Source organism: Gymnoscopelus microlampas (assembly GCF_963454915.1).
Source record: "Gymnoscopelus microlampas genome assembly, chromosome: 20".
Classification (NCBI taxonomy): Eukaryota; Metazoa; Chordata; class Actinopteri; order Myctophiformes; family Myctophidae; genus Gymnoscopelus; species Gymnoscopelus microlampas.
In genome coordinates this window covers 20,040,956-20,113,044 of record NC_139957.1, presented here as the reverse complement: position 1 = coordinate 20,113,044, position 72,089 = coordinate 20,040,956, and the positions used below count along the sequence as shown (strand labels likewise).

At 42.2% G+C, this 72,089-nt stretch overlaps 1 protein-coding gene across 3 annotated transcripts; it reads left to right on the top strand.

Annotated features, from left to right (window-relative positions):
* The first annotated feature begins 13,289 nt into the window (after positions 1 to 13,289).
* On the top strand, positions 13,290 to 69,246 carry mta1 (metastasis associated 1). Of its 3 annotated transcripts, none has more exons than XM_084043860.1 (18): positions 13,290 to 13,409; positions 21,932 to 21,999; positions 28,809 to 28,902; positions 37,816 to 37,942; positions 40,489 to 40,552; positions 41,025 to 41,142; positions 44,445 to 44,547; positions 49,262 to 49,361; positions 50,424 to 50,612; positions 53,073 to 53,147; positions 53,858 to 53,916; positions 54,617 to 54,795; positions 56,015 to 56,166; positions 57,033 to 57,222; positions 60,072 to 60,161; positions 61,222 to 61,374; positions 67,742 to 67,894; positions 68,582 to 69,246. In XM_084043860.1, the coding sequence occupies exons 1-17, from the start codon at positions 13,382 to 13,384 to the stop codon at positions 67,849 to 67,851; spliced, it is 1,899 nt and encodes a 632-aa protein (XP_083899986.1). In that variant the 5' UTR covers positions 13,290 to 13,381; the 3' UTR covers positions 67,852 to 67,894; positions 68,582 to 69,246. The 3 variants fall into 3 exon arrangements, with proteins under 3 accessions (XP_083899986.1, XP_083899985.1, XP_083899984.1); XM_084043859.1 differs by having other exon boundaries at positions 41,025 to 41,148; positions 67,742 to 67,833; XM_084043858.1 differs by having other exon boundaries at positions 41,025 to 41,148.
* Positions 69,247 to 72,089: the final 2,843 nt, after the last annotated feature.

Here is a 72,089-nt window from a genome sequence, read left to right as displayed (position 1 = left end):
TTAATTATTTGGCCCTTATGGGGAAGTGTGGACAATGTTGTGTCCCGAAAACCAAGTGGCCAATCACAACACGACCGCCCACCCTGGGCGATGGGATCTACTGTTGAATCTGCCCCTACTCTCTTTGGACCTGCCTGCGGTCACTCACAGCCAACTCAGGCGGGAGAGCACTCAGACGGCCGGTAGAATAGTTTACGGGGGCACACACCCACTTTCCTTATCCCTTTTTCATCACACGAGTAGGCAGTGTTTAGTTGAGTGACAATGCGCCCTTTCACAATGACTGACCAGTAGGAATTTGTAGGAAAGGCAAGACATTGAAACGTGGCTGGAGTAGATCATCTTTCTTACAGAAGACTGCCTCCTCTTGCGTCTTGGCATTTAGACCATTTACCCACACAGAGTAGATAGACTTGAGAGTCTCATGAATTAATAAATTCCAGCCACATGACTTGTCATGATTTTCACATCTATTGCCTAATTAAAGTAATGAACCATCTGTACTTTTGACATGATGAAAGAGAATGCCCCATTCACATGACTATCAGTTCCTCGAGCAGTGTGCTGGATCTTTCCATAGGGTCTTGTGAGTGTACGTGTCACTGAGGTCATTCTTTCACACATCGGTGCTGTCTGTCTGCTCGGTGACAAAGTGCAGGTTCTGGTTGTACAGCAACGGACACATTCTTCTGTTATTTCCCACAGCTGTGTGAGTGTCCCGCCTGATTAGGCACCGGCTACATGCCTTTGACCATTTCCTCTTTATCTCTGCTTAGCTCACTGTTTTAAAAACCTGTTACGTCTAACCGTCAACTGGGCAGTACTGCTGAAGCTCTTTTAAGGGAGAACTGTCGTGTGTAGCATTTTTAGGCATTTGGTGGGCATCCAACCTCATAGGGTTTAAGTGCCATGATCATGGGCAGTTTATGTGACTATCAGTGGACACATATTTGTTCAAACACGTGATGTTTTCATCACTGGGCCATTACTTGAACCATTAAGTCACCCAGTGTACACAGACATTTATTTCAATGCAACTCTGACAGGTAGTAGCAGAAAAGAATGTGCTTTAATAACATAGGAGCATCATGTTGCCAGGAAACATTTCAATATATTATTCTGACCCTTTGGCTTTCTTTATTCCTCCTTTCTACAAACACTGAACATCTAGATTACCCAAAACACTGCCTTATTTACCATCAGTAGTAGATCTAGGGGCTGTCTGCCTCCCTCAGCGATAACGGTGTCTGTTCCGAAGAGGCCATTACTTTTCACCTCTAGCGGTTTGCTGTGGTTGCAGGTTTGCTGCCAGTTCAGCTGCGGTATCAGAATCAGGCCCAGTGCAAGGGAAGGTCAAATGCTCTATGACAGACATACAGGGGCAGGCAATGGAGACTGAAGAGCCATCGTTTTCTGTAGTCCTCGGTTCACTGCACACAGTGCTCACACAGGGATAGGGGGGAAAGAAAGTGGTGATCATACGATTCCCACTACTAGCCATATTACTGAGAGGTCTAACTCTGGCATTAAAACACACGTTTGTGGGGCTGTAGTTGCTGAAAAAGAGTAAGACAAATACAAAGTTAGCAAAAACACACTTTTTCAGTTTACAGAGAGTGTGTAAAATGGATGATGAGATCGAGGATGGATTCTGGTAGCAGTAGGCTGCTCTGTGTGTCTTGATGCTGGTGAGGAATGGGTCAGGGGGATTGAAGAGGGTGGACAGATCCAGGTAATTTACTTCACTTCTGATCTGATGGCTGTTAACCTCAGGGTTAATTTAACTCTGAGAGTGTGAAAATACCAAATGGATTCGCAAGGGTCCCAACACAGGGTTTACTGCTGCTCCAGTAGAGATACATCAGACAGACAGCCCAGACAGACAGAATAAGAGATTTTTGTGTCTTTTTTTTGGTTTGGTCTTTTTTAGTATTCTGGAATATAGTTACAATAGGATTTATTTTCTTGATAAATAACATCATATACATACCATTCGTTGAATACTTATCCAATTCCTATAGCACCTTTTATGACCATATCTTTTTTGTCCTGGGCCTCACTTGAAGAAAAAGCCCTCCACTCACCAATATCACATGACCATGAAAATGGAATGTGTCTTATCCGATCCCTTTCCGGAAACGGATCCAGTTGCAGTTGCAAAGGAGGAATATTTCAAGTTAGTTTACACTATAGACAGTATGGAGTTACACTATGCTATGTGGTATTAACATCACATGTGCTCTACCAATTTAGTTATACAGGACTGTGGCACAGTGAACCAGTCACTAACAGAGAGATGCTGGTTTACTTTATACTTAGTCGTCCGATAGTGTATAATTTAAGCTTATGAATTCCACCTGCCCCCAGACACTCCTCACCCCAGTAGCCATTATATAATCCATAGGGGCCAGGGGCCTAACAGGTGCCAAATCTCCCTTGGCTCCCAGACAGCGACAATCCAGCTTCTCCGCCTTTGCTTCCTTCCTCCCTCCTTCCTGTTTCCTCCCACCCCATCCTCCCAACACACATTCACGCATTCTGGCTTCACAGATGCAAATGCAGGCATAATCCACGTGAGCCATGTGACACTCTACATAGCGTATGTTCTGAGGAGCCCACATAACAGCCAGCCTGAGACCACTGCTTGCTGATCCTTTTCAGCAAGCGGGCACAAGTGTGAGAGAGGCTAGCAGATGATTTAAGGCAGATTGTGGGGTTTTGGGACCTGTGTTTAAGTGTAGAGGGACATCATTTTAAAAAGCCACAAACAGCTGAGGAATTTCAAAACATCTAAGTGCCCACGTACGGCACGTGAATTGTGTGCGTGGTGTTTATATATGGAATGCAATGCATGCACGTGCCGACTCCCGAGAGAGCAAGAGAAAGAGAGAGAATTAATTATTCAAATGTTCCCGTCATACACACTGTAGTGTGTTGTGATTGCTTCAGAGACAAAGATACTTGCCTAACTGTTTTAACTGTGGTGAGAATAGATTAGTACATTCCTAGCTGGGACCCTGTCCTGATAGCTAGATATGGTGACTATCTTCTTGACGCAACTGTGTCTGCTTCACTTATCAGGAGACTTCAAGGATTGAGTGCCTGGTGGGGGGGGGGGGGGGGGGGGGGGTGGTCCAAGTATCTGTGCTTTTGGACAAGACCTTGACCTTGAGTAGGCATGGGTCAACATATATCTGTATTGTTTCTTTGTGTCTCAGTACCATGTCTGCTAAAAATGACTTCATATTGATAGTCTGGCAATAAATGTACAGAGAGGTATTTTATGAAGCAGGATTATCCGTATAAGTTATATATTGAAATGTGATTGAAATTTGTATTGACAAAAATACATACAGTACATTTGTACACACACACGCACGCACGCACGCACGCACGCACGCACGCACGCACGCACGCACGCACGCACGCACGCACGCACGCACGCACACACACACACACACACACACACACACACACACACACACACACACACACACACACACACACACACGGTATTATATGGTAAATGTTTGCTGTTTTGAATAATTGCCATGCCAATTTCTTATCCTTCCCGATGAGCACTGGAGTTGATCCATGAAGCTGTTTCATATTCTTTAGAGAGATTGTATTGGCTAGATTTAATTTTACATAGATATATATATATTGTTCTGCCTAACTCAGTCATCCGTTTTGTTTTTGTTGGTTTGTAGCGTTTGGTTTTTTTTACAGGAGGGAAAGCCTCACAGTCCAGGCGTGTACCCAGCCAGGTCCCACTGGGGCTGTGTGTATCTGAGATTCCATCTAATGTCATTTTGAGTGATGTGGGTATATATTGTTTCACTCAGCAGACGTCTTGCAGGCTTCTCCAGGGAGGTTCCCCCTGCCCTCTTGCTGACTGCTCCCATGTCTAATCTAAAATATTCTATTTTTAGTCAGGCTACTTATAAATCTGTCATTTTATTTTCTACTACACTATGTTTGTGGACAAAGCTATGAAGGGGAAACTAAACATGTGGCATGCTGTTTCCAAGGGCTGCTCCAGGGGTGTGGTGCGCATGTTGAATCCCAACGAGGGTGGAAGGAGGGTTGGGTGGAGGTGGCAAGGTTTTGATCTAGAATGTTTACAGTATATCACATGCTCTGTGATCTTCCCTTCCACGAAGTTCCCTGTCATGTTTCAAAGCATCTCCCCAGCTCCTTAAAAGGCATGCTAGAAGACCATCGTCACAATTTGTGTTTATTTGTAAGCTGATAACTATAAGGGTTATTACAAGTAGTACATTCATGATTTAATGCAAGGGCATTTGAAGGTCACTGAGCTGATTTACTTATTAGTCACTGAAGCATCCAAGTCCAAAGATATTCCCTGTGGATTATTTCAACCATTATGATTAAGGCCCATTATTGCAACTGTTTTAGTTTGATGACACACAGAGAAAGTCCTTGTGGTTTTGTCCAGCTGGTCAAATGTCCAATTAATCAAGGTTTTTCTTTTTTCTTTTTTACAGTGGCATGTTGTTAAAGGGTAAGTAATTAGTACTCAATACCCCTGATCAGTGATTAATTGCTCTTGAAGACTCTGACTGACTCAGCCAAAGTTAACAGTACTAAACGTGCTCTGTGAGCATCATTTTATACTGCGCCTCTCAGCAAAGGACTTCAGTTCTGCCAAATGCTGACAGCTTGTGAGCCCTGTCAATTACACAGTTTGTATGTAGAAATGTACGTCTAAGATGATCACACTGTGAAGATTTGTTCACAAAACATAGTTTTGCACACAATACCTTGGAGAGCTGCAGCTACAAATCCACATTTTACAAAAGTGGGGTGCAGAGAGGGATGAAGAGTGTTATGGAACCAAATAAATGTGAAATATTTACTGTGTAGAGATGCATGAAATCAGGGTTGGTGTCAAAAGCTTGCATCAAAACCATAGAGAGAGGACATCTCATCGCCTGGTTTTTCACATATCTGATAGGTACTTTAAGTGTTGGTCATGGTGACAGGACTTTTCCAGCATGGCACTTTAGGGTCCAGAATTCATAATAAAAAAGGTAGGATCAACATTGGAAAGTTACTTTAGCTCAGAGTTAGACAAAGGATGTCTGTTCCTACACGAAAGGGACGTTTCAGACGGAGTTACCCTGCAGTGCTTGGGACCAAGTCAAAATTGACTATAGCTACATTCAGCGTTTTAACATCATGTAAAGTTCATGTAATCATGTAAAGAAAACCCTACAGCGCACCCTGAGCAGGGTCCTCTGGTTTATAATTAGGCCCTCTCAACGTGGGCTGTGGTGCAATAGAAAAACAAAGCCTTGTTGTCCCAGAGAGGTGCTTACAGGTCCCATCCTGTTATTAGGGGTTATGCTGGGCCATTATAGGAGACCCCTGGAGATTTGCGTGCCTCTGTTCCTTGCTGGGTGATGAACAATTGTGTCCAACTACAGTGGCTAAAACATGCATCCCCACATTTGCCAGTCACTTTTACAATTTTATGTTGGACAGTAGTACAAAATAGCACCTCGTAACTAACAACAGCCAAAGTGGATGATAGAATAGACAACAGAACCACAGCATTTGTTTAGTGTCTGGACTTAATCTCCCCTCTTGGGTGGTGGAGACGGCTCTTCTGCTGCTAAATCTTTGTGTGGAGTACACTATGTCTACTGTGTTGCCATTGCAGTAGAACTGTGGAGGGTACACCAAATATGCCCACTTTGTTTTATGTGTATGGAAAGTGTACAATTGTATGTGTGGGATGATCAATTTACAATATACAATTCAGGCATTTACGGTAAGCATTCGCTCTTATCCAGAGCGACTTGCAGATCTGAGTAAGCGAGTAATCACCCTAGATAGTCAACAAACAACAGGGTAAGACACATAAGTCTAGTGCAAAGAGAACAATGTAGTGGAAAGTGCAACCTACGATATCAGGTAAACATCAAACAGCATCTGTCTAAACAACATTGCTATCTAAATGGCATTCTTTTTTTCTTTTTACCCCTTTTTCTCCCCAATTTAGTAGGTTTTTTTGGCCAATTGATTCCTCCCTACACACATTTGTGCACCCTGCTGACAGGTGCTGAAAAGAATTGAAAAGTCCGCTCCTCTGAGCACAGGTGTCCACCTGGCCAGGTGGCCTACCCGGGGCCCGCAATGTTTGGAAGTCAGTCATAGCCAATCGGAGTGGAATAAGACAAGACTGGTATGACTTGATCACATAACTGACTCCAGAGATAATGTGTACCGGGGCATACATGAGGAGTTGTCCGGAAACAATAACAAAAACGTGAATTAGTGACAAACATATCTGATTAGTGAACTAGTATCTATCGAAAAAGGTGAGAAGAAATGATACCAGGAGAAGGGAGTGCTAGAGGTAAGGTGGAGTCTGAATAGGTGAGTCTTCGGACTGCATTGGCAAATTGGTGAATCTGCAGTTCTGACTGCACAAGGGAGTTTATTCCACAGTTTAGGAGCCAGGAGGAGGAAGAGTCTAGGATGTCAACTACTCAATGTGATTAGTTGATTTCTTTGAGATACTAAATCAAATCAAATCAAATCAAACTTTATTTATAAAGCACATTTAAAACAACAGAAGCTGACCAAAGTGCTAAAGTCATGGTACATCCACATTCCATGCACAGTACGATCCCAATAATGATTGTGTTCAGAAACAGTGCAGTGTTCAGTAGTCTAGAGCAGCAGAACTGAGACTTAATTTGTGTGTGTTGGCATGTCTGCCTTTTCCTTGAAATGCTATTTAAAGTTTACATGTCAGAAATGCCATGTTTTTTATTTCCACAATAAAAGACCATAGTTTCTAATGGGCAATGATGCAGTTGGTCATTTCTTATCACTTATAGTCTAGCACTTAAAATAGCAGCATGGCTCCACTTGTTTGAGCAAAACCTCTCTGTGCTATTTTGATCGGTCAGCAGTTTAAGTGATTAATTTCAAGGTTCCATTCCAGTGGGTACAAGATAGAACTATATCATGCTTGTCTGTGTTTGAAAGAGAGAGGGAGGGAGAAAGAATGAGAGAAAAAGTTAAAGAGAACAGGAGAGAAAGAAAAGACACACTACTGCACGTGTGCAATAGGTTCATGTGCATGTTCATGACCACCCTGAAGACGCATAATAAAGAATGCTTCATGAGTTGCTGAGTTTGTGCATTAAGTATTTTGACTTAAATTGTTGTCAGATCTGGCTCAATGGCATCAACCAATAAAATTACAAACACGTCAGACAGACATGTGGATATTCAACATCTGACTTTCTGGTGCCAGTTGCCATTCCACTGATGCCTTTTTCACATTCAGAATGCTGTGGTGCCAGTTGCCTTTCCACTAACGCCTTTTTCTTTTTCTACATTCAGAATGCTGTGGTTTCCCCACACACAGTACAGCCCCCTCTCCAACTGCCAGCGTTTCCCTCTGAAAATTGAGAGGCATTTGGAAATTGACCAGCTGTTGCTCAGATGAACGCGTGGCTCTCTCCTGGTATTCTTGGCACACGGTGCAGGAGTAGAGGGTGGTCACTCAGTAGCAGGATTCCCCTACTGGGTGGGGCAGATGGAGACACTGTTCCTTGGCTGCTCAGGCGACTGCAAGGGGTGTCTTTCCGGTTGCCACATATTTCACCGTCTGCCACTATGTCTCGTGCCGTCTCCACTAGGCCTCTGTGCCTCTTATTTTACTGTTTGTGCATTTTCATTCAGGGAAGGTCAGAGTATCAATAGCCCACATGTGCAAGATAGTTAATCCCTTTGGATTAAGGCTATCATATTCTTCAGAGGCTTTTAAAGTGTGGCTGTTTCCAAGAGTCGGGGACCAGGACATGTAACACCAGTTCTCCTGCAACAGAAGACTGTGCCAAATGAATTCTTAACAAAGCATCTCAGTACAATGGCTGCTCTGTTTCATAATGTTCTACAGAGATAATCAAGTCATGGTAGTTTACACACCTAACCTACCTGTGTTAATCTGCACAGACACACGCATGCTTTAAGAAAGGGTTCAGACTTGGGTAGACTAGGCAGGGGTCAGCCATATGTTCCCTAATTTTAGGCTTGAGGTTAGGGTTGGTTTGAGGTTAGGTTATGGTTGGGGATTAGGTTTGAGAGAACAAGGGCTGAGGGAACATATTAGGCTCCCAGTCAAAACTCAGACAGACTCACATGCACAATATACCAGCATTTCTCAAATTAATAACAAACACAGTTGCAGAGGAACAATAATGATGCGATAATGAGGGATTTGGTTTTGGGTCGCGTTTTGATGTCTGCAGGCTAAATTTATGTCAGTTGGCATGGAGTCTAAGCTCTGGGCGTCTGTCTGAGAATTCATAATGATCCAATTACCCAAGTGTCATTTCCGCCATTAAGAATTGCGGCAAAAGTGGTCGGCACAATTGATTTGAAGGGTGCATACACAGCATATCATGGGGAAATAGCGCCACTGGCTGGTTAACATAGGATATACTCTTTGGACGCTATCATAACTGCAGGGTTTTTTGACACACAGGGAATGAATGGGGTGTTGCCTGCTTCACTATGGTGTTTGATCTTAATTGCGTTGGGGAAAACAAATAGGCTATGTGAGCTGAAAGCTGTGTTAAGTGTCGCATATTGTGTCCAATTATGTATATATATGGATGTATGTATGGTGTCAAATCAAGTGCTGGCCTGTACTCGGTGTTTAATGTATCATCAAAATCAAACCAACAGTGCCCCCTGCAGTCAAGTATATGAAAATACACTCTGTAGTGTAGCTTTTGTTTTATTAATTCTACCTGGCACATCACGAAGAACAACAACAACAATAATAATAATAATAATAATAATAATAATAATAATGAATAATAATAATGTATTGTTTCTCATCAAGCAAGGAACAACAAAATGTTGCAGCCAACATTAGTTTCTAATCATTATGGTACTGTAGTATTACTGGTGATAAACATTTTATGAACATATAGGCCTGTCATGCATATGCAAGCTATGTACCACTGATCATTGCAGCATTACAGTAGAGATGCCCCAGTGAGCTGGGTTGAGTAGATCTGAGTGGCTCCTGGAGTGAGAGGATAAATTGCTATTTTGTGCACTGTATACTGAGGGATCCCATGGATTTGGAGGTTTAATTTCTAGTCAGAATGTCTATAGCTCTGCATGAGTCAGAATATGGCATATCATTTCAACAAACAGCACAAGATCTGCTGAAACATCATTGCCCACTAACCTGGCTGACATCTGTATCGTGGGCGGTAGACTCCACGTCAACGTGCCTGCATCAGCCACAGAACATTGTCACCAGTTTGTTAATGAAACACGTTTGGGCGCAGGGAAAAACTGTAATTGGGCAATTTGCCTTATTTTTTTCTACTGTTGGTGTACCCAATTGCACCCATGCTTGTCTGACAACATCCTATGAAAGGCAGGTTATTCTAACAATAGTCCCATTATTCCAATACCTCCCATAGTGTGGCTGGATTTAATCACAAGCGCCCAGTGAGAGAGCAAGAAAACGAGGAAGCCCAATCAAAGCAATGAAATGGTTTCTTCTTTGCTTCTGTGAACTGGGCTTTAATTGATTTCCTCTGCGTCTTTGTCTCTCTCCTGCATTTCACTGCTAGACGGGATAATGGAGGAGAGAGCTAGTGGGAGATGGAGATAGAGACCAAGAGGGAGAGAGAGAGAGAGAGAGAGAGAGAGAGAGAGAGAGAGAGAGAGAGAGAGAGAGAGAGAGAGAGAGAGAGGCCATCAAAGGTCATCCTCCAGTACTGTAACCTAATCCAGCCTGGACGAGTCTCTGTAGACAGTGCCTGGCTTATAGGCCAATCCAGCTCTATGGATTGGGACTCATTAGGGAGAACACCTGCAGTGGCCTGCCTGCCTGTCTTCCTGACTATATAACAACATCTGGCAGAGGGGCAAGTGAATTCAAAAAGAAACATCTGCACAACAGCAAGCAGACAAACAAACAAACAAACAAACAAACAGCCCATATAGTGCACTCATCCAAAAACAAGGATATATTGCTGTGCTTCCTCTGATCTGTATTATGATTTGGCACTGGGTTTTGATCTGTTTATTGATGAAGATTGGTAGACTGTACTGTATGTCTGTCTTGTTGTGGAATTCAGTTTGTAAGCCTTGTTCAGAAAACATAGGGTGAGTCTCTGCAGACAGACTTTAATATAGACAACAAGCTGAACGACCAGTGGCAAATCAAAGCATCTTCCAACTTGCAACATTCAGTTATGCTATTGCTAACATTCATTTATGTAGTAATTGTTATGTCATCTATACATGCCTTGTAAGTCTACTTAGACATATAGACAACACAGGCAACAGTTCAGAGGCATCTTCCATTAAGTAATTACAAAACAATATTGTGATCACCATGCACAGGAGCTGAGCTGAGCAGCGGCAACATTTGCAAATAAAAATAAATAACTGTACTTAGCAGCATAGTCCTTTTATGCTCCCCCCCCCACACACACACACACATGCACGCACATCACGCACGCACACACACACACACACACACACACACACACACACACACACACACACACACACACACACACACACACACACACACACACACACACACACACACACACACACACACACACACACACGGACACAGACACACACGGACACAGAGACAGACACACACACATGCACGCACACACGCACGCACACGCACACACACACACACACACACACACACACACACACACACACACACACACACACACACACACACACACACACACACACACACACACACACACACACAGAAACACACTCAGCCACACACACACGGACACACGGACACACACACGGACACACGGACACACACACACACACACACACACACACACACACACACACACACACACACACACACACACACACACACACACACACAAGGACACACACACACAAGGACACACACACACACAAGGACACACACACACACACACGGATACACGGACACACACACGGATACACGGACACACACACACACACACACACACACACACACACACACACACACACACACACACACACGGATACACGGACACACACACACACACACACACACACACACACACACACACACACACACACACGGGGACACACACACACACACGGACACACACACACACACACACACACACACACACACACACACACACACACACACACACACACACACACACACACACACACACACACACACACACACACACACACACACAGAGTATTCTGAGACAATATAGAACTGTTCCTATGCTGCACATGATTTGAACACTGAGAGTGGCACAGCACACTTGAGCAGGAGTGTATACTGTAAGTACCACTGATTGGCTTACAGTAGTCATGTGACAGCAGACTGTAGTCCCCTGTGTAAGGCCGTGGTAATTGAGGCTTCCATATGGTATAGATCAGATGAAGCTTTCACCACAGCATTCCTCAAGCATGGAGGCTGTAAGCCTACATCCACATTGAAAAACCCCAGCTAATCAAACAGCTTCCTCTGGGGGAGACTACAGACCCCAGATTCAAATAAATTATCATTTTAACTGTCTCTGTCTCCCTCTCCTCATCACTGTGTCTCATGCTATCCTTGTCTTCTACGTGTCCCTTTCTTTACCTGTCATTGTCATCTTTGTCATTATCTGTCTTTCTTTTTCTGTTTATGTCTCGCTCGCTCACCAATGTTTTATTTTCTCTGTGCAGCACCTTCCACAGCCTTGTGTTTTCAACCCCCCCCCCTACCCCCCCCCCACCCCCCAAAAAAAGAAGTAAAATAAACAGCACAGTCAAAATCTGTTGAACTCAATATAATATGACTGTGTTAAACATGTGATATTAAAGAGAGAACCCACACACAGGCCTGCACTTAGTCATTGTTGGGACATACAATGTGCAATTTTATGTTCCATTCTTCAATAGCAGATTAAACTCACCGATGTGGGGGTTTTATTTGCTTTACCCATGTGTGTCCATTCAATTAACTGAGTAGGTGGTTTTAATAGGCTTGGTGGTTCCAACCTCATGCTGACACTGCTTGAGTCCTGTATGTCCATATTAGAATTTCATTTGCTATGGTGATTTGTACTCACCCAAGTCTATAATCAGTGGAATTAAATACTCAGTTAAGGCTAGGCTAAACTACCACTATAGTGATAGCCTGATAAGACTAGTATACTATGTAGGCCTATTGCAGGTTACTCATGTCTACATCAGGGGGAAAGATATTTTGTTTGGGCCTTAAGACATTTTGTCTTTAGAATGTGAGTTAAAGACAGAAATACAAATATATTGGAACAAATAAGCTTAAAAACACAGCTATAATGGTAACATACACCATTCTGCATTTGAATTAGACAGCAACAGTTTGTGTTTTGATTTTTGTTTGTTTTAACAGTTCTAGTTCTAGTAAGAAAATGTGGGGCTCAACAGCGTTGCTTTTATACATGAGGAGGCAGAGAGCGGGGACGGGACAGAGGGTACATACCCAATGAGAGAGGATGCTGCTGGCTGAACAGTGCCCCCCTTCCGCTGCCCCGTTCCCACTCTTCCTCTCTCTGGCCCACCAACTTCCAGGGGGAAACAGGCTTTGTTGTTACCAACACTGTATCCAAATTTACGCGGGTTACGTTACGAACCTGGGGCCGCGCAATTAATAAAGGACGACGGGGCACCAAACTTAAGTAGTACGGGAATATAATATGTGCGCTGTCTCTTTAAGATCCCTTGGCTAGTCCGCTTCGTATCAGCGTTGCCATGTCGGTTTATTATAAGCGACTGTGGGCTTGTTTTTCTGTAAAGTCGCTTGTAAATATTGGTAGTTTGCGGGTTGCAGTTTTTGGCGCTTGTTTCTAAAGTGTAGTTGCTTATTTAGGCTTGTTTCCACATTTTGTTAATATTATTTAAACCAGTGGTTCTCAAATATTTTCATGAAAATGTTTTGTGCCAAGGAGCCTTTGTGTTGTTAGAATGTTTCAATTTCCCCCCAAAATATTCCACATTTTATTTGCAAGAGTCTTTGAAAATAGCAGACCTACAATTAAGCTCACAACGCATCGCGACGCGTTGTGAGCTTGTAGATCGGCTGTTTTCAAATAGCCGATGCATAATAGGTTTAAAAGTGCTCATGTGTGCTAATAAGTTACTTCTTTTTGGGCTTGTTTTCCTAGACCTGGGTTTGCTTGTTTCTCCCTCAGAACCTGGCAACGCCGCTTCGTATTGATCAATCCACCATTTTCCAACACAGAGCGGCGGTAGGCAGTGGTAACACACATAACTAGACAGTACCCCTCTAGTCTACCTGGAGACGCCAGGACCCGGGCCGGTCATGGCAGCCAACATGTACCGGGTTGGAGGTAAGAAGGGGGGGGACAGCATTTCAATATCCTTTTACCTCGCACTCGCCACGATTCGTCGCTGGGTATTTTTTTCCCACAGCGGGGTCCTCTCTATCCTTCCTCTTTTATTTCCTAAAGCTAAACAACCTTGTGCTTTTTCAGAGAGGATGATGATGGTGACTGTGTGAGGAGGAGGAGGATGGTGATGAAGAGTAGTGGTTCTCTTCTTGTTTTTTTCCCCTCTCTCTTTTGTGTTGGTTTGTTTTTAGTTTTAAATCGCGTTAATGCCTAAACGAAATGCTTAAATGTGCTACTAAAGGCGTCCATACAGTAAAGTAACAGCACATGTTTTCTTTTCCCCCCCTCAATATTTAACCTTAAGTTAACAGTGTGTGCACAGCTTCTAAAAGTTTGGTGTGTCAGCTCTTTGGCTACAGGCTACTGGTGGTACTGGTGGGATTTGGGTTTTACCCCAAGTCTGAGCAGGACAGGACAAGGCAAGCAGATGCCCACTTTTTAAGGCAGTGGTTCTCAAACTTTTTCTTGTCAAGGACCCCTAAATGAATGTGTTTGGCTGCGGACCCCCATCTGAAAAGATTTTGTGCCCTCATACTAGATTTCTGGTGTGTACATTTTCGAAAATATATCAGACAAGAATGTCAAGACGTTTTGATCTATAGGGCCATGGGGGTCCCTGGACCCCACCTCGAGAACCCCTGCATTAGACCATGGACCACCATAGCTCTGAGAGTGTACAAATGGAGCCAAATGGACGTCCATTTGGTTCCATGTGTACACTCTCAGAGTTACAACCACATAAGGGTCCATTTGGTTCATAACTATCCATCATTTATCTGGGAACCCCCTCAAGGACCCCTGGGGGTCCCCGAACCCCACTTTGAGAACCAATGCTTTAAGGTACTAAGCAAGAGCTGCATGTGTTGTGCTCAAAAAAGTTAGGCGACCCCCATTTATATAGCCTACTTAACTGGTATAGCTGGAAATATAAGGTTGGAAGAATAATTCTGCAGACTAAAATAAGACTAAAATAAGTTGTGGACTATTGTCATGCATTGTCTTGAGCAGTCTGATTTTATTTATTAGTTTTTTCTTATTATCTGTGATCATTTCTAATGAAGAATTGACCCTATTGGTTCTGCCTTCCCACATAAGCATAGGCTGTTCTTATTTTTATGCTTTTCTGACTCACTGCCCATGTACTCCATGTGTAATGTTTTTTTAATGTCATATGAACACTGATAACAGTTGTGTAATAGCTAAAATTAGGTGGTGGATCATTCTTGGGGAGCTGAGAGGGTGACTTAACTCACCTGGTTCATTCTGATATGAGAAAGGACCAGAGGTCTCAGATGTCAATACAAATGACTGGTGGTACGTTTTAATTTCAAAGCTGAAATATACTGACTCCACATCACATATTACTTGAGGTCACAATGAAGATGTTTTCCTTTCACTTTGACCATGACACATTGTCAGCGTCACCAGACAAGTAGGAAGCGAACATGTCAACATGGGAATTGATGGCCTCAGGATGCAACCAGCATCAAAATGGACAATATGTGGATACATGATGTGTTTTGTGTGGTTCTGTGATTTCAGCCTGTTCTTTAGTCACAGAAACATTTTCATGCATGTATTGTTCAGCAATCTGTTATCCTTGAAATGGAGACAGTCAGCTAATAGTGCATTCATCTCGACTACATAGAGAAATGCACAGGCGTGTTACAGAAGCAAGTAGAACGTAGAAGACTTATACATTTTGTTTTAAAGATGCAAATCCCTGCAAAACTGTATGTGGAAATTGGAATGACATACATAGCCTGCAGGCCAAGTGAAACAGATACATAGCAGAAGGTTTCATGGCAATACATATGTATATGTACCTTACAATGATCTTAACACAGTTTATTCAAATACAAGAAGGCCTTGCCAGGCTTGCCTGAGTGAGAACAGGTTGGGTCTATGGACAGGTGGGAAATTAACACCTGCCTCCAGTCAAATTGGTGATAAATTTTGGTTCTGGCTGGCCAGTTTGTATGCCTTACCGACCTTACCTGCTGGCAGGTGACCAAGCGTAGTTTGGAGGTCATGTTCTTCTGTTCTAAAGATCTCTTTAGTGTGGGACTCGCCTGGCCTGTATCTTATCCACAGGGATAGGATCTGTACCACAGTGGTGAAAATAATGAAGCACCATTTAGTCTATGAGAGGTGTAGGTTACTCTATTTAAAATGCTACGGTTTGACCATGTTCTGAATTTCTGACAACTGGAGTTCAATTAGTGCTGGGATTTATGTCAAGTACTAGATCTAAGTTCACTTGTTCATGCTCCACCCCAGGGCATCCCTTCCTCACAAGATAATTGAAAAAGATTCATATTTTCGAATAGCCTAATCTTTCAACAGCGTAGAAAGATGATATAGTCAGAATTCAACAGTCATCTCTTAAACCTCAGTTGCTTCCCTTGTAATTCACAGTAGTAAAAAAACATCTCATTATAGTTAAGATAGGCTATAACATGAATATACACTTGATATTTATTATTATTATTATTTATCATTTAAAATGTAACTACAATTTGTGAGAAGCTTGTACTATTATACTTTCACCCACTCTTTTACACCCGTGGACTTGTGATGTGACAAAGTAAAGCTGATGTGGAATTGTGTGATTCAATTTTATGTATTGTGTTTGATTGTACTGATGAGAAAAGGGCAGTACAACACACACAGAGACAGAGAGTCTTACAGTATGTGTGTTGTGCCCTTTTCTCAACAGTACTGGTGTTTTTTGTAATATTGGCACAGTTGGGCTTTCTTGCAAAGTTTGATTGATTTAATTGATTTGAAAGGAAAAGTGACATTGTTTAGTGACAATGGTGACATACTGTATCTAATATCGACAAACGCGTTTTTAGGCCATTTTTAGGCTATGTTCAATTGGTCGATCTAATTGAAATGCCACAAGTAGGTACAGGCCTCTTGTACCATAACGTAAACTCATCTGTTACTCGGAAGATCTCTAAGATTTGATATCATGATGTTACTTGACAGTACTACTACTGTAACATTGTTATGCAGTCAGTCATACAGTAGGACTTAGGCTATCTAGACCAGATAGAAATACTGTTATGCCCCAAGATTCACTGCAGGTTCCCTGGTCTGGCCCTCCACTTCCCCGCGATCTGGCTTCGGCGGCTTGGCATCAAGACAAAGCAGGCTCTTCTAAAGATGGCTGACACTTTGCAAGTCAATGCTGGATCATCATAGAAAAGCAGTGACTTCCCTTGTGGGTGAAGCATGGACAAAGGCTGGCTCAGTAGGCCTTGATGTCTTTGTTTCACCGCATGGGCCACAGGCGATTCTTCCGGAGCTTGTGGTGCTTGTTCCTGAGCCCAGTGCTTTCCCTCCGTATACAGGGAAAGTATTGGTTACACAAAACATGTGAGTTTTGTCATCATCTCCCTTGTCAGAAGAGAACCTAACTTGATATGAGTGTCACTAATGGCTGCAGCAGCTTTGTCAAATGACCCTTCAAACCAGTTAATGGGGGTCGAAGAGTTGATCAAATTGGTTAACTACTGTTGGTCCTATCAAAAATGTACCACACCTGCATGGTCACTGGTGCTCATTCCTAACGCCTAGTTGTGGTACAGTAATGGAGTAGCCAAGACTTGCGATTGCTTTCAGGCATCCTGACAAGTATGGTGTGTATGATTGATGCAAGACATTTATTAACTGGATTTAATACTGGGGGTGACATTTTTTGCTTTGCCTACAAATGTATGTACCCAAATTTCAATTAGTATTTTGTATTTGCTGCAGTGCCACTTCCTATTTGGAGTTAAATTATTTGGATTCTGATCCCTTTGAACTGCAAGAAAGCACTAGAAATGCTCTGTTGAGAGTCGACCGCTTGGCGTTGCAATTATTCCCGGTCAGTCCTACAGTGCAATTTGAACAAGAACAAGTTGCATTACTAGTGCTGCAGCACTAATGCAGGAAAGAATGCATGGCTGCACAGTACAATCCTTAGTGTTAATTTAACCTGCAGTGAATAATTGGACCCCTGCAGGTCGATTTTTACACCCAGGAGTTAAATTAAGACTGAGGACTTTACTGTGTGAAGGGGGGGCACTTATTACAGTGACTACCACTATATCTTGCCTCAATCCCTCTTTCCTCTCAAACACCTCCAAACTGAAAGACTCTGTGACATGTTTTATTCCCCCAAAGGGTACACAAGTGGATCATTCAGCACTAGTTCTAGAGTTGAATACTAACCATCTATCTTGACGATAACCAGAGAATTCCAACCAAAAGATTTATCTATTGTCTGAGGTGAGATGGTCACATTATGAGTCAGCTGAAATGCATGTGAGGAAATGGTAGAGAGCTAGTTTTGGGTGCAGTGATGGCCTTAATCTACAAACAAGACATGTGGTGTGTGCAGCTCTATCTAGGTTGAACAGGCTTGTGAGGATGGAAGCGAGTGGTATGAAAGTGTGAAAAAGAGGTGTGCGATTGATTCAGCAGGGGATTGAATTACCTGCCATTGCCATAGTAACCTCCATCCATACCATGCCTATGCCACACAGAGACGTGATTTTTGTCCTGTGGTTCTTGCGCACCACAGGATCTGTGAATGTGTGTGTATGTCTGCATGTATGTATGTTTGCGTGAAGGTGGGTGCACATTTGTGTGCGAGCGCGCATGTTGTCGTAAATGTGTAGATAGACTACTGAGTTTTGTCATCTCGTTGTGTGGGTGGATAGTTCTCTATCTTTCACAGCAGACATTTTGATGTGTCACAAATGGGTAAGCGCAGCTGAATGTAAATCATCAAATCTCTGTATTAATTTAGACTTTACTGAGTGTCAGCATGGGCAACTTCTGTACAGTTAACATCATGCTGGCCTGGCACACAGAAGCACCTAAATGAAACTGACCCAGAACTGATGTTAAGACCTGCAGCTGTGTTTTACCCATATAATGACACCTCAAAATATCTGCCGTGAAAATAGCCTATTGCCTAAGTTTCTCAAAGTCTTGATACTTATAGTTTGAGCCTACACATTAACCCATTAAGACCTGGAACGCATCTGTGTCACTTTAGATTTCTTTGGCTATTCAAAAATAGCAGATATACAAGCTCATAGCTCATTTTTTCCAAAAACTGTTAGGATTTAGGATTTTTTAAAGAATCACCTCAGGTCTTAATGGGTTAAAATCCCCAATGTTAATTTACTTACAAGTCAACTTAATGCTGAGGATTTATTGTGTACCCTTGTCATTCCAAAGGCATACATGCCCCATTGCAGGGCAGAACTCGCTAGTGCAGTCAATGTTCATACTTCTTAGCATTTTATCTTGATTATGTTGTCAGTCAAAGACGTGAGAGTCGACATCTAGGCTGAAAAATCTGTCTGAAATAAATCAAATATTAGATTAATAAAACATTTGTTGAGTATCAAAATATATTGACCAGACGGGTGATCCCAGATCAGGCCCGGGGTCCACAAGCAGGGGATAAGTGTCTACCTAGTTTGTTCCGTCCGTTCAAGCTCCACATCTCTGTTTGTTTCAAAACATGGCTACCCGTCTCTCTTGTCTCTGCTTACTGCCTTCTCCAATGTCTTCTCCTGTGTTGTCTCATTCACTCACTTCCTTACACTCTCGTTAACTCTTCTCACTTGTTCACTCAGTCATTCATTCATTCACTCCCTCTTTCATGGTCTTTTTTTCTCACATCCTTTTTTTTGCTCAGTTCTCCAACTAAGCCATTTCTCTCTCGCTCATATCTCTGTGAGCCTGCTGGCTTGTCTGTCTATCAGTCAGTCAGTCTGTCTGTCTGTCTTATCTGTCTGTCTCTCTCTCTGTCTCCCCTATCCAATCAGCACACTCATTTTTTTCTCATTCTCATCAGCACCCCTGTCTCGCTCTCGCTGTCTGTCTGTCTTTCTGGCCTGGTTTGATCTCACCCGGCAGACTCCCATCTTTTGGGGCTCAGCAACATGCCTTGATTGGCTCTCACAAAATTCGACTGCACTGTGATGTCACAGGCGCCGGGGCCTGCTGATTGGTCGAGGCTGGCAGCGGGGGATGGGGGGCACAGTGAAGGCTGTGGGCACATGCAGACGGAGATGGCGGGAGGGCTGGCAGGAACGGAGAGACTGAGTGGCGCTGCCTAGTGCCTACAGGCCTCTCTCACTCTCTCCCCCCACAGATAGACTCTCACTGTCTCTCACTCACACTCTCTCCCTTTTGCTCACCACGAGGCTTCAGTTTTTCACATGGTGGAAACTCAACACTCATACAACCCACACTCAATTCTCTCACTTATATACACAACCATTAGCTTCCCGTATTTCTTTTGCTGTCGGTAGGAGTAAGAGTGGAACTTCTTAACTCTTAATTAAGAAGGGCTCTTGTTTTTATATCGAGTGCCAGCCGTAACTCGCGTGTGTGTGGTGTTAGAACGACAAAGAATGAGGGATAGGCAGTGGGCACCACTTCACCAAAGAGAAAGGGTGCATTGACGGTCACGGCCAACTACACCAATATCGTTGGACTCTCATCAGGTTCTCATCGCACTCATTCTCTCTGGTTTGTCATGAGCCCCAGTCCCTAAGATTAAGCGTGAAATTACCTTTTTATCTGGGTTCTTATGAAGATATGTGGTATAAAACGGAGCACGTCGGAGGATATCTTCACTTCGCTCCTCAGTATCGGCATTGCTCAATTTCAAGTTGGCCTATTTGGCATTCATCAGCGGGACCGAGACGTCACGTTGGCAGCAGAGTCTAATGACAAGTTAATACAGGGTAAAGAGTAGGCAGGCATGCACTGATGAGCTCTCCCATCTCCTTCTCCCATTCTCTCTCTCTCTTAGCAATGTCAAGGGTACTGAATGTGTCCATTTCGTGTAGTGATGCAGACATTATGGAAGTTATACTTTTACATGTCCGCTGAGCCGCTTACAGTTACAAATATCCTCAGTGCCATAATATAGGATATATTTAGATTCGGGTCGGGTTTGGGCAATGGGTTGGACTTATTGGCTACCAGTATATGCCAGTGTGTTGTGCTTGCACGATGACCTCCCGTAGCGAGCCGTACGCCCAAGTTTGTTGTAATGAAACTGAGGACGTGGAGACTAGAGCAGAGAGGCAGGATAATGGAGAATGTTGTTCCTCTGTGCAAATACGTATGTAGGGTTTGTGTAAGAATGCAATGTGCATGCATACTGTATGCGTTTACCCTGTTCATCTGAAGACCTTGTTTATCCTCTCGTTTGCCATCAGTTCTTGTGAGATCTCAGGCCCGCTCGATGGAGTCACCCGGGGCCTTGGGGGGGGGGGGGGGGGGGGGGGGGGGGGGGTAGGGAGGCTGGCTGGCGGGTTGGGGGGTAGGGGTTAGTGTGAGGGGAGGATAGCTGCAGCTCCAGGCAGCCTACCAAGTGTGGTGTATAATCAGACAGTGCTCAGCCAAGATGCACGCAGGGCTAAGGCACCCTACCAAGCCTGGGGTCTGTGGGGACGTCCTGGGGAGAGCTAAGCCTCCAATGGGCCTGGAGCAGTGCCAGTGTTCATGCACGCGCATGCAGACACACACACACACACACACACGCATGCACGCGCGCATGCGCGTTGCACAAATGTGTACTTGGACAAGCACATGCAGTGCAGCTACATTGCACATAAACGCACGCTCAGGCTCGCGCGCGCACACACACCCAAGGGGGTGGAATGAAAGGAGGTAGAGGACAAAGACAGCATGTGGACCCACTGAGGAAATACAAGGCTACACTGTGAATGGAGGGCCTGACGAGCTAGGACAGATTGGTTTGTGTGTTTTATTTGTGTGACACTGTCTTCCTCACTCTTCCCAAACATCTCTCTGATAGTCAGACCTCCCAGATGAAACTGCTGGCTATGAAATTAGCCTAATCAAGTCAAAGCCAACATTTGGTGGATGTCCGTCCGTAACGGCTTTTTCCTCTGCACTAATTGAGCTGTCGCAGTTTTGTTCCAACAAAATCAGCCCGGCTGGTTGGTGGTTGGATGACCTTCTAGTAGAGCCTGACCGATGCCAGATATTTGGGCCCGATCATGATTTTGGAGAGTCCTAGCCCACAGATCACCAATGTTTTAAGTTTAGCCGATATTTTATTGCACAAACCTTCCATTTCCATTTGAGAATATTTAATTTATAAGCAAACAAATGGATTAAAAATAAGCGCAACTAACATTTTGATAGATAAAAGCCCTACTAATATTACAATTTTTTGCCTACAATGACATGCCCAAAATAGGGATGCCAGGTTGAAAATCGGGACACATCGGCTGTATAATTGCTGATACCTTATGTCGTCAAAAAAGTCAAACACCGGCCCGATGTATCGGTCTGGCCAATGTATCAGTCTGGTTCTGCCTTCTAGAATGAATCGTGACTGACTTTCTTTTCCTTGTCTTCTCACCCTCTCTGCCTCTCTTTCTCTTTCTCTCTCTGTTCCTCTACAGATTATGTTTATTTTGAGAACTCGTCCAGTAACCCCCTGCTGATCAGAAGGATAGAAGAGCTGAACAAGGTGAGTGTGTGTGTGTGTGTGTGTGTGTGTGTGTGTGTGTGTGTCTGTGTGTGGGTGTGCTTGTATTACTATACTTGTGTGGGTCACATGCCCCCACAAGTATGATAGTAATAGAATTTGAGAAATAGTCGTTAAGGACAATTTCCCTGGTCATTGATTGATTGATTTAATACTTTATTAGTCAAAAACGTAAACAGCACATGGTACAGTCAGACATTAAGGCTAAAAGGATAACACAAAAAAAGTCCTGGGGACTTTAGAGTTAGATTTACAATTAGGAAAAGATTCAGGTTGGGCGTAGGGTTAGGATTAGTATTTAGAGGTCGGGGTTGGAGTTATGCCTGATTTATACAGTACTCAACTGTGCGCTGGTGTTGCGCATAGATATAGCAGATCTAAAAGCTCACGCACGTAGTCAGTCAGATTAGAAATGCCAGAAAAAGGTAAAAATGATGTCCTCACAAGTATTGTAATAAAAATGTGTGTGTGTGTGTGAAAGAGAGAGAGACGGAGGCCAGGCTCACGCTGAGGAATTAGACTCTTACGGTTGGAACATAAGGGCTCAGTGTCAAAAGGTGATGCCTCTTGGTTCCGTATCGATGTCGCATTTAAAGTTACAAAAGGTATTCAAAAAGTTTGGTTATTTTGGACGGGGAGTCATGTTTTCTTATTATTTATGAACGTGGGGTCCGTTGTTTTCTACACTGAGGAGAGTTAGAACAGGACAAATTCCTTTTAAGAAATGCAATAGGCATTTAACACTGAGGAAGAGTTAGACTTAGAACCAGGATGAATTAGGGTTAGGGTTAGGAATGCATGTACAAACATTAAATAGACATTAATGAATTTCATTGATGGAATTGCTGTGAGATTTATTATTTGTTTGTTATTGACGCATGCATACAGTACCTTGTGGCTCAGATCTTAGTGACGTCCTCTTTCCATTGCATCTAAACACCCACGCAGAAGCAGTTTTGACTGTGATGAGACCAATCCTATCTGTCACATAGGTAAAATGTAATCAGATTTTTTTCAATCACCCCACCACCACCCACCCATTTTTGGGCGCTGTAGCCGCCCCTATATGTGAGGTTGGGACATTGACATTTGCTGCACTGTGATTGGCCACCCATTGTACCCCCCCCAAACCCATTGTACCCCCCCAAACCCTGCACTGTGATTGGCCACCCATTGTACACCCCTTCCACCCACAATGGGTGGCCCCTCAGGACATTGAACATTGCAATATTGTCATCTTACGATTCAAATATCACAGTGACATTGCACAGGGAGCTCTTCAGCACCCTTCTTCACCCCCCAACATTACACAACGTTGTTTTCAGAGATGAAAAGAAATGGGAGGATGGCGCTTCTCTCCAGACTAGTAACAGGTATCCCCTGTCTGTCCCCTGTCCCTGACTCGGGCTGACTAATCCGGGGGCTGTTTAATGTGATTGACGCCGAGGCCAGACTCAGCCTTCTGCTCTGCCTGTCACTCTCTCTGCGGCTCTTCCTCAGGGACCTCAGCGAGTGTCAGTCTACCACAGATGATTCCTGCACAGGTCTGAAGAATGCTCTAGTGTAAAATAAAGATGTTTATTTCCCAGATCGACAGCAGTATGGAAAAACACAAGCCATGGGGAAAAAAGCATTGTCAAGTGCTTTCACCCAAGAGCCTATATAATAATTGTGTGTGTGTGTGTGTCACAAGGTGATGCGTTGATCAGCATGCTCGGGTTTAGGTACGCAGCATTGGCCGGGTTCTCTGCTTCTTCCTCTCCCTACCTGTCTCTCGCTGAGCGCTCTCTGGTCTGATGTCAGATGAAACCTTCCTCTCTCAATTTTTCTCTCGGTTCTCGAGATACTTGAAGGACACACACAGACACACACACACACACACACACACAAACTGATTATTTTATTTGGGATGGCTGACCACTTTTGTCCGCCGTTGCCGGAGTTATAGGCTCTGTGCATAATCATAGTTCCGTGGTCAGTTTCTCATAGCTTAATTATGATTGGCTCACCTGCAGATTTGAACCAGAAACACATATGAACAGGGGTGCACATAACTGGTGCGCAGGTGCGCATGCGCACCCAAAATAAAAAATGCGCACCACATCAGGCGACGCGAGGCGCTTTTGCGCACCAACAGCTGGGACAGGAATTTCCAAGCTTTTATTTTTTAGCAAAACTAAAAGAGATCGAGGCTAGGAATTTACTTCCTGAAGCCACACTCACACAATCACTCTAAAGCACCCGTCGGCCCCATGTACAGCCATTAGGCACAGGGGTAGAGATATGACTCGCGTCGCCTCGCATCGCCTCGCATTGCCTCGCTGCGTGCACACAGCCAGCAGCGGCTGTTAGAGGCACTCGTCACCGATGATGAACGCACCGTAATGGTGCAAAATATGCCGTGAACGTCCCAATCTGGCGGATAAAATCAGCGCAGCAGCACAGGGCACCAACCTTGGGGGTTTTAAAAAAACGGCGAAAATCGGCGGAATTTAGAAGCAGAGCGTCCGTTCTCGCCCCCCCCCCCGTTGATAAAACTGTCCGGTGGGCAACTGTCCGACCGGGCTGAACCCCCCCCCCCCCCGTTGACAAAACGGGACGGGCGCCATGCGCACCAAGTCACATGTCCAGGTGCTCTTCTGCGTACCAGACCTAAAAAGTTATGTGCACCCCTGCATATGAAGCTATGGGAAACTAACCTGGAACCGGAAATGGGTGTGCCACCTTCTGGAAAAGGGCACTACAATTGCGCTGTTGAAGATCAGCGTGTTCAGGTTCCAGTACAGAATCAGAATAAGACAATATTAGACAGATTGTTGCATGGGTGTAATAGGCTCTCTCTCTCCAAAACATACTGATACAAACGGGGTCATACTCATTGTAGTAGAAAAAGGATCTGGAAACGTATCATGCTTGCATCTATGTTCCGTTTCATTTATGTTGTGTTTCATAATGACTTTTATGTGGGTGCTGACGCTACCACTTATGTTGGCGTCTTTCCGGCACAACATAAATGTGACAAGAAGCTCGGCCAATCAGTTAAGCCGACGGATTGGGTTAACAATCAGGACCAGCACACGTCCCCCCCCCCCCCCCCCCCTACACTCGGAGATGAGGTCCATCCCTCGCAGACCGGCGAACAGACAGATACAGACATTCATGTTTTTCCGGTTGGCTTAATTAAGTGCCAGCCGCTATTCAGGCTCTGAGTTGATGTGTGGTTGTGAGGTCTTAAATGCGTTGGACATCTTTTCAGCTGCGTATGTGACATTCAGCCACTGAAAATGTAGAATGTATGGCCTTTTCAGGATGTTAATTTATTTCTGAGATTGTAACATAAGGGTCAATGCCTATCATACCTATCTATCATTTAGCTGGGGAACCCCCTCAAGGACACCTGTGGTACCCGGATTCATACCCAACAATCATACCACGTTTTTTACGGTCACTTACATCACGTCACCTGCTCATTCTGATGATGGTACTGTAACTGAACCTCTTGGCCCTTTCAGCATACCATACTTTATACACTGACTGAGTTGCAGCCACATCACTCTCTGTTTGGAGGAGTAGGTTGTTGCATTAATGAGCAGGTGTAACTATCTATTAATGTGGCCACTGAGTGTACCGTATATACTTTATTAGATATATACTGTACGTAGTATACATATGTGCTTTATTAAGAAAAGCAAGTTTATTTGTATAGCACATTTCAAGAACAAGATAATTCAGTGTGCTTGACATAAAACATTAAGCAAAATAAACGTGTTATAACAGGACATAGTATTAGATAGAATAGTGTAGCACAGATCCAGAATCGGATTCATACCCAGGACATCACAATTATTATTTATGCGCTTAACACCCCAGAGTGCCTCTGGCTGTGTCTATATTTGCCTGAAGTTGCCCATAGCAGAAGTGCCTGTGTCTCATTTTACAAGATTGTAGCAACAGTTGGAGACATGCATCACTGCTGGAGACATCCACAGCATCCTGTTAGCATCCCTGAAAGCATCAATTTCTGAAAAAAACAAATCTGCTTGTTTGCTTGCAAGTGCAATCACAACAGGACTGCTTTCTCTCATTACCTCTGCTGCTTACAAACAAGGAAATGTGTGGAGGTTATTGATTTGATAGAAAGATGGTATAATAGAATTTCACACACATCTCCAGTGGTGACAACTAAGGTATGTTTAGAGATATACATTTAAATATGCCATTAAGTCCTTGGAGCCGCGCATGCCTATTCTGCCCAATAATAATAATAAATATAGCTGCTAGCAGCAATACCGGGACCAAGCAATGCAATATGCAATAAAGAAAAAGCAATATGCGCAATAAGCCATAGAAACATAATAGACTGAACTTGAGAGAAAAAATACTATGTGATTAACAAATGAGCATTGGAAACAGCTGAGCCGAGTCCTGAGGGATTGTGGATATTAAAATGCATTTCTTTATTATGTTGTTTATAATGGCATATTTCAAACTCTTTCAGTCATCAAGATGAAAGTTTGCCAATTCTCTGCATCCACACAACAGAAACAATTGTAGTATTCTAATTAGGCTTTTCATCACTATTCCTGACCAATCGGTTTTGCCGGCGCCTGGGATCGAACTTGTGACCTTCTGTTTCCCAGGCGTCCTCTCTACGCATTCAGCTACAACAGCCCTATTTAAGTTTGCTGAAAAGCATAAAGTTTTGCCTTCTGTCATGCCCCATGCCCCTGTTAAAAGTTAGTGTTTTTCAATTGAGTGCTATAGCGCCACCCTTTTGGCCAATGGTTGTGATTTTCGTTTCTTGGCTATGTTTGGCATAGCACTACCATATTGCCGAGTTTCGTAAAAAACAACTGCACGGTTAAGCCAGAACTGCAAAAAACGGCGGAAGAATAAAACTAACAAAAACAATTGGGGTCCTACGCAGCACGTGCTTGGCCCCCTAATAATAATAATAATTATAAACTTTATTTATAGAGCACTTATTCAAATTCTAAGACTAAAACGGAACAAAAACCAAACAACATATTACTGTCAGCCTTTTCACCTGTGCCTTCTCTATGCCATCTCCCTATCAGTCTTCCAGTTCTCTCAATAAACAAAAAGTGGACTGGCCTGCCATCTTCCCGTTTTGAAATGTATGGAGAGAAATTGATGGGTGAAATATTGACTTTGAATGTGCATTTTGTCCATCGCCTCTATCTTTCCGGTCATCATATCTCTCATATGTACTATGGACTGAGGGCTGCCAGTCCTGTATTACTGTGGTAAACTGGGCACGGTACTCAGAGTATAGTATTGTTCTTAAAAATACAATTTGAGATTTATTTTAATGAATAAAACATTATAACCAATATGTAGTCTCCCTATTCTTCCATTGAGAAATGTTTACCCCGCCACTAGGACACCTACTGGTTGACAATGTCAAAAAGGTTATTTGAACTTTGAAGCAGTCAGAATGGGCAATAGATTTGTTGCCATTTTTAATGTATCGTTGCAGTTATCCCTCTCCATTGGGAGAGGGAAACTACGAACATAAAACTTAAGGATTGTAGCTTTAAAACTTACCCAAAACATTATTTTAAGTCAATGCTACTATACTACTAATACTACTTTTTTTTATTAGAACATTGCAAAGGTTTAATGAGTGAAATAATCCCTACGGAAGTAAAATTAAAAGCTATAAAGAAAGCCTTGCATCGTGTACCACTTAACACTGGATATGAAAGTACTTTTTATTACTTAGTAGTTGTAGGAACACATTTTATTTATGAATTTGTATCATCTTGATTTTGCTGTCACAATTATTACATAATCGCCTAATTGCAATTATTTTATATAATCACAACTGTTTTTGGATAATCATCATCGTTTCCATGTTCCATATATTTTCAAACATTTTCAAAAATAGCAGATCTACGAGCTCACAATACGTTAAGTTATTACATACTGTATGTGAGTCATTTCTTTATTTTACCACTTAAGCCCTGTTTTAGGGCTTAAGTGGTTATTTTATAGCAAAAATAGCAGATATAAGCTCACAATGCATCGCATCGCTTGTAGGTCTATTTCTTGCTCATTTTGAAAATATTTTGGAAGATTTTAGCTTCCCTATAATTAGGGAGTCGGACACCAGGCTGAAAGTGGTTAATTGTGCCCTGTGCAATTTTTCAAAATCTTTCTAAAAGCCAAACAGATTTTTTTTTTCATATGTTCAATGCCAAAAACACAATGAAATCGTTAATAATAATTATTATAATGAATTGTATGACAATTAATTATCAAGTACAATTTCATAATCGTGACAGCCCTACCTCAGATTCACATCTGGTGTACGAGTAAAATCCTCATTTTCATTTATCATTTATATTCATTTATCAATTTGTAACTCTGAGAGTGTAAAAATGTGACCAACGGGACCCTGGGTCCATTTGGCTACATTTGTACCCTCTCAGAGTTATATTAACACTCAGAATTTGATAGTGTATATATCTATATTCAGCTTGTCCAGTCTCCAGTACTGTATGTCTCTCTGTCTATCTCCTCTCTCTGGGCCCACCACACTAGAAGTAAACAGGCCTGCACATACACATTGTACCACACTGTTCTGATCACTGAAACACTATTGATTGTGATTGAGGGACTTGCTGTAGCCTAATACTGTGTGTTCACACAAACTTGAACCCACTAGCCTCTGTGCGTGTGTGTGTGCGTGCGTGCGTGCGTGCGCACATGGATGTATCCCCCTTGTTGCCAGGGTAACGCTGATTGTCTCTCTCTCTGTTTTCCAGACAGCCAATGGCAATGTGGAGGCCAAAGTGGTGTGTTTTTACCGGCGCAGGGACATCTCCAGCACACTCATTGCCCTGGCAGACAAACACGCAAGTGAGTGACTGACAACGCCCCCCCCTCAAAAATGTACACATGTATGGTTGAAGTCCTTACAAAAATCATCTCTGTTCAATAAATGTACAGTACATGCCAAGTATTTTTCTCCCACCAAAAACATCCCTAATGGAGCTTTACAATACCTCTTTCTTTGCTATCATTGCCCTCATTTAGTATTGTAGGATCTATGAATATGTATAAGTTTGAATCCAGAATTTGGGTTATCCAATGTGTATCCACTATTGACAGAGAAGATCCGAACAGAAACGCCAAGTGCACCGCTGCAAAAACGTGAAAAAATATAATGCATTAGTGAGACTGACTCCGATTGGCATTTCCACATGTGATGTCATACCCTGTCTTTGAGTTGCGTGCCCTGCATCAAACCTGGATTGTGTCTTAAGGTCGGATGTAAAACACAGTATTAATGCTTTGCAGATATGCAGAGTGCAAGAAACTACCAGGAGTTTCACAGGGAGGCTTCAAAAATACAGTACAAATGAAAAGCATGATTTATGGGGAAGCAGGTCTTTTGCATCCAGACCCTCCAAAACTTCATCCAACAACAAATCCCTCGAGTTTTTGAGTGGCCCATTGAATTATACGTTTCCATTGTTCAACATTGCTGCAGTGCAACGCGACCCAATCCAACAAGGTACAAAATTGATGAAAATTTTGCCTATTATGGAGTGAATATAAATGTGTGTGTGTGTGTGTGTGTGTGTGTGTGTGTGTGTGCGCGCGTACATGCATGCGCATGCATGTCTCTCTCTCTCTTTCTTTCTTTGTTTTGTGTATGCGTCACTCAATGTGTCCGTGTTTATCGTAAGTGTGGGCGTGCTGTGTTGCGTGTACATGCACGCGGTGCCGATCAGCGGTGCTCGGAGAGGTTTCTGTAGCGTTCAACACATTGCTGCTGCACCACACCTCGACATCATGGATGCAGTCTGGACTTCTTTTCTCAGCCCAGATAGGCCATTCGTTCAAGAGAGAATGAGCGACAGCCAGACAACGATTTTAGAGGGCTGAAAAATGGTCTGGTTGGGGGTGGGGACGAGAGAGGCCCCAATGGACTGAGACCGAATCGAGAATGGCTGGAAAGAATGAGAGGGTGCGGAAGAACGAATGAGTGAGTCACAAGCAGGGGAGAGAGAACGGGAGTGAGAATGTATTTGTGTGTGCGTGTGTGTGTGTGTGTATGTGTGTGTGTGGGGTAGTTCTCAGTGGAGAGAAGCCCTCCTGACTGCAGCAGTTCTTCTATCAGGACTGACTGCAGACAACATCCAGCTAGAACGCATGCACTATGCTATGTTCAGTGTGCACACTCTCCATATGCTTCATCTGCAGTGCAAGCAGCCTATCAGTCTCTTTGGCCTGTAACTGTCCACCATTTGTTGGCTTTTACTCCATTCTCCGATCTACTCTTATCTGCAGTATATCCACTCATGTGAATGAGGATAATTCACAATCACCACTAGCCATAAACCAAATATGTGTGGTGGCTGGTTAGTTAGTTTAACTATACTACAGTTATCTTGCTTGTTATTTTGTGTTCATCTCAAAAGATCTATTTGGCTGATACAATATATTTAATTTGATATTTGCTACTGACTGATGTATCTTACTTGCACAAGAGACTGAGGTACTCTGCTTTATTTTTATTTGTATTTACTATACTTATGTATATTTGATATTGTTTACTTTTTAGTTGACATTTTCCTTTTGTGATTATCTTTTGTAACTGCAATTGACAATTAATGTTAATTTGAAAATGGTGTGGGTCAAGAAGAATCAAGAACGTTTATTTGTTACTAGTCATACAGGTACAAGCAGCGAAATGCAAGTGTGTGTGAGGTGCACACAAATACTAGCAAATAATAGCAATAGCGATGAAGCTAAGAACATTCAAGATAAGAAAAAGCCTTGAAGAATTACTGTTGCAGCAATAGCAAGGTCAGCATAACTACAATAAAGGGACTGTGCAATAAGGCATAACCATGTATACAGATACCTTGTATACATTGTGCAATATCAGTTTGAGCAATTTGTACAGGAATAACTACAGTTCCGAGTGCCAGCACACATATTTATTTGTATTTTTTTTGTTGTTAAATTGTCCTCTATTTTTTTCCCCTATTGTTCGTGTTCTTGTTTTGTTGGTGTTCTTGTTTATTGCTCTAACAGCCGCCGGGTATAAGCTCATCCTGCGCATTGAGCCCCAGGCTATGAGACCCCTCAAACGGGTCTGGTGAATGCTGGGATTTTGCAGCCACTGTGGCCTCTGTCCTTCACAGTACAACACGGATTACAGTTCAAGGTCGAAATTCACAGGCTGTAATCTTCAAGTAGCAGAGAGGAGACGGAGCCACTGTGAAATGCAATGTACTCACAAACAAATATTATTTATGCTCACTTAAAACCACACTTGGGCCTATGAAGATTTCAAATCTATGCTGAACATTTGATTTAGGTCGCTTTACCAGGCGTAATGGCAGTGCTGTTGTCTGAACACTGGCTAGGCCAGTACTTCTCATAGTGGGGTCCAGAGACCCCCAAGTCTCCTTGAGGGGGCTCCAGGGGGGTCCCTAGCAAAATTAGGAAGTGTTTAATTTCACCAGCGAGATCATGTTGGCCCAAAGCGAAAACGTATAATGACTATTCAGATCGTAGGTTTCACTCTCTCCACTGTTACAGTATATCCCAAACTACAGTATATACAGTTAAATCTAATCTAACCACACAAATCTTCTCTTATGTGGGTCCCTTGCAGAAAGTCTTTTCAAATGGGGGTACCTATCAATTTGGTGGTTCTTGACATGAAAATGTTAGAGAAAAACTGGTCTAGGGCTAGGCAATTAAACCCAACCACTTGAAATGGGTTGTGTATGGTGGGCTGTATGTTGGCTCTTCTTGGCGTGTAAAGTGCTGCTGTGGGTTTGATTGCGTTCATGTCTGTATTTGCGTTAACATGTGTACATCTTGTGTACTGGGTGTACTTGTCTTTCCATCAATGTGTTTCGTGTTTGCATGTCTATCTGTTGCATGTTTGTATATGTTTTATGTTGGAGTGCATGTGTACATCCTTTCATGTTTGTGTGTTGGTGCATATGTGTCTGTGTGTGTGTGTGCGTGTGTTTTTGTGTGCGTGTTTGAGCACTGTACGTTTGTGTGCAGTTGTGTGTTCACGACCGCAGTCATAGTGGGGGCCTGGGGTCTTATCTGTAAGTATCTGGCAGTAGGGGAGTGGGGGACCACACAGCAACTGTGCACAGTAAAATCCTGAGCGTTAATTTAACTCTGAGTGTGTACAGATGTAAGGGTCCATTTCTGAGTTGCAAATGGATAAATTAACTCTCAGGATTTAAGAACCACCATGCTTATTTAATGTGAGGACCGTGTGAGTTCATTGTCTTGTAATACATGCACATGCACAATGTTATGTTTATGCTTGAGTGCTTGTGATTTATTTTTTATTGTTTTTAACTGTCTTGAGTGTCTTAATTGTCATCCATTTTGTGTGTGTGTGTGTGTGTGTGTGTGTGTGTGTGTGTGTGTGTGTGTGTGTGTGTGTGTGTGTGTGTGTGTGTGTGTGTGTGTGTGTGTGTGTGTGTGTGTGTGTGTGTGTGTGTGTGTGTGTGTGTGTGTGTGTGTGTGTGTGTGTGTGTGTGTGTGTGTGTGTGTGTGTGTGTGTGTGTGTGTGTGTGTGTGTGTGTGTGTGTGTGCGCGCGCGTGTGTGTGGGGGGGTCTTAAGTACTCATGTTCTTGTTCACATCACTGTGCAAGCAGTGTAGCAGTAGGCTATCTATCTTCATGTGTACAGAATACGTGCACAGCGGCCCTAGATTGGTAGTGATTTTAACCATGCATCACCATGCTTCAGCGAGTATAGAAAGCGGTTCTTATAGTGTGTTTTCCATATGGACCTCTTAGTTCTGCCTAAGCTCTGCCAGCAGCAGTCGGGCCACGGGCTTCCAGACATTTGCAATATGTGAAAAATGCATGGCAGGAATGGCTGCACACCGCATGGGTGTGGGCTGTATCCTGTCTGTGTTTCTGCAGCCGCAGACTCTCTCAGACTCGCCACCAAGGACAAGCAGAAGAAGAGGAGGGGAGGGGGGGGGTCGGTCGGTAGAAGTGGTGACGATGAGACTGAACCATGTTTGTGTGCATGTATGAGTGTGAGAGAGAGTGCTTGTGCATGCATGGTGAACTTGGGTTTTTTGCTCTGAGGCCTATAGCAGGAATTGCTCAAGGGTCTATTTTAATTCTGCTCTGCTATGGATCAGTGGAGAATGGCGTGCGTGCGCACGCTCGTGCATGTGTGCGGTTGCCTTGAGTCACTGATCAAATATTTTCCTTACCAAGATCCATAGTACTCCCTCAAAGGGGCCTCAGACTCCGCCCTCACTCTTGGCCTTGGCCCCGCCCCTGTTACCAGGGCAGCCTCCTGAGTGGCTGGTCACAGTGGCAGAAACGTCACGTCAACCTCCCTTGCCCCTCCCCTCAGATGTTTGAATTTGCTATGACTCAAACTTTGCCTATTTTTGAGGCATGGCTCCTAGTTCCCATAAACAAAAGACAACAGTGTTGCCAACTAACCGATTTATGAAAGCACACACAGTTGTCAGGTTGAAGCATGGTCTACGAGACAAAACACCACAGTGTGGGATGGAAATATATAGGTGGAAACATTTTCAGAGTCTTTATGGCCAAGTATAGGTTACATACAAAGTGTAATTTGCTCCTCCTTCTGGTGCACTGACAGGCTGCCCCCCCACCCCCCCCCCCCAAAAAAAAGGATAAGATAAATAATGCAAATAGCCATACAGGAGACATACTCAGAAATATCATTTCCGAAATTACTTTCCACCCATTTTGAGAGGAGAAAGACTCCAGCAAACAACGTTAAGTTTATCCTTCACCTCCCCAATGAGTGTTGTGAGCAAATGTGTGTCTTGGGCTGAGAATAAGCTCCTCATTTCTGTCCCTGGATGAAAAGCTTTAAGAGCAACGGCACTATCCTGCATGATGGTCACGAAGAGGATGTAGGCTAACCTTCCTTCCCTTGTGGTCATGGTTGTATAATTGTCCATTAAGTCTCTGTTGAGGCCTGTACCGCTGGCATAGCGATCCAGGCACCTAGGCTCCGTGTCCGTAGCCCTGACAGTGTGTCGCAGGTTCGAGTCCCGATCCCAACAGCCTTTGCTGCATGTCACTCCCATATCTCTCTCTCCCAATTTCCTGTTAGCCTACTGTCCTGTCAATAAAGGCATAAAAGCCCCCCCCCCCAAAAAAAAGTCTCTGTTGAGGCCACAGTGGATTTCTGTTGTCAGGTAGACTTTGACCCTTGATGTTTACTGGTCCTACTGATGGTTAACAGTAAGGGAGGGATGCAGGGAAGTTAGTCAAGCTCATAGTTTTATGTACATCAAGTTGAGGTGCAGGGCTGGACATGTCAGAGTAAAAGGTCACCTGACGAAGTATAAATTAGCCTCCAGAGAAGGTAAAGCAGGATAAAGCCCTGTTGATGGTGGGTTATATGAGGAAGCTTTCCTCCATCTGGAACCATGCAAACCCCCTGCTGGCTTCTTTGTTTTTCCAGTGGTTCCCCTTTTACCGTCTCCCATCTTATACTGTCTTTCTCATTAAAGAACAAGGCGGGGTATAATAACTTAATATTTTAATAACCATACACATTCTGTGTACTGGTGGCGTGCACAAGACATTTGGCACTGATTGGTCCATCCGTTTGTAAGATTAGCCCTGGACAAGCAAACACTCACACAGACATGTGTATATACACACACACACACACACACACACACACACACACACACACACACACACACACACACACACACACACACACACACACACACACACACACACACACACACACACACTCAGACCCATTTGTAGATGGCCGCCTCCTCCAGAGCTATACTGTGAAAACTAAAACACAAATAAAAGAGCGAGAAACCAAAGCCCATGCACTCATGAGCTCCCCATACCACCTTTTTATCTACTGACAACTTCGGGGAGCACTGATGAAGGTTCACATGGGATTAAAACGTCAATAAAGGAAGAGGTTCCGGGAATTCTTGCTTCAGAAAGAAAACTGGTTAATGTAGAGCGGGAGACAGACAGCACACATGCTTCCTGGGAAGCCCAGTATGCTATTCTCGCAAACATTTATGTAACATGTTTACCTTCATCCCGGTGAAGACAGCAGCCATTGGTTTCTGCGGTTGGAGAAGGAAAAAAACGGACGATTCTCGCCTCAATGTCACATCTGGTGTGCAATCATGTCTTTTCACACAGTAAAAATCCTCTGTTAATTTACCAATTTTGAACTCTGATGCCTATGTAACCAAATGGATCCTTAACCCATTAAGACCTGAGGCCGATTCCACAAAATGTGTTCTAAAATCGTAGTTTAAAAAAACAAAACATATGTTGCTACTTCAGTCGTTCTCAAACTTTTTCATGTCAAGGATTTTGTTCCAGGGACCCCCAGAAGAAAAGATTGTAGTTACAAATGTTCGCTTAAAAATATATATATTCAAAGATTTGCAAAAATGTTCAAGATTTTTCAAAAATAGATTAAGAAAAAAGGGGCCATTTGGTTACATTTGTACACTCTGTGTTAAATTAACACTAAGGATTTTACAGTGCAGTTGCATGCCAATCAAGCGACATCATTCTGTCCCTTTTCCCAGTTGGTGGACAAATGCTGTAATTGCAGTAGCATTGTCTATGGACAAACTACCGTTACAAAACAATAACAACAGTATGAACAGTGGACATGAGTGAAGTGTGTCCTTTTGGCTTCATGGTTTGCTATCGCTCCACCTATAACCATCTGTTTCAACCATCCTTCTACCTCCTGATGCACTGTATCATAGAGGCACCTCATAGAGCTCCTTCTACCTCCTGATGATCTGTATCATAGAGCTCCTACCACTCCCTAACACACTGTATCATAGAGCTCCTGCCACCTCCTGAGCCCTGATGCTGCCACCTCCTGATGCACTGCATCCTAGAGGGGAAGTCATTTGGTTCTAGTAATCACGCTCTCCTTGCCTCCTCTCCTCTCCCAGGCCTCAGGTCTCCCCTTTCCTCTCTCCCTCTGCGTTCCCTTGCCCTGGCCCAGTAAGGCGACTCATTCATCAATAATTGATAATTGGTTGGGACAGGTGAGATGGAGAGGCAATTTGTGGAGAGTATGGTGTGGGTGCACTGCCAGGAGATTGTCTCAGAGAACAAGAGAGGAGGAGAGGAACGGGGCTAAGGAAAGGAGAGGAGGGGGTGAGGAAAGGACCAGCTGGGGTGATGGGATGAGTGAAGAGGGTACAGGAAAGGGGAAAAGAGGTGGGGGGGATTCAAGGAAACGAGAAGGGGAAAGGGGGAGATGTCAGAGGCTTCCTGCTACACGGCCCTGCCCTGTAGGCTTAATTCCATGTGAAAACGCACACACTATACTGCATTTACACACATATGGCCTCACACATGAACTCTGACTCCCATCCCCTGTTATCTACCTCTCATTTTACAACTCAACACATTCTCCCCTCTGGACCTGCTATTACCTGTCATCGCCTTTTTTTTTCTTTTTCTTTCTATGTTTTAACTGATTCTTTATTTTGTGGAGGAAAATGGAAGCTTACGCTGTGTAGCGTGTGTGTGCGGGTGGGCTCATGCTGGGCAATGATAGTGTGTGTCTGGTGGGTGCTGAGAGCCTGAGAGAGTGAGCGAGTGAAGGAGTACTTATTGATTTTGGTTGCACATCTCTTCTCCCTGAAAATCCCTTGATTGCTTTTGTTCTGCTCCCTGTCTCCCTCTCGCTTCCTCTAATGAAACTCCAAATGAATTGGAGCACGCTCTGACTGGTCTCTCTCTCGCTCCGTCTCTCTCTGGGTCTCTTTTTCTGTTTCCCCAGTGCTCTCCCTTCATGATTTCTGTCTCTTTCTCTGCTTTCCGTCTGTCCGTCTCTCTTTCTCTAGCTTCATCTTTCTTTATTCCCCATTCCTCCCTCTCTCCCTCCCCTCCCGATCTCTCTCTCCCTCTCTGTTTTCGTCTTTTGTCTCTTTCTGAATCTCTATCCTTTACGCACAGTGTTTCACCCCCTAACTCTCACCTCTCTCCTTTCTCCATCTCTGTCGCACTTCCTTTCTGTCTCCTCCTCTATCCCCGTCTTCTTTCTCCTCCCGTCCTCCTCTCCTCTATAGAGGAGGATGAGACGTGTAGGCTACCAACAGCAGCTGAACCTGTTCTCACCCCCAGTGACTCAGATACCTGACTGACTCATGTGGAATCATGAAGCTTACCTCCCAACAACAACAACCAGCATAGGGCTTTGCCGTTCTGTTCTCTAATGTTGTGTTCTGTTCTCTTACATGTGTGCTCTGTTTTCAATGAGTGCTCTTCATTCAATGGTTGTTTTCTCTGCTGTAGGTTTGGGCATGGGTGGGTGTCTGTACAGTATGTATAGGTGTGTGTCTGTTTATAGGTTTGTTTGTTTGTTTGTGTCTGTCTTTGTCTTACGTTTATGTATGTCTGTTTGTATATGTCTGTATAGGTGTGTATTTGTGTGGCTCTATTTAGGGCTGTCTGTCTGTTTATGTGCGTCTGTGTCTTTTCAGTAGTGTGTTTGCGTCTGTATACATGGGGGTTTGTGTCTCTAGGTGTTTGTGTGTGCCTGTACTGTATAGGTGTTTGGATATCTGTCTCTACAGGTGTGTATTTGTGTGTCTGTACCTGTCTATCACCCTATGTCGCTCCTGGGGACAGCATTGATGTGTACATGTGATGTGAACACACACACACACGCACGCACACGCACACACGCGATTAAAAAACATCAAAATGCATTGGATCTCAACGGTATGTTTGACCCTTGAACCCTCCCAGGGGAACTGGAGGAGGAGATGGAGAACCCAGAGATGGTGGACCTACCAGAGAAACAGAAACATCAGCTCAGGCACAGAGAGCTCTTTCTTTCCCGGCAGCTTGAGTCCCTACCTGCCACACACATCAGGTAGGTGTCATGTACAGTACAGTAGTCTCTTACCTGCCCCCCACACACACACAAAGTAGGTTTCCATGTATGGTCATGTGTTTAGTCAGATGAGTGGTGAGTGCATAGACCACAGCATTGCAGTGTCCTTGGTCAAGGCTGGATTACCAACCAGGCAAAAGTGGGCAACTACCCTGGAGTGGACCCCCTCAGTCACGTGTCTATTGGTTTGGCGTAATTTGATTACATTTGATTAAATGCAAATATGTTTGTGAATATGCACCATTTTAAGCATAATATCAACTGAAATCATACAGGCCTTAATAGGAGCATTGCCTTAGTTAGTGGTCTTGAAGTGGTGTCAAGTAGAAGGGCCCTGTGTTAATATCTGATCTTGAAGATATATCCAATAGAGGGGGCCTGTGTTAATATCTAGTCTTGAGGCCTCAGGCTTTCAGTTAACATTATGCTTATGTGGGCCATATTACCAAACAACACAAAACCTTGCTGCTATATTAACAATAAATGCGTGAAATCTCTGTACGTCCGTCTGTAGTTCATGTATCTCGAGAACCGTCCGACCGACCCACTTCAAACTCTGCGCACGCGTCGCCGACAACCCCAACCAAATATGGACATGCCCAAAGTCAGTCCAAACTGGCGTCGTAACCATTGTTATGCAACGATTGATTGTTAGGCAACGATTGATTGTTAGGCAACAGCTTCTGTTTTGTTTGATGTCAGACAAGAGCTCGATCAGTGAGAGAGAGACATACTGAGGGAGGAAGAGAGTGGAGACGGGGATGTGGGAGGGGGGTTAGGGAGGGAGAGAGAAGGATGGAGTACTTATTTCACCCACGCAATAACCCTGGCAGAGTTTTCTGCTTGTTTATATATTAGGGTTTGTATTCTTTGGGGTGACAGGCACCCTTGCAGACCAAATCAGATGTGTTTTTCATTATCCTATGAATGAAAGAAATTCCTCATATTTGGTATTCAAAGGTCTTAAGACTGTACAGGAAAGCAGTCCAGGGTCTTCGAAACAGGGATTTGATTTATCATTTTGCCAAATGATATTTGCTCCAAGCTGGAAGTAGTGTGTCTAATCAGTTAGCTAAATCATTAGAATTTCAAACGGGGGCAGTTGGTGTCCGCTCCTCTCCGCAGGGGGCCAGTGAGCCTCAAAGCTGGGCCATGTCAACAAACAGACTGCTGATTGCTTGACTGAGTCAAATAGCTGGAGCTGCTCTGATCGGAACACAAAATCAATCTCATCACAGCAATCTAGAGAGATTGACTACATCAGAGTAAAGCAGACTCCCAGACGGTTTCACCTGAGAGAGTAGCTGCTTTCATCTCTTACTTATATAATACTAATAACCTGCCGACCGGACCATAAGCCGATGAACTGTCTGATATTCGGTATTTAATGTTACAGTCATTTAGCAGACGCTTGTCTTTAATGTCTTTCCTTCCCCTGCTTTTCTCCCTATATCTTTCCGAATCAAATTCCAATTCCCAAAATCTCTGCTCACTCACACTCCACCTTGACCCGGGAATAGTTTTGTCCCAATTGGTAATTTGCTTCAGGAGGAGCAGAGTGGATGAGCAGAGTGAGCTCTTCGAGTGCGATTGGAGCGGCTTTCACCGAGTGTACATAAAGTGTAGGCTCGGCAGAGTTTCATGTCTCCTCGCGGAAGACTTCCACATCACGTATACATGTTTTTTTCCTTCTCCCGTGACGTTTACATAGTCCTCCTCCACATGTGGCCACACCAAACACTCTTGAAACCCGAAACCTTGCCGAAAACACGGGCCAGCTCCCGTTCGCAATGGCTTTTAAATGGCGTCAATTCCTTCAATTCATCAGGCAGTGAAAGCATTATCCATAGGGTAGATAACAGCGCCATCTGGTGGAAAACCACTGAAAACACAAAACTCGTCGTCTGCAGGCTGCGCCTTGACAGAATTCGATGAGGAAACGCGTCCATGGCAGGCAAAGAGTTGAGATAACGATGTGGCCATCCGCAATGTCTATTCTTCTATTCTGTATATGAATAGAAGAAATATGCATGCATATTTTCATGACAATGACAAGCTATACGATCCGTTGGTTGTGATCCAGCTGTGTGACAAGTGATCGACGAATTTGCCGTCGCTTTGAAATGACGCTGGGTGAGCGTAGTGCATTCCGATCCCATGAGGCCAACCCAGTCGATTACTCCGAATATCTTTCCTTCGTCTCCTCATTCCCTGTATCCTTTTCTTTTTCTTCTTGCCTGCTCCCTTCCCTCCTCCCTGTCACCCTTCCTTCCTCCTTCCATTCTTCCCATCCTTTTCCCAATCCTTCCTTCTCCCCTTTCCTAAGCTCCTTTTTGCTTAATTCACTTTCTCTGTTCTTCCTTTCCTTCTTTCGTCCCTTCCTTCGATCCTCCATCCTTCCCTTCTTCAATTTCTTCCCACCTTTTCTTCCACTTGTTGCATCGTTTCTTAATCCCTCCTTTTTTGCTCCTTCCCTCCCTCCCTCCTTCCACCCTCCCTTCCTCACTGTGATTGGCTGATTCCAGGGGGAAGTGCTGTGTGACCCTGCTGAATGAGACAGAGGCTCTGAAGTCATACCTGGACAGAGAGGTATGCATGTATTACCAGCTCCCCATCTGTATTATGCAGTGGCGTCTCTTCATTTGTAACAACTTGTATTAGTTTGTAGCACTTATGTAAGTGTGTGTGTTTGTGTGAGTGTATGTGTGTTTATGAGAGGCTTATGAGTTTGGTGAGTCTCACTGGCCGATGAATTATTCAGCGTGTTGACCCAGAATGTTCTTTTCACGTACAGTAATGAGGAGACTGGAGACTAGCAGAGTGGAAAACACACACAAACACAAACACAAGCACACGTGCGCACACACACACACACACACACACACACATACACACACACACACACACACACGCACGCGCGCGCGCACACGCACACACACAGACACACACCACAGTCACACTTTCCTCTACTCCAGCAAATATCTCTCCCTCTGTGTCTGTCTGTCTGTACATCCTTGCATGTTTTTTTTTATTTCTTTTCCACGCCATCTTTGTTTCCCAGGATGCCTTCTTCTACTCGCTAGTGTACGACCCTCAGCAGAAGACGCTGCTGGCTGATAAGGGGGAGATACGCGTAGGGAACAAATACCAGGCTGACATCACAGACCTCCTAAAAGAAGGTACATGTACGTTTGTGCTTTTAATTGCATGCATTTCCTTGACGCTTTAGTATCCAGTGTGACTTAAAACCAGGGTCGCAAATACACTGTCAAATGTGTAAAATGGAGTACGGGTATATTTACATAGCCGAGTTAAATGAACACTGTATGGAGTCCAGTTGGCGCATGTGTAAAGTTCCAGCCCACTACAGTTGAGACTGGGGTTTGATTGCTCAATGGCACGGTTTCCCAAACAGTGGGTCGGGACCCATGTGTTGCAAACCAATTTTTGTCGGAGGGCTGGGTCCTCCAACTTACACAATGTACCTTCCTTGCGGATGGGAAGTCGATTGGGAATGTGGAAAAGTGGTCTTCTGTCTCCCTTTTGAGCTGCCCAACAGAAAAACAAAACACAAAAAAGTGTTCAAAGCAGTGGGCTGAGGACGAGGCCACAATTAGCATAGACTAGGAGCCCAATATTATAAATAATAAGACAGGATGAGAAGAAAAGAAAATAATAATGTTAATGGTAATAATGATAGTCATAATAAATGATATTATATATAAAGTAATAATCAAACAATATATAATTACTAATAAGTATTTATTTGTTTATAGTTACCTTAAGAATATCTACTCCATCATGCAGTGGTGTCGCTTGCCAAAAAAGAACTGAATTAAGTCAGGATGGCATAAGTGAACTGCTTGCGTGGCTTCGTCTCACAGTATAAACAAACTAATACTGTATATGTTTTGGGCTTAACAACTCATTCAACCTTAATGTGCAGTAACCTACAGCTTCTGTTTTGTTTTGTTTTGTTAATGTTATGACATGATGGGGCAAGGAAGGTTGACTACTTGCCTGTAATGTGTCACCAACTTTACTATTAATAATAGGCTTAAATGATAAAATAGCTTAGTAACAGCATTTCCCCGGCCATGTTGGCTGGTGACATTTATAATTAACGGCCAATTAAACATTTTATCGGTCAATGGCCGGTATATACCGGCTAACGGAAACCACGTTTTGGCCTATAGGCACAATTCCTTGGATCATGACGCAACTCGCCATATAGGCCCCGGCTATTTGTGCCAGTCTAGATTTTCCACCATTTTGCGTTTTCTTCAAAACACACTTTTTTGTCCAAAACTAACACAAATTGGTACACATTATCTCTGGAGTCTTGTGATCATGTATCAGTCAGAGTTTTCAGAGTATTCCATTCCAATTGACTATGACTACCTTCCAAAGTTTGCAGGCCTTGGGTAGGCAACCAGCCCTGGCGGACACCTGCATTCTGAGCATTTTTCTAGTTTCCTCTGTATTTGAATTTATTTCAACAGGCTTCTTAATGAACCATACACGTTGAAAGACTGACTACATTCTTTGTTTGCTGTTATTATTTTAATCAGTGTTTCATTAACATCTAGGATTTTTTCATGTAAGCTTCAGATTATTTGACACCAGGATTCCAAGGTGTGGCTTGTTACAATCTTTGTTAACAGGTCTCCAAATTCATCTGGACCCATTAGTAAAAATCCAAGATAACAGCCCTGTTATGCTCGTAAAGTCTGGTTATATAAGACAATAGGAAACAGTGAATATTTCTTGGTTAGCCCTCATCATAGCGCACAAAATCAGTTTAGGTTCAGAGAAAAATCATATGAAAAGATTGGTCCCTGGATAGGACATTCGAAACCAGACACTCAGCTTGTGTCAGTTAACAGGAAATCAGTTATGATTCCTGGTGGGGGCTCCTCACTGGCATGTGGGTCAGTAGCAAATGTTAGCAGTGATAACACAGAAATGTGTGTGTGGAGGAATCAATTGGCATAACGACTAAATTGGGGACACAAAGGGGCAAATCAATAAATACAAATATTTAAATTATAAAAAATAACAGATATACAAGCTCATAGCGTGGCACAGAGTGCCGCGCTATGGGCTTGTAGATCAGCTATTTTTGAAAAAGGTTGAACATTTGTGCAAGTCTTTGAATATATATTTTTAAAGCAAATATTAACTCAAATCTTTGCTTCTGGGGGTCCCTGGAAAAAATATATTTTACAAATGTTTGCTTTAAAAATATATATACTCAAAGATTTGCAAACATTTTCACGATCTACAAGCTACAAGCACTCGGTGTCGCGCTATGTGTTTGTATATCTGCTATTTTTGAATAGCCAAAGAAATCTAAAATGACCCAGACGGATGCGTTCCCGGATTGAATTGGTTTATTGCGTTTAAATGTCAGTCCACCTATACAAGTGTACAGTGGGGTCGTGGCGCAGTGCAAATATGAGCGTAACCTAAACCAGTGCAAACGATATCAACAGTGCAAGTCAATATAGTGAAACAGAACAGGGGTAGAAAGTAATCAAACTCAGCCATGACAGTCAAAGCCAAACCATAATATGCAAATAGCAAAGTAAGGAGGATACCATGGCAACGGTAGCAATAGCATATGTATTGAAGCATTCCAAATGAAAAGCAGATAATATCTATCTATGCGCTGTGGAAGGGGTCTCCTAATGCCTCTTGTCACCCTGCTTGAACTAAACTAGTCCTACAGCTACGGGACTTATTATAGGTTATGTATATTCAAGTAGGGCTGCAAATATCGATTATCTTCTTAGCGATTATTCTATCGATTACGTTTTTTAATAATTAAGATGCTATGTTTTTTCCTCTTTTTTTTACATTTCTAAAATTGTTCTTTAGTTTTGTTTGTGAATGAATCAACACTAATACATTCTAATTGTTTTTTTTATAATGGACTTAATTGATTACTCTGATTTACCACTTAAGCCCTATTTTATACCGTTTCAACTTTATACCAGTGTATAGCTGATCTAAAAGCTTGCAATGTGTCGGTGTGACATTTTGTGGGCTTGTAGATTCGCTGTTTCTGCCTTTTTATTGATTTAACGATTATTATTTTCTAATCTAGGAAATCGATTAGATTGATTAACCGTAAATCTCTATATTCAAATGTTTATGTTTAAAAGACTGACAGTTTAGATGAGAGGTTCTCACCTCAAGGTGACGATGGGGTCGCACATTGTCAACAGGAAAAAATAAAACCATTGTCTGCGTTTTGAGTCAAATCGGATCAGTTCATTGGGGAAGCTTGTGTAATTGGGGGAAAGATAGTTGTCTACAGTTTGATTTCATGGTTAGGCATGTATCTGTTAGGGTTATAGTTAGATTGGTCATGGTTAATAAGGGGTTTGAGTAAGGGGAGGTGGAATGAATATAAGTCAACACAGTGTCCCAAAAGTCTGCAAAACCAACGTGTGTGTGTGTGTGTGTGTCTCTCCAGGTGAGGAGGATGGCAGAGAGCTGGCTAAGCTGGAAGAGCGGGTGTGGGACCCCAGCAGTGGTTTGACTGAAAAACAGATCGAACAGTTCTTAGTTGTGGCTCGGTAAGGACCAAACCATGAATTTTAACTACTACTACTGTAAGTGGAAGGCACACAGACAGGCGTGTGTGCGTGTGCGTGCATGATAATATTATTATTTATTTGTACACACACACACGGTACTGTAGATGTATAAACAGACAGGAATTGTAATCCAGGGATTAGATATTTTCCCATTGCAAAGTAATTTTTGTTGCTAAGCAATATTTGCCAAATGTCATCTCATTGGCTGGAATTTTATTATTTGCCTGGCAACATTAGATTATTGAATAATCTATGAGGAAGCATTACATAATGTTGAGACATCACTGATTTCTGCAAATATATATATATATATATATATATATATATATATATATATATACTCTGTAGCTATAGCTCTAACGTGTCCCCATTCGCGCACACTCACTCGCACACACACACACACACACACACACACACACACACACACACACACACACACACACACACACACACACACACACACACACACACACACACACACACACACACACACACACACACACACACACACACACACACACACACACACACACACACACACACACACACACACACACACACACACACACACACACACACACACACACACACACACACACACACACACACATACATACATACATACATACATACATACATACATACATACATACATACATACATACATACAGTGGGTGACCATTGACTTTGTCGCTTTTCATAAGAGTATCACTTCACTCATTTGCCTCACCCGCTTTGCAGTAAATTTAAGTTCCAAATACTACCACAAGGTGCCGCTTTGGAGTCACTTTTTTTGTGACAGACAGACAGACAGACAGACAGACAGACAGACAGACAGACAGACAGACAGACAGACAGACAGACAGACAGATGTCTTATATTATTATTAATAATAATAATAATAACTAGCAATAATTACGTGTGCTTAGAGCGTTTAAATTGGGTTTTCTGTTCAGCGTCGGGCAGTCAGGAACGCATCTCTGTCATTTTAGAAATGTTCAGACACACATTGGTTTCTGTCTGTCTGTCTGTCTGTCTGTCTGTCTGTCTGTCTGTCTGTCTCAAAAGTCCGTGGAGAGACAGACAGACAGACAGACGTCTTATATGTTGTTTTTTTCTCGCATCAATTTCTATATAGTAGGATTCTACCTCTTTCCTCTATAAATGAAATAGTCCAGTTAGTGTAGCGGTTAAAACCGATGTCCGGCGATTTTACGACCCGGGTTCGAATCTCACGCTATTGCTGACCTGCTATTTTTACTTTTACTTCTACTCCACTACATCTCAGAGGAAAATATTGTACTTTTACTCCACTACCATTATTTGAACGCTTTAGTTACTAGTTACTTTGCAGATATAAATCATTACATTATAAAACATACATTATTTGCCCTATTTCATATAGTCTATTTGAAAATGGCCGATCTACAAGCTCACAATGCATTGCAACGCATTGTGAGCTTGTAGATCAGCTATTATCAAACATGTATTTGCCAATACTTTTGCACTTTTACTTTGATTGAACTCAAGTAACATTTTGAGTTCATCCATGACCGTAACAGACGACCGTCATGTGATCCATGGCCAACAGCGAGGCGTTTGTTTTCATTCTTATAAGACCGCGTGGCTCATTTATATGCACGTGAAAGTAACTAAGCGGAAAGTAACTAAGTACATTTACTCCATGTCCACTTGTTGCTGACGGTGGTAGTGTAGGAGCAGCGCTGTAAAAGCCCCAAGCGTCATCGGTGCAGGAAAGATGCGTATTTGGTTGTACACACGGAGACGCAAGGGTGGCGTTTTCAGTCGGAATTCAAATCATGATGCAACACTTTGTGAGCTTGTAGATCGGCTATTTTCGCTACTTTTATGGGACACTGTTGTACAACAAAGTAGAATTAATTTGTGAAGAAAGAAAAACCCATTAACAGTTGAAAATAGCCTACACCAGAGGTTTTCAACCAGTGGTCCGGGGACCACCAGTGGTCCTTGAGGGGGTTCCAGGGGGTCCCCAGCCAAATTAATAGTTAGCAACCAAATTGACCCTTATGTGTCTGTAACTCTTAATGTACAAATGGAACCAAATGGACCCGTCAGGGTCCATTTGGTTCCATTTGTACACTCTCAGAGTTAAATGAACACTGATGATGATGATACAGTGTAGATTGGGACGCCCAAGAAATCTAAATGGTTGAGTCCCTGGCATATCTTTTCAAATGGGGGTCCCTGGGCTAATATGTGTCAATTTGGGGGTCCTTGATGGGAATAAGGTTGAAAACCACTGGCCTACACCATTTCTGCCCATCCCTCTAACTTCATGTAGGCGCATTAAAAATATCAAAATTGGCCGCTCTGAATTTGTATCTGAACAAATACTTTGATAGAAGAGATAGGCCTACAGAGGTACTGTAGGGGGGAGGGGGAACCTGATAGCAGAGTTCCTCACTTGGCTTATTTGGAATAATCATTAACATAACCGGTTTGGCAAGAGACTGGGCCAGTGTTGTAGGCTAGTGCTAAGTTTGGAAGTGGGGGAGCAAGGTTCTTGAGCGGATTGGAGTTTTTTTTTTGTTACTTTATTTCGGTTTTAGGGTTAAGCTCTGATCCACCCGTCCCCCCCTCCCACGAAAGCCCCCCGACCCCCCGCACGCAACCACTCCGCCGCGCTGCGCCAGGCCGCGCTGCGCTAAAACGCACTGTCTGTGCCTGTGGTGGCCTACTGAAAGCTAATAACAGTAGTATGACAAGGGTGCAATTATATTCAATGATATTCAATTGTTTTGTGGAAAACACATGGCTCATCATGCTTAATTAAAGAGAGACTCACTTGCCTTTTCTTAGTGCTTTTCATTGTTTGGACAGAAGAAATTGTAAACATTTAGCCAATATTCGATCATCATTAAATAACAGACAGTGAACTGGTAAACTGGTGACAGAAGGTACCCTTCTCCCTCCACATTCTATGTCCCTAAAAGCATTCACTGAAGATTTTTCGAAATCTCACCTGCACAACCCAATATTATGCTGTTGTTACAAATGTAATGCAGTAAACATGAACGTAGCGTTAACCGTGGTGATGTGTTGGATAATATTCACCCGCAGCTGGTTTTAACGAGACAGCAGCGTATATGAAAATGCTTCACAGATGATCCGATCATCTTTATTTTTAAATTGATGATGAAAGCCGCACACGCAAAATGGGGGTCCCCAATATGGTTATTTTGGGGGGTCATGGCCTGAAAAAGATTGAGAACCCCTACTTTGATGCATCTCTCTCTCTCTCTCTCTCTCTCTCTCTCTCTCTCTCTCTCTCTCTCTCTCTCTCAGAGAGAGACCTTGTCTTTGTACAGAGAGACAGAGAGAGAGAGCGCATCTGGATAAAAGAGACTTTGTCTTTGTATAGAGAGAGAGAGAGATAATTAACATAACCGGTTTAGCGATGAATAGACTGGACAAGGAGCACATGTCGTTGAAGAGTTTTTTGGTTTGCAGTTTACTTAAGTAAAAATATCAATACTGCAATGTAGAAGTAGCCTACTCTGTTACGAGTAAAGTATATATAGTAGGCCTATATTATATTAATTTCTCTCTCTCTCTGTGTCTCTCTCTGTGTCTCTCTCTGTGTCTCTCTCTGTCTCTCTGTCTCTCTCTCTGTCTCTCTCTCTCTCTCTCTCTCTCTCTCTCTCTCTCTCTCTCTCAAAAATAGACTAAAATGTTAGAAAATAGAGTTGCATCGCGACTCTTTGTGGGCTTGTAGATCAGATTTTTTTGCCTATTTAATAGCCACGCTGAAATTGCATCTGAACAAATAGCCTGCCTTGATAGACCCCCCCCCGCTCAAAGAAAGAGACACACGGCATAAGTGCACACACAGAAAGCACAGAACGTATGACCCCAGTATATATTAAATATATATATATATATATATAGTGCCACTGAACCACCACCACAGAAATACAATTTGTCAATTCAAATGAGCTATTGGCAAGAGAAAAAAATACGTTTATTTTCCCGTCTCGTTTTATCAATTAAGACGTTAAAATTAAACTAATGTTAAGCTCAGCATCATGCTATCTAACTTTATTTGCTTAATATTTTGCTTAATATAAATGTCACATCTTGTACTGTAAGCAACAGACAGGATCTTTCTCTGTCTTTCTAGGAAAAACAGTGCCTAAAAACCCCAAAACAAACAATTTTGCTATTCAAATGAGCTATTGGCATGATAAAACATACGTTTACATTTTCCAAAGCAATTGTCAAAACATAATACAAAAGTGTAAAGTAATGTATGTACAGTTTGGAGAGGATATACAGTATACTAGTAACAAATATATTCTTGCTGTCTGCTGTGGGCTGTAGGCAGCTGTAGGCAGTAGACCGCTGCTGCCCCTAGTGGCACAGAGTGGAAATCATACATGCCCTGCATGAAACGCATGAGAAGAATGAAAAAAAACGACAAAGTCAATGGTCACCCACTGTACATACATACATACATACATACATATATACATATATATATATATATATACATACATACATACATACATACATACATACATACATACATACACACACACACACACACACACACACTGTATATACTGTATATGTCTTTATTTCTGTCTACATTTTTCTCTTTTTTTCTTTCTTTCACTCTGTCTGTCGGTGCTGGTCTGTCTGTCTCTCACAGTTCAGTAGGTACGTTCGCTAGGGCCCTGGACTGCAGTAGTTCGGTCCGGCAGCCCAGCCTTCACATGAGTGCTGCAGCAGCCTCCAGAGACATCACCTTAGTAAGATCAATTCACACACACACAACCACGCACACACACACACACACACACACACTAATGCGCACTGGAGTTAAGTCGGTATCACACTATAGGTGAAGAGCGTGGGAGAGAAACTGGTAATCAAGGGAAATGCTTGTTGTGTGTGTGTGTGTGTGTGTGTGTGTGTGTGTGTGTGTGTGTGTGTGTGTGTGTGTGTGTGTGTGTGTGTGTGTGTGTGTGTGTGTGTGTGTGTGTGTGTGTGTGTGTGTGTGTGTGTGTGTGTGTGTGTGTGTGTGTGTGTGTGTGTGTGTGTGTGTGTGTGTGCGTGCGTGCGTGCGTGCGTGCGCGCGCGTGTGCGTGCGCGTGTGTTTTACTGATTGTCAAGGGTTATGTCTCGCTATCCTTAACAAGCAGTCTTCACCAGGCCCTTGCAGCCCTGTGTGGGTCCGTTCTGCCCCAGTTCTGCTTCTCATATATAAAACATCCAGGAGAGGCCTCCAAGCTACAGACATGTACTGTATACACACACAAACACGCACGTGCAGGCGTGCACACACACACACGCACACACGCACACACATGCACTCACGTGCGCACTCTCACTCTCCCTCCCTGCTAAGCCTTACACAGGGGATACACACAAAGACTCCAAGACTCAAGTTGTTATCCAAACTCCACAAACTGAACAAATGAAAACTTGTCATACTCGCCATAATTAGTCTAGAGAATTGTGCTGTGCAAAAGAGAATAATAGATTCTGTTTACAATAACCCAAACCCATTTAAACATTACAGGGTGTTAGTGACTGTCAGCCGCAGCCCTGGTTGGTTGGTTGGATGGGTGATTGATTAATTGATTCATTTAATTTCAAATGTAAGGACATGCCAGCAAAGGAAACAACGTCAGGAAATAAAGACATCTGCACAGGGTCTTATTAAAAAATATCTATGTTTTGTGCAAAACACGCACAATAAAATGGTGCAAAACATGAAGTACCAAAAAAAAAGGTCTAATAAAAAAGGAGAGCATTTGGGTGGCAAAACGATTCCAAACCTGAGGCTTAATTTCTCTTCCTGTGTCTAGTTCCACGCCATGGACACGCTCCACACCACGGGCTATGACATGACTCGGGCCATCGCAGCGCTCGTGCCCCAGGGAGGGCCTGTCCTCTGCCGGGATGAGATGGAGGAATGGAGCGCCAATGAGGCCAACTTGTTTGAGGAGGCGCTGGAGAAATACGGCAAAGACTTCACCGATATCCAACAAGACTTTGTGAGTGGAAAAAGCTTGAGATTTTAATAATTTAATTTAAGATATAATCATAATTTAGACCTATTTGAAGATTTGGGGGAAAAAAAAACACTTTTCAGCTTCACTCAGCTGATTGCTGCCCAATACACAAGTGGACAGACTTGCGTGCAGTGGGTAGCAGTTAGGGGTTAAGTTGTCTTGCTCAGGGATATCTCAACACATTGCCGGGGCCGGGAATCTAACCTGGCGCCTACTGCTTCCCAGGCGGGCTCTCTACCCATTCAGCTTTAGCCACACCAACAAATGAGCTTGCATGCTGCATGAAAAACTGCATTGGGACCCATGTGTATCCTTAGCTGGAACGGATCCCTCCAGGGCCTGCCTCATGTGCCTCCTTGTCACCGTCTCTCCCCCACAACCTTCCACAAGGTCTATAAGAACATGAAAAACAAGTGGACTGCAAGTATATTTGCTCTACCATGGGGAGAGACTGGAAAGATGGGCGAAAAACTGGGATTTGACAAAGTGTCTAAGCTAAGTTGGATTCAGACCTGTGACATTGCGAGTATATTATGCCTGTGCCCACTGAGCCACCATAGCACCCATGTGTGTAATGGTGGAGTTGAATTCAGGATGTTTAGTTATTCACTGGAAGGTAATTGCAGTTCGTGAGTGCAGAAACCATAGAATTATGCTTCCACTGCAGCAGCAGCAAACTTTTGCCTTGCATTTGAGGCCCTTAGCTCTCACTGTTATGTTACGACTGTAGCAGTAGAATAGGTTTCAAGATGGGCAGCATGAAAAGTGAGGATTGTGCATGTCAACTCTACAGTGCCCTGACACACGTCCCTGTGAAAGAGTTGTCGCTGTCAGATATTTCTCCTTTTACAATGAAAACAGTGGGCCGGATCAAACTTGTCTAGATCCTTTCATTCTGAGAAGAATGGTGCTACATCACTATTTGTTATTTGATAATCATTTTTTTATACCATTTAAGACTGCCTGGTCTGCCACTATGTGCCTCACTCTGCCACCTGGTGGTCGGCTGGCATCAATGCAGCTCGGCAGGTTCAACCCAGGCCATCGCCCCAAACAACAGAACTCAACCACCGTTATGGGTGGGGCCTCATCTGGCAACCTGACAGCCCCGTTGACTCGCTTAGACTTCTTAGGGAACTTTTACAATGCATCCTTAGAAGATTAAATATAGATTTTACAAGTGCAATACATTTACAGGAATCAGCCTTGATGACATTAACGTAGAGACATACAGTATTAATGACTTAAGGGTTTTTATGGCATGTCCTGCACTTCAACAAGGATAACAGGAAAGGGACAGTGTTACATGGACCACAGACTATACACATCACTCAATATTACATGCATATTATTTATAATCCAGATCAAGCATTATTTTATACACGCATTTCATACCATAACATCCAATACAATGTACTGTGTAAAAGTACGTAATGATACATTTAAAAAAGAAAATTGACAGGGAATAAAATGGGCAGAATAATAATAAGATTTTCCTGCTTCATGGTCACCATGACAAGTTCCTGTACATGCAGACATATCTTGGTCACTTGTTATCATGTTTCTGTTATTTAGGGTTGTATTCTTGACCACAATGTTAAGAATGTCATTTAGATAGCATGTTAATTAAACAGAGATGCTAGGTCCATTGTTTACCTCGCATCCTATATAGTTTCAAAGTGCAGATTGTTATTTTGATAGTATTTTGTTTCTAGACTGATGCTGGGTTCTTGGTTTAGCTAGGATCCTTGTTTCTTGAGGCACTAAACAGCCTCTCTGCATACTATGTACCGGAGGTGGGGCGCGGTGGAGCACCACTCCACTAGTTCAGAGCCTTTGACTAGTTGTTTGAGCTGCACGCACGCCTGTGAGAGTGCATCTACCTCGTGTATCGATCAAAAACAAAACATTCGCACCTCTTACCAAAGCTTACAAAAGCTGCCGATCCACAGTACATCACTGGTTACACAACAATTTAACACGAAAAGGCCTTCCTAAATAAAAAAGAATGAGAAATAAAATAAATGTGATTACTATGCTTATTGCAAGTCCCTGTGTATAAGAGCGTCTGCTAAATGCATAGATTGTTGTAATTGTATTTGTACAGCAGTTTAGGGCTGCAACTATCGTTAACTGTTTTGATTAATTGAATAATCAAGAAGCGCATGGTTTAAAATTAAAAAAAATTAGACGCAAAATAAATTCAAATAGATTTTTTATTATCGGAAAAATTGATGATTACTATTCTCAACGGTGTCACGCGGAAACAGCTAAAATAGCCCACCTTAAAATAGCATTGCGACAAGTGAGCTTGTATCCGTTATTTATTTTCTTTTTTTAAATTTGGATCCACTGACCCCAAAACCAAAAACTTAATATCTAGGTATAATCTTTGCCTCAGAACCTAACTGTAGTACTGCTGTCCTCTCTCTCTTTCTCCAGCTGCCCTGGAAATCCCTCACCAGCATCATTGAGTATTATTACATGTGGAAGACCACGGACAGATATGTACAGCAGGTAACACCATGCATACACATGATGCACTATGCAGTGGTATATGGGAATTGATATAAGACTCCGCTGGGGTTTCCACTTCTTCACTCCTGGCATTTTGTTAATTATTTAAGAATAATTAAGAAATATATTCTTTATTACGTACTTATTAATAATAATTGATAATTGTATTCTGTATTCAGTATTGATAATGGTGTATTGATTGTATTCTTTATTGAGAAAGTGAAGACAGTGTGCGGGTGCTTTTCATTATTTATTTTTACGTGTCTACTCCACAAAGATTTCATTCAGGTGTGCAAGAGACTTGATAACTGCTTATATGATACTAAAATAGTCACTGACATTGTATTTCTACTGTTCAGTTCTTTGCAAAACACGAGTCACAGGAAAAATTGATTTGAGGGGTAAAAGCATAATCTTCATGAGTCCATGTCCACTCTGTGTCCTGTGTGCAACTGTGCATACATACATGGCATGCATTAATTAATCCCTGATGTAGTCAGAACTGCACACTCCCAGGTCATCGCCGGCACACATGCTAAGTTGCGGTCAATCGGTCGGACGGCACCCGAGTTATGCCCGGGACAGACATATACACACAGAGGTTTCCTAATTGTATACGTAGATGGGTAATAATGTAATCTCTTATATTTTTTATTCTCTCTCTCCTTCTCCCATCCCTAAAACCTCCTCACACTCTGTTTCTGTTCCAGAAACGGGTAAAAGCAGCAGAAGCAGAGAGCAAGTTGAAGCAGGTCTACATCCCTAACTAGTGAGTACCTGGCTGTTAGAGAGAGAGAGAGAGAGTGAGTGGAGGATGAGGTATCCTAGATACATTCCTGTGTTCAAAATTGATTAGATTCATTTTGATCAGAGGATATGGATATCATACTTTCACCATTCATTTAAATTAAAATTTTATTGAATCTTTATTGACTGAAAAAAATGACTTGCTCCCATACAAACATGGAAAACACATAATTACACAACAGTAGCCACATGTAATAACGGGTAATCCATAATCTATAAATTGTTAGTAAAAATTACAAAAGCACAAACAATACATTTCTGTAAAAAAAACTGTCAATATCTAAAACATTAGTCACATTATTTTAATGGAAAGGATGTTACATCTACCTCAGTATTATAACACACACACATTTGAATTTGAATTGCTCAAGCAAAGAGCATATTTTGAACCAGGGGCATATACTGTATGTTTGAGAATGATTTCTCAAATGGCTCAATAAAAATATTTGAAACAATATATTTTAACATTTTATATTTTGACGCCTCTCTGCTCCATTTGTCAGAGCATCTACTCTCGCGATCTCACTACAGTATAGTCAACTGAACACTGCTGTTGGTCTGACTGAATGTTATCTGTTCCCATGTTATACACAACATGGTATTCTGCTGAATCAGCTGTCTGTGTCCACTGACACAACCCTGTCCCTGTCGACCTTCCCCAGCAACAAGCCCAACCCTAACCAGTTGAGTAACAGTATAAAACCAGCCCTGGTCAATGGAGCAGCAGGACCAGGAATCCCCCCTGGACTCCCTGTGCCCCCTGGTCTCCCTGTGCCCCCTGGTCTCCCTGGGCCCCCTGGGCAGACACCGACCCTGGGCAGAGCCTGTGAGAGTTGCTACAGTAAGTCACATAATATACACTCAGATCAATACTCAATTATATATACTGTAATGTACCTGTAGGTCAGGGGTTCCCAAACCTTTTCATTCCAAGTACCCCCAAATAGCCATAGCTTCTGGCGGGAACCCTATTGCGAATGAAGAAACAATATCTAAAGTATGCGTCTATGTTTTTATGATTTTATTTATTTGTAGTTGTTTCCTTTCCCTTTGGCGCCCACTGGTGGCCCTGACCCCCACTTTGAAAACCACTTTGTGCTATAGGCAATAATTATGCAGGAAAAGAAAACCCAATTTGCTTCACAAGAAAACATGTAGAAAATAAAATATATAGTGTACTTTTTCATGCAATTAATGAAAGAAAGAAGACATCTCCTGCTGCAACTACCCACAATCACTTATTACCCTAACACCCAATGCGGCTTAAATCTCATGGCAGCAGGAATACATGGGTAATTGTCGACCAGTAATAACCAGGTCAGTCCTGGGCAAATTATTCATACTTCCTCATGCAATTGTGCCACTCGATGAAAATGAAGGATTTCCAGTCGGTTGAAAATACATTATTTTCATCGATCGATGTGGCCGTATAACAAAACATAAATTAGTGTTCAGTCGTTCAGTGACGGTTTGAACAAAAGGGGCAGTAAACGTCTGGAAATAAAGAGAGGAGGATGGGAAGGATGAGAGCCAGTGAGCCGGTATTATCTGCCCCGCAGCACAGGATTCTATGTGCTAATTTAGTGGCTGTAATTAATTCAGCAATGAATGATTAAAGATTTGGCATGTGTGCTGGCGTACACTCATGGAAGAGTGTCTGTGTGTGCGTGTGCATGCATGTATGTGTCTGTTTGATATGTTGGTTGGTTGATGGTGCACATAGGTGACTCACTGGATAGATGGATGAATCACTCAATCTATATGAAAACACAGGGAAATGTTCAACCACAGTCAGTCTCTCCGTGTGTGTGTGTGTGTGTGTGTGTGTGTGTGTGTGTGTGTGTGTGTGTGTGTGTGTGTGTGTGTGTGTGTGTGTGTGTGTGTGTGTGTGTGTGTGTGTGTGTGTGTGTGTGTGTGTGTGTGTGTGTGTGTGTGTGTGTGAGAGCGCGCGCGCGTGGCTGTGTGTGCATGCATGAGTACATGTGATCATTCTTGTGCATGTAAATGACTGTGTGCACGGTTTCGTGTGTGTGTGTGTGTGTGTCTGTGTCTGTGTGTAGCCAGCACCTCCTACCAGTGGTACTCGTGGGGTCCTCCCAACATGCAGTGTCGTCTGTGCGCGGCCTGTTGGACCTACTGGAAGAAGTATGGAGGGCTGAAGATGCCCACCAGACTGGATGGAGAGAGGCCTGGACCCAACCGCAACAACATGGTAGACACACACACACACACACACACACACACACACACACACACACACACACACACTATGCATGTACACTCACAGGCGTGTGCGCTCACATAACCATAACCTAAACCTGAACCTTCTCACCCACACCACTGCATTACTGATCTGCACCTACGTATCTCCAACTCTAACCACCAGTCTGAAATCTCAGCCTTTTACTTGGGGATCATTTATACTTTTTCGCACGACCCTTTCAACAAGAGTAGGTTGACGAAAATGACATAAAAAATAATAGTTATAATTGTCGAGCGACAATTATGTTTCAGCAAAAAAAGTGATAATCAGATGTGTTGGTGGAGATGCATACAAATCAAAGAATCAAAAACAGCTGCACACTGACTTCACTTGCTTAATAAATAATGTATTATCATGAATAATTGTAACTTGTTTTTGATTTTTTGATTTGTAAGCATCCTATAATAACCAAAACAGCTACTTAAATTCCATATTATAGGCATATTTTGGTTAGTCTGTAACCACCATAATAATCTATAATTTTTCTCAAGCCACACCTTTTTATTATAAATCTTCTTTTGGTGAGAATTGACAGTTTGGCCACCCATTTGGACCTGATAATATAGTTAAAAACATTAAATCCACATCCATAACCTACATGTCATGGGTGGGGGAAAAAATAAGAAAATAAAATGCTTACAGTAAATAGAATGTATTGTTCTCGCATTAATAAAAAGTAGGGGAAAAAAGGTTTAAAATCTTGTATAAAATAAGTCTCAGATTCTGACTGTATTTTTCCTTCAATTAAATGTATGTTTCATTTATCTAAATTCATCTTTCTTGTACGCTCATTTCCTATGTCCTGCATCTCTCAGAGCCCCCACGGTCTTCCCCTGAGGCACAGCGGCAGCCCCAAGTTTGCAGTGAAGACGCGGCAGGCCTTCGCACTGCAGACCACGGCTCTCACCCGGGCGGCACGGCGCGTCTGCCAGGACATCATCAGGCCACGATACCTGGCCAGGCACCCCTACCTCCCTGTCAACACAGCCGCCATCAAAGCAGAATGTGAGCACTCACGCCTCTTCTACATTGTACACTGAACACACATTAATCCAAGTAATCGATTCTAAAAAAAGGCAGGACATTTCTTTCCTCCCTCTTTTTTTCCTCCCTCTTTTTACTTTTTTAAAGACATTTTAAAGACAACAATTGGGGGTCCAGTGGTTAACCAGTTTCAACCTGGCATCTCTATTTTGTGCATGTCTTTAGAAAAAATGAAAACAATTGCTGATCTACAAGCTCCCTACGTATCACATCGAGACGCATTGTGAGAATACATCTTCCAATTTGATCTGATCAGGAAAGAGAACTCATACAGGATACTGTAAACAAGTAAAATTGGAAGTGATGAAACAAAAATGAGCAGACAAAATTGCAATAGGAACAGCTGATAAATGTGTTTTCTCTCATAAATTGGATGAAATTGGTGACCCACCTGAAAATGGGATTGCAGGACTTACGCATTTAAAAGGCTACTGCGCGCCCGTCTACCCTAGTGCGCCTGCCCAAGTCTTCCGCATTTTCCAGAAAAATACGACAGTAGAGCGTTCTTCCGGGTGCTTCATGCGCTGGTGAGCAACTTTCATTGAAATGAATAGATGGGGGCGGGGCCGTCCACCCTCTAGATATATTATTTATGGCAGACACTCATAAATAAAAATGTTTAGAGATGTTGCCAAAAAACACACTATGTGGAATGGTTATTGTGAAGAATATACCAGTGAAAGATAATGTCATAAAAGGTTTCACAGTAGGACTTTAACCTTTTAACAAAAACATTTTTGTTTTAACCAAAAATAGCATTACTGCACCTTTTAATGAGACTGATTTACTTGATTATAAATAATGTATTAGAATTTCTTTGTATCGATTAATTTATATATAAAACATATACGTATATAAAAAACAAACAAAAAGGAATTGATACAATAATCGCTAAGAAAAGTATCCATATTTGCATCTTTACATGAATACCATTTATCTGGGTGCATGTTTCTTAATTGAGTAATTCAGATGCTGATGCTTTCATTCTGGGCAATGTGAAATTGAGTGAAACGTTAGGATGAACTTGCAACGTTTTACTTTTACCTCTCATTTTTCCTTCTGATTTTTTTATGTCCTGCTCAAGCATTTCATTGGATTTTCAATTTGCTGGCAAGGCAGACAGGCAGAAAATCATGCTGAAAGATAGAGATGAGAAGGGATTTGCTGTGCACGGGTAGTTGCTTCAGACTAAGCACAGTAGTCCCTAGATCACTGTGGCACCTTGCTTGTAAATTATGTCATTATATCTTGTAATATGAATACATTAAGGATATCAAATCGGAGACAGGTAAACTTTTGGTCTGAAGTTTGGAGTACAGTTTGTTGTATTGTAAAGAAATGAGGAGATCATTTGCTCAGGGCAAAGCATTTGTTTTAAGATTAAAATTTTCCGCAAGAAACAATAGCTGAACATCACTTTTAAAGCACTTTAGATACCTATATTAAATTGCATGTGTCATTTTTTGTTGTGACCACTGACCACTGTTGGGCTTGTTAAAAAAAGTACTTTTTCTTTTCTTATTTGTGCCAACAGTAACTAGTTACCCTACTCGTTACTTTTTTGTTACACCCCACAATTTATTTTTCTGAACACACTGAAAATCATTTTGGAAGGTGTCCATTTCTAAATGCATCTAAGTTAGTGAACACTACGGATTACGATGGCCAGTAAAAAAAAAAACCTAGACAAGGAATAGGCCACACTTCGGTGAAGTTGAGCTGTAGAAAGCATTTAGATGGACTGTCTCTTCAACTGCATATTTGGAATTCTAAACAAAAGCTTGCTCGGATCGAGTGGTTTGCAGTGTGCTTCATTTACGAAAATAGCTGAGCTGTTTGAGCTCAGCTATGTTCTGTGCTCTGTGCACGCAACCAAGTATAAATCAGACATATAGTAACTAGAAAAAGTGCTCCTCGAAGCACAAGTCTCCACCAGGTCAGGTAGGTTATTGTGGGCCAGCAATGTTCGGAATTCAGTCATTATATGTTATTGCACAGACACAATATGTTACTGTTAATTGTATTGTTATTAATGTGAAGTGGCTTGTTATATAGTCTGACAATGTTTGGGTGGAGGTTCTTTAGTGGCGTAGTTGGGGTGTTTCATGATGAGTTCAGTTGGGATGGATTAGGTGGGGATTGATATGTACATACAGTAGTAGTTTGTCACGGATGTTTTGGTGCAAATCTATTGTATTTATTATAATAATAATAAATCATTTATTTGTGTTTGTTTTATTTTATTATGCATGGTGAACATAATAAAAGTGTTTCCTGTTGGTGCTAAAACAGGCGTATATGAACTATGATAGCTAAAATGTATTATGTCACCATAGCCTACTTAGCAACTGCATTGCAAGGATTGAAATCGGTTAACATTTTGGCCTATTCAGAATCAATGGCCTCAGGTCTTAATTGGTTAAGTACATATTTATATTCCTTATTAGGGGTGTGCCGAAATATATCGTCCCGCGATATATTGCGATATGTTTTCGTGACGATATGTATCATTTTGGCGTTTTTGAAAAAATATATGTATATATTTTGTTTTTTTGCAATAATAATAATAATGCAAAAACAGAAGTATTTGTTTGCATTTGCTTTTTTTCCCCCCCATATATTTTCATAAGCTCCCCCCCATCATATATTTTCATAATAAAAAAGTGCCATATATCGTATCGTATCGATATCGTGAGCCCAATATCGTGTATCGTATCGTGAAATCGGCACACCCCTATTTCTTATACATGTATGGGGCAGTCTGACTACAGTTAGTTGTTACCGGTTGTACTGATAACTCTTTTCTACAGGTGCACTGCGGTTGCCCGATGGACCTAAAAAGCCTGTGCCTCTTAAACCTGTGGATCGTAAGCCTCTGGAGTCTGTGGTTCGATATCTAGGTAAGAAGAAGTCAGACAACCTCTGCATCTGTCACTGAAGTCATACGGCTCTTTTCCATTACGAAGGCTAACCCAGCACCTTCCAGAAACTGGAACTTTCCAGAACCAATGAAATCTGTGATTGTTTTTTGTTTACATTTCCCTCCCCTAAAGGGGCAAGTACTTCAGAAAAACACCTTATGAAAATAGCAGATCTACAAGCTCACAACGTGCCAGGCGGTTTTCAATTTTTCCCTGACACAGAATCGAATGTTTTATGGTCATGATTCACCGTATGGAAACAAATCCAGAACCTGTGAAATATGTTTCATGGCACGACACGGTTCACTGAGTTCTTGTAGTTGAAAAGAGCCAATAGTTTATTTTAGCAGGAATATTCACTGTGCCATAACAATGAAAATAAAATCACTGTTTTCAATATCATTGTTTTGTGATATGTACAGTATATTGCAATACCGTTTTATCTAGGTTTTTCTCTCTGTGCTTAATTGGGGAAGGGAATGATAACGGTCAGAACAATATGCATTAAATGAAATATCCTTCTGGCAAGATTTACAACACCAGAATGGTTTCTTTAGCAAGCTGTGCAACTTGTAATGCATTAGATTGAGGATACCTTGGATACCATAGCTGGATTTAGATACAATAGATGTGATAGCTCCTTAAAGTATTCTGTTTTATTGTTCAATGTTTATGTGCTATTATTTTTAATACTTATTTCTGTGTTGTATGAATGCACATCCATTATGTGAAAGAGCAAATGCATTTCTTTGCTCTGTGTGTTACACACCTCACATGTTTGGATTCTGACGAGTTGGCAATGTCTAAAAATTCGATATTGCGGAGGATAGCTGGCATGAAACTGATCCGTATTCTGCTTCGGTCCCAGTATTTGGAAATATTACACCAGCTGAGTTGACTGAATGTATTATTATTGTTGTTATTTGTTGCTCTTTTCTAAACGTGTTTCCACTAAAACTCCCCCCCACCCCCGGTCTCTCTTTTCTCTCTCTTACTACTCTCTCTGCCCTGCTTTTCATTTTCCTATTTGGATTCTCAGAAGCACACCCCCGCCCAATCAAACCCGACCCCCCTCGCGGACCCACCATCTCTACTGGCAGCCTAACACCCATCAAGTCTACCCCCATCCTCAATAACGGCTCACCCACCATCCTGGGCAAACGCACCTATGAGCAGCACAATGGACTGGATGGTGAGAGAGAGAGAGACACACACACACACACACACACACACACACACACACACACACACACGCACACACACGCACACACGCACACACGCACACACGCACACACGCACACACGCACACACGCACACACGCACACACACACACACACACACACACACACACACACACACACACACACACACACACACACACACAGAGCTGAGGAAATGTGAGATAGAAGAGTACTGTTTATTGATATTTCTGCATACTGTATTTGAGTCTTCCTGAGGTAGAGGTTCTTAACTCTTTCATTAACCCATTAAGACCGGGAACCCATCTGTGTAATTTTAAGATTTCTTTGGCTATTCAAAAATAGCAGATATAGAAGCTTGTAGATCTGCTATTTTTTTTAAATGTGTGCAGTGCACTTTGAGTACATATATTCTTTTAAACAAAGTTTTTAACTCAAATCTTTGCTTCTGGGGGTCCCTGGAACAAAATATTTTGAGGTGGAGGCAGTGGCGTACCCACTGTAGAGGCAGCTCAACTAAGATCTCGCCTCCCCTAGAAAAGCCAAATAACCCGAAAAGGTGTCATGCGTGCTTAACACTATTGCCGCCAAGCCCGTAGTCCTACGGGCCGTTAAATCCAACCGTTAACCGCCAATCCCGTAGTCCTACGGGGCGGGTGTTTTCCCATGTTAAATCGTGCAGGTGCAGATTCCGGATTTTTTTTGCACTTCCGGTTTCGAAGGGGGCGGACCGGAAACGAAATAATACTGTTTCCGTTTTTTGTCCCGCCTCCGTTTCCTGTCTAGCGATCAACTTTGGAAGCCATTATCTCGGTTTGTTGTTGTGCTCTCCGCATCCCCCATTGTAACGTTTTGCTCTCGTTCTCCAAAATGGCTGGTCGGATCGCGTCACCGTCTTCGGCGTTTTGTAATGTCGGATCCCGTGTTTGTGTCGAACCAAATGAACGCGGATTTTAAACGGATTTAGCGGGGCCTATGACGGAATCAAAAAAACAAAAAAGGTAATAAAAAGCTTGGCACTACGATGGACGTTCTGAGATTAGCCGTTGGCGGGGGATGTGTTAATGTCCTCAAAGTCACACATCCAACGAGCTTTGAACTGAGCAGATTGGACCTTCCGTTCCAGAGATAATGGCCAAAACATCTTGAAAACGGCCACGTTCGCCAAAAAAGAAAAAAATCGCCTGCCCTAAATGTAATTCCTGGGGACGCCACTGGATGGAGGGGTCCGCGGTCAAATACAGATAATTTTGGGGGTCCTTGACATGAAAAGGTTTGAGCACCACTGATATTATAGCGACATACGTTCTTTCAAAAAATAAAACTGTTAAGATTTAAAAGACATTTGTAGAATCCCCAGGAGCAAGGATTTGAGTTTCAAATGTTCGCTTTAAAAATATGTATTCAAAGATTTGCACACATTTTCATGATTTTTCAAAAATAGCAGATCGCGGCACTCGGTGCCGTGCTACGAGCTTGTATATCTGCTATTTTTGAATAGCCAAAGAAATCTAAAATGACACACAGATGCTTTCCCGGTCTAAATGGGTTAATGTCCATGTACACCACAAACGCTCCTAAACAACAGTTACTCTAACGCATCACACCAGCAGTGTCCAGTAGAGATAATAGGCTAAATATGAAGCAGAACGAGTCTTACAGGTCATTACTTGACCAAAACACACTCAAAAGAAGAATCAAGCGTCTGATCTGATATCCGTCTTTTTAATGAGACATTCAGGCGGAGGATATACAAGGTTTTGGAACCGGGGCCTTCATTTTCATTCAGGAAGCAGCAATACCACAGTTTGTTTGTTATACTTTTATTTTTGGGAGGTCTTATGACGTCTTCGGCTTAGCATAGATTTTCTGAAGACATGACTAAATTCCATCCAGGCTGCACCACCGTTCCACGGATTGAGAACCCATTGCCTAAAGGCCTGATTTATCCTAGGTTATGCACCAAAAACACCAGATCTACAAGCTCCCGACGTGTCGCACTGTGACAAGCTTATAGATTTGCAATTTTTGGTACGTGATACGATGCACGACCAAGTGTAAATCAGACATAAACCAGGGCTTGTGTGGGCGTTTTCTCTTTTGGGTTACGTCCCATTTCACCCTCTCACTCTGATCCAAAACTTTTCACTCTAGCTTTTCGTGTCTGTACACGCACATCCATTTCTCAGTTGCAAGAGACCAGGGAAAGGAAGAAAGGGAAGGAGAGAGAGAGAGAGGAAAAGAGGATTGGAAAGAAAGAGCAGAGGAGTGAGAGTCGGAGAGATGGAGAGAGGCAGAGGATCAGGTCGGCCTGGCTGCGTTAGCTGGAGGCTACAGTCTGTGTTGTCATGGTAACAGCGTAGAGGAGGATGAGGAGGAGGACTCTGGAGCCGGATGAATGTATCCTAAGTGGGGGGGCAGCCCTGCTGGCCTCCTAGCCCACATTAGACCCAATCTGTGATCAAAAGCTAGCACGAGGAGGAGGCTGAGTGGGCTGGAGGTGGACCAGTATACTATACTGGGAACCAGGGCCTGGCAGCGTTTCCTCAGACATTTTTAGAAAATGAAGTCTGCTTATTTGCCCATGCAAATAAACATGTAACACTTTCAATAATGCATTACAGCAGAAGGGGTCAGACGCATTTCGGCCCCAGGCTGTAGCATTTCGGAAACATGTGGGTGTGATTCTCATTACACAGCAGCTAGTGACCTGCCGGTAATTAGCAACGAGCTGATACAAATCATCATAAGGGGTGGCAGTGTCTCGGTAGGTAGAGCATGCCATCTGGGAATCAGAAGGCCCCTGCTTTGATCCTTGGCTCGTCCACGTTTCATGTCGAGGTGTCCCGAGCAGGACTCATAACACCTAACTGCTCCTCCGTGCACTCACCCGAGCAAAATTGCTTGATAAAAGCAGGAAAATAATTTCCCCTCTGGGATCAATAAAAGCACACTGTTTTTTTTATTTTTCTTAAAGGTAGGGTAAGTGATTTTCTTTGGTTAAAATAAGTGTTAAATAGCTCTATATTCTGATAGTACTCATTGCTATAGAGTGTTTGTTCAGTAAAAGGAGTCTCTCCAGCTCTTTGAAACTGAAACGAAAATGCATGTTCCGTTTTATAGTTTAATTTCCAATTTTATCCAATCAGGATAGAGAACTCAATCAGGATATAGATTAAACAAGTGAAATTGGAAGTGATGACACTAAGAAATGAGCATGCAAAATTGGAACTGGAACACTATAAAAAATGAAGCTTAAAAATGGGTACTTTCTCATGATTGGCTGAGATTTTGACACCTACCAGAAAATGTATTTTTTGTTTATTAAAGAGCTGGAGAGACGGGGAGACTCCTGTTACTGAACAAACACTCTATAGCAATGATTACTATCAGAATATAGTGCTTTAACCTTTTAACAAAATACTTTTTGTTTTCACCAAAAAATATCACTTACCCTACCTTTAACTAGTATTAAGACCAAATTCATCTTTAGATTCAATTTGTCTGCGTGTGTGTGTTTGTGCATTTTTCCCCCATGGATTCCTTGGATCATGATGCAACTCCTCATATAGGCCACTCCCATTTCTGCCTAACTAGATCTTCTGCCATTTTGCATTTTCTTCAAAACACACTTTGCTACTACTCCTACAGAGTTTTCCCAAACTCACACCATACTGTACCAATCAGTATTATATCTGGAGTCATGACTTAACTGGGCAATCAATGAATTGGGGAAAGGGCTCAGTAATAGACCCTATTAAACTTTTATGGATATTGGGCAGTGTGTAAAACATTGGGCATATGCGGTGGTCTTGTAACAAAAAAATCCATGTTCTTAATGTGATATTAATTCATTATTGATTCCTTGCTTCAGTACAATATGATTCTCAATTTCGCAATACTGCAGCACCCCCGCTGTCAGTATTGCATATTACAATTGACTCATTATTTACAAGATCAAGGGCCTGTGTCACTTGTGAAGATAAATTGGAGAAAGTTACATATGATGTGGTGTGATATGAAATGTAAGCTTATCATTTAAACACAATCATTGTTTAGTTAACAAGGACTAGGGAAACTTAACTTCAATGAAAAGAAGACGTAACGTCAACGTCCATCATTTAATATATGTGGCATTCTTTTTTTCTGTGTCATTATTATTTCTGGGCTTATGATATCAAGTACACAGACAAAAAAAAAACAATGATTATAAGAAAGCATTGATTTGAACTATTTCACATCTTTTGTGCTTGTTTGCGCCGCCTACCTCCCTGTCATATTGGTCTTCTTGTGGCTCTGATCTGAACGATTCATTGTGGTGACTGTAAAAAAAAGCACGACTGGCTGGATGTACATTACATACAGTACATTATGTAGTGCAGCGGTTTAATTCCCTGATTCATCAGTTGAAATATCATGGAATGTCTATCACTTCTCATCTGTGTCCAGTGCGTCCTCTCGATTTGTCCAGCTGGCTAAGAATATACCATTCTTGTAGTCCAGCAGGTCTCGTTAATATTTCTTCATCACAGACACTTCCTTTTTCAGAAACTGAGCAAAGCCCTTTTTTCTGTTGCTCTGTGTTATTTAAAGTATTATTTATTTGCGAATGCTAACGACTTCATTTGTGATTTTTTGGCCTTTTGGTTCAGCATCATAATCTAAAGACTTGAGATGACAGTAGGCATGCTTACTTGTACACAAATAATAGGATGCAAATAAGACAATATTATGTCCAGTAATTTATGTCAATTTATTTGATTATTTTAATCCGATTAAGCTAGATAGTGGTGGGACATTTAAACATATTGGTTGCATTTCAATGTGCACATTTACATTTAGATTCATGTTCACGGTAATGCTAAAATACAGTAAAGCTGTGTATTGGCTGCTGTGAAGAATGTGATTGACTAAAGCTACTTTTAGAGTGAAGTGGAGACTACATTCATGTTTCATGTTTTAAAAAACAATATTTTGCAATGGTGACATTCAAGACTCCAACCAACTTAAAGTTATACTGTGTAACCTTTTCAATTAAACAAAAGTTATTTTTGATATGTTATAGTCTTCCCCGACACTCACTGCAAAATGACATGCAGTACCGGAAATGTACCAGAAATGTATTTATTAGCTTGTATTTTAGCTTTAATAAATAGTTTCTGACAGTTTGTTGTTGCATTCCAAAATATCATCGGGCACTAGGATCCTGCAGCAGCATTATTTACATAAAATCTGGAGTATTAAGAAAACACATGGCAATCTGATGTGTATAGAGTAGACCACCGATGGTCTCTGGCGTAATTAAAGTAGGGGGTAAATGGGGTTCCGCACTTTCTCAATTCCTGTCAATTCTGGAATGCCCCTATCTAACCCTTACCCCTCCATCCGTTTTCTTTTAAATTCTAAATTGGAATGGATTTCAGTGCCAAACAATCCTGGGGAATAGGATAAGCTAAACACTGAAGTGATTGTGAGCACAGTACACAATTATAATGACCCCAATCTCTTATTAATCCTTCCAAGTTATTTCCATTTCTTCAGTGGAGAATGAGACTGAGGATTCTAAAGATCAAACTCCCTTTGAGCCAGCTGCTCTGTGGGGTACAATGTTGGATTTGGTGTGACTGCGTGAGTGTGTTCTACTATATTTTGATGGTTACTCTGTGCTGCCTGAATCTGGGCTCTAATAGAGTACAGCAGTAATCTAAAGCACTACTTCATTGTGCCACCAGAGGGCAGAATACATTTTTGATATGAACCTATGGCATAAAGAATCAGAATGATTTGTATTGCCAATTATTTATTCACTGTTATTTTGTTGTACTTTCCCGGACTCAGGAGGGGGGATCTGTACTTGAAGGGCAGTGGACCTTGTTAATGGACTGTAACTAATTACATCATCGCTGTATCACAATTATTTGAGCTAATTGCAATTATTTTGCATTATCGTTTCCATTCATCAGTATGAATACAGCTGGATTAAACTAACACAAATATATTTCCATCATTATTACGGTCTTTTAACCACTTTGATCCTGGTGTCCATATTTTGGGCATTTAGGTCAAAACATTTCAAAGATGTTTATAGATTTTAAAAGACTTTCAAAAATATCCAAAATAGACGATCTACAAGCTCGACACGTGAATTTGTAGCTCACCGATTTTTCAATATTCTTGATTTTTTCACGTGCAAGATGAAGTATATGGCCTGTCTTCAGTCAGTTTGTGATTTATTTTGATTATTGGCACCAGTCACTGTCAGCCATTTCATTGTGTATTTTTATTTCTGTTGTACATTGCGCAATGGAGGGGCCGCAGCCATCCCAAACGAAAACCTCTTGTGTCCTCCGTATTCTGTAGGTACTAAATCCAAAGGCTTGACCCCGCAGTGGGACATCATGGCCAAGCGGGTGAGTGAAGTAGGACGTCCTTCGGCTCCCATCCAGGATGAGGTACATGAACTTGACTGACCACTCTGTAGGATGACCTCTATTACAACCCCCCCTTACTGAGGTAAGGCCATACTGCCGGGAAAACTTTGTTTTCAACAGCAAAAGATTACCTTCAGACTGTCTAGGAATGGAGAGATGGTTGCTGTGTTGAAGCAATGGTTAATGGTCGGGAGTAGTCAGTTATTTGTCCCATACTGTATTTAAAATGGTAGTTATGGTGAGATTTGCTTATACTGTCAATACATAACTTCCAGGTCCTAAAATGTATTTTTATTTAATTAGGGGAAAAGGCTGCCGGTCTCCTTGTACATGTATTTGCCATTCTTATTCTTCTGCCATGAAATCTGCCTTCCTATGCATGAAAATAAACCCAACTTTACTACACATACTGTATGTCCAGTCCTATGCCAAACTTCCCCAGCTGGCATTGGGCTAATAGTCCTGATGGTGGTGCTACACCGGCTACAGCAACAGACTCAGTATAAAGTTTAAAATTGTGAAAATTCATGATAATTTAGCCATACGTGCGACCACTCAGAAATGTTCCCCCAAAATGATCATTTGGATCCAGACAGTTCTGCTGATGGACCTTCCTGTATTTGTCATTTGTCTTCCTCTTTGTCTTCCTGTTTGTCTTCCTGTTTTTCTATGTTTTCCTTTTTGCCTCCTCAAAATGCCTGTCCCCAACTCTTACCTTCGACTACATAAGATCTCTTTTTAATCATCTCTTGTTTTTATCTCCTCCCAGAGGGGAGGAGGGTGGTAAAAGGCGTGTTCCTGTGAACCATGGCTGACGGCAGCTGAAGGAAGCAGAAAGATGAGACTGCAGCGTTGGCCACTTCTGTTGGCCAATAGCTCGCCGTGGGTCTATCAGACTTTCAGTGATCAACCAATCATCTTTGGAAATGGAAAAATCGAAAACTTTGGCTGTGGCCAATCAGAGGACAAGCCTGACTGTACAGGACTGTGTTCATTACTTACATTTCTTGTTATTACTGTCATTGTAAAATTATGATTATTGTTATTATAATTTCATTTGTTTGTTTTTTGTACCAATTATAACTCAGACGCTTATCAGTTAATTGTTGAACAAAACGATGAAACTTGAGAAGTTTCATGAAAATGCTTGCAGAAGCCCTGTGGAAAAGGGTGGAAGGACTGTAATATAAGCCACTTGCATCTCTGTTGTTTTTTGTTTGTTTTTTTAACAAGGTAAATTACGGAGGAGATGAGCTTGTCTTCTGTTCGTTGAATTTTGTTTTGAATGCTTTATGGGATTCTTCTGTTTTGTGAGCCGGCCCTGCTCTTTGGCCTGAGAGGTTTAACTTATTGAGAAAGACTTGCTGTTTTTTCTACCTTTTTCACAAGTAATGCATCTATGCTTCGATGATGTAATTAAAAAAGATAATTGATCTTCCCTCTCTTCTGTGGGCTCTGTGGAAACATATTGTATGTAAAGACTTCTGAATTTAGCTTTTCTTGTGGCTCTAGATGTTTGTTCTCAACACACCTATTTCTCTTTTGAATATACAACAATGTATACAGGGTATGGTAAACAACAATCACCAACATTTAACAGTTGCCTCAATGATGGTGGCTGGCTCTGTAATAGATCCTGAATGTTACCAATGTATGGGACTCATACATAAAGATTATCACCCGGGCAATGATGAATGCAGGGCGATAATTTGTTTATCACATACCATACTGTATTTATTCACAGAGACATTAAGAAAGTAGTCCTTGCTCAATACTTTAAATCAATTACTTACACCCTATATAACTTGTTAACCCATTTAAACCGGGAACCCCTATATGTAACTATACCTTTCAATCCGGGAACCCCTTTTGGGGTTGTTGTTGTTGCTATGTAGAGCATATAGCAACATGTTTTTGTAATTTCTTTAAATAAATATTTGAAGTTTTTCAGAAAACTCTGGTCAGGATTTAGAAGGCGTTTTTAGAATCGGCCTCCGGTCTAAATGGGTTAACCAGTGTTCCCCAGAGGTCTCCTATTGTCCCTCTACACCAAATATATTCACCAAAAATAGCCTTACAGTATGTCACGTTGCAATGCGTTGTGACCTTGTAGATATTCTATTTTGACAGAATGTTCGCCCCCAGAATAGGAACGCTAGGGTTCAAGTGTCAACGAGGAACTCCCTTGCCAAATAAAATGTTAGATTCCTCGACCGTGTGGGGAGGCAGGTGCTGCTGGTTGGTCCTGCCCTTGAGACACAGCCATTCTGTGAACTGTCTTAAGTTTGCTGTTTTACACTCTGTGTTTTGGTTCCTTTGTGCCCAGATAAACTCCAGTGTCGTCCACTGTGAATTCTATCACACTTATCTGCAGTGACCATGTTTGGCAGCTGATTTTAGGCCATGGTTGACATGTTGAGTTCCCTTTGCAGCGAGGTTACTTACAGTACAACGAGTGACAATTAAACGCACAGTGGTGCTTCAGCTTGCACTGATTGGTCAGCTAGTTGTGTTATCAGGCTAGCTGACCAATCAGGCTCATCACCCTGACGGTTCTTTTTACAGTAACACCCCCCTCACCTGGGGCAAATAAATACTGAGATTATGATAATGATTAGTATAGATATCAGGCAATTCTGTTGCTGCATACAATATAAACCAAATTGTTCGCCATGATTCTAAAACAAATGGGTTTATCTTCTAAATTATCTCCAGCCAAGCGCACATATCTACAATATCTTATCACAAAAACAACTAGAACACACCACTGCTACTAAGCTACGGCTGCCAGTAATGGTAGAGAGTGCTTTTCTTGCAGTGGGTTTGGGCCCCTCATGCAGAGTGCATGGATCGATGGGGATCACTTGAAAAGCAAAATGATAGGTTGTGATCATCCTAGAGTATCCATTTTTATGAGGGCCCGTGGAAAATGTCATCCTGGAACCATGTAAGTGTCGCACCTAAAGGCCCATTTGAGATTATATCAGGCTATTGAGCCAGCCTTGGCATACAGCTAACATCATTATCATCCACTTCAAACTACTGAGTGACCATTTGTGTCTTGCTGAAAGGGACATTGTCTATTTGAAGACGCCAGCCTGATCTAGACAGAACCGATAATGGCATGATAGTGATCACTCAGAATTGAAAATTGTTTGGTAACATGGCTATTAACATGGCATTTTGTTTATGATCTAATTGATCTTTATCTTAAGTGCTTTCAGTGCACTCAATATATTGTAAATATTTCTAGGATGAGTGGTCACAGCAGCAATTGAACCCTACCCTGACCTTTTGCGGCTGGTAATATGGCTATGTTTCATCATATGACGTTGACGTGGTTGTATGATGGTGTATAAATGTACTGTACTGCAACTTGCACCTACATCCTTGTCTTGGCTCAAGAAACGAGACTCTTTGGTCACAGACACTATTTGACTATAGTGTCCTATACAGGTACATGCAAAGTGCTATTATGGAAAATGAATTTGATCAATTTGAAATGAATTATTATACTATAGTATGTGGGACGAATATTCTTCTGTGTTAATGCATAATTTGTGTACTTTTATACTGTCTTTCATTTCATGAATTGTCATATTTGACAATGTGAACAATATTTTTCAGTCACTATATGGCTTAGTTGACTGTGATATTGCCTAACTACTTCCAGCATTCTATTTAGTGTCAACTCAAATCATTTTGGTCAAGAGATTGTTCTAGTGGGAAAATATGTGATTTTTAAGTGGAAAACGGAATGTAATCTGTATAGTGGAAATACAGTCTCTTCCTTCCTGGCAAGAAAAAAGGCTTCAGTATGAATGAGGTCACCAAACTATCTCGGGTGTGATGGTAGCTGACCGGATGGTGCAATCTAAATTATGCAGTGGATGCACTGTGTCCAGTTAGATTCTGGCCACAGTGTTGCATGTTCGCTCAACCCTCAGTGTTGTCTCCATACACTCCTATCTAAATGAAGCATAGAAGACAGAACTACATCAAACTGGATCAACCAACCGCACACGCCAAATCTAGCTGTAGTTACAAAATATCCATTAACCAATCAAGGTAGTTGCAAAGTCGATAACAACCGGTTCTAATATTGTAATAATGACAAATTACCTCTGCGGAGCGGAATAACTAGAAACGATGACCGGACTTTCATGAGACTTGGTGGGTGTGAACAGTTGGCTCACCCAAAGACATGAACACTTTCAACCTTGTGTTCCTATTTTGGGCATTTCGTAGTTGAAAAGTGTCCAAGACATTAACAGAAT

Excerpts from the sequence above, each read along its gene's own strand:
- mta1 (XM_084043859.1), top strand. The coding sequence starts at position 13,382 with ATGGCAGCCAACATGTACCGGGTTGGAG. Across the intron at positions 37,943-40,488 it reads CTACCTGCCACACACATCAG|GGGGAAGTGCTGTGTGACCC; the intron begins GTAGGTGTCATG and ends GGCTGATTCCAG. Across the intron at positions 56,167-57,032 it reads GACCCAACCGCAACAACATG|AGCCCCCACGGTCTTCCCCT; the intron begins GTAGACACACAC and ends TGCATCTCTCAG.